The 72089-nt window shown below is 39.0% G+C and overlaps 1 protein-coding gene and 2 pseudogenes across 1 annotated transcript; all 3 read left to right on the forward strand.

The window, feature by feature from the left end:
* The first annotated feature begins 27 nt into the window (after positions 1–27).
* LOC143595298 (alpha-1,6-mannosyl-glycoprotein 2-beta-N-acetylglucosaminyltransferase-like) lies at positions 28–1310 on the forward strand (annotated as a pseudogene).
* A 98-nt stretch (positions 1311–1408) lies between these two features.
* Positions 1409–34630, forward strand: LOC143595300 (transcriptional regulator STERILE APETALA-like). Its single transcript, XM_077074347.1, has 4 exons — positions 1409–1442; positions 25509–26016; positions 32550–32608; positions 33632–34630. Exons 1-4 carry the CDS (start codon positions 1409–1411, stop codon positions 34198–34200), a joined length of 1170 nt encoding a protein of 389 aa, XP_076930462.1. The 3' UTR covers positions 34201–34630.
* A 5109-nt stretch (positions 34631–39739) lies between these two features.
* LOC143595296 (uncharacterized) lies at positions 39740–43396 on the forward strand (annotated as a pseudogene).
* Positions 43397–72089: the final 28693 nt, after the last annotated feature.

Below are 72089 nucleotides of genomic sequence, written 5' to 3' on the forward strand. Positions count from 1 at the left end.
TGAACTCAAACGGTTCGATCAGTTCAAGTAATGAAATCGATAGTAGTATTAGTACCGAGTTTAGCTTTAACGTCACGGGTTTGAAGAGTATTAAGCTTCCGAAACATAACCACTTGTCGAGAATGTTGGAGGGTAAAAACCAGTTGCCGCCAAGAAACATGGATTTGTATCTGAGTTTAGCGAAAGACCGGATAATAATCGTGCTTTATGTTCACAATCATCCGCAGTATCTCAAACTGGTTGTGGATAGTCTTTCTCGTGTGTCGGGTATTAACGAAACGTTGTTGATTGTAAGTCACGATGGGTACTTTGAAGAAATGAACAAGATTGTTGACGGGATTAAATTTTGTCAAGTGAAACAAGTGTTCGCACCCTTTTCGCCTCATATTTTTCCGAACAGTTTTCCGGGAGTATCGGTTAATGATTGTAAAGATAAAGAGGACCCGAGTGAGAAACAATGCGAGGGCACAACCGACCAATATGGAAACCATCGGTCACCGAAGATCGTGTCGTTAAAGCATCACTGGTGGTGGATGATGAACACGGTCTGGGACGGGATAAAGGAGACAACGGGTCATTCGGGTGATATTCTTTTATCGAAGAAGACCATTTCATCTTCCCAAACGCGTATCACAATTTGAAATTATTAACAAAGTTAAAACCCGCAAAATGCCCCGATTGTTACGCTGCGAATCTCGCTCCGAGTAATGTGAAATCCCGAGGCGAGAATTTCGATAGTTTGGTAGCGGAACGAATGGGTAACATCGGGTACACGTTTAACCGAACGGTGTGGAGGAAAATACATAGAAAAGCTAAGGAATTTTGTTTCTTTGATGATTATAACTGGGATATAACGATGTGGGTGACCGTTTACCCGTCGTTTGGTCGGCCGGTTTACTCGATACGTGGACCGAGGGCTAGCGCGGTGCGCTTTGGGAAGTGCGGGTTGCACCAGTGTCAAGGGGCAAACGTTGCGTGTGTGGATAACGGTGTGGTGAATATTGACACCGAAGAGGTTGACAAAGTTGTGAATATAAAACCCGAGTGGGGTGTGCATGTTATGCGCGATCAAGACGGGTATAAAGGCGGGTTTAGGGGGGTGGGGTGGGGGGGGGGGGGGGATAAAAGAGATCATCAGTTGTGTTTGGATTTTGCTAAAATGTATCATGTGAGGAGTAAAACATTTTGATGTGTTATAATTATTTTGAATATTTTGTTGTATGTACTATGTAGTTAAAGACTGGACAATGGACATCTTATCATACATGTTAGATTTGATTTCTTGAAATGGAATAAAGGTTTGGTTTCTTTTTCTCCTAGGTCTAACGTTGGGATGAATAGTATCCACTTGTTATACTTTTGTAGTTTTGTTTGCTTGCTTTTTAACGAATATTTACTTTTTGGAAATATGGTAGTTTTTCTAGAAGAGTTTTTGGAATTATGTAACTTTATAAGTATTTAGAGGGATGGAATGTAATTCAGTTGCTAAAACAAGGGTATTCAGGGTGGAGCTCGGTTTCATCTCGGGTACCTTGAACCCGAATCGGGTTTCCACCCTAAACCGCTTGGCTTCTTATCGGCGACATACTTCAAGCTAACCTTTATATCTTTTATCTATAAATCTCTATACACTCCCTGCTTTTGATATAACGCTTCCTTATTGATTGATACCCCTAATATCCTAAGGAGCAATATATTTAACATGGTGACATTGATGGAGAATATTTAGTGTGGTTCTATTTAGATAAACTTTACATGGTGTCATGGTGATGTTGAGGTGAATTTATTCTAAACTATAAGTTCGGTATAGAAGACGAGTCGTTCATGAGTTATTTGAGATTGGATTGCTAAAAAGTCAATTCAAGCTAACTTAACGAGTTGAGCCAGAGTTCGGGCATATATTATTATCGGGGCTCTTTTAATAAATAGGGCTCGAGTTTCGTATATTAGCTTATTTAGGCTAATACGCTTAAACGAACCCATAGTTATACATTCTTATTTTATATATTTACATAGAACTAATATTTATATATAAAAATAATTAAAAAAGTTACATGGTTATATATAATATTATAGTTATGAATATATAAAATTACTTGTGATTCGAGTTCCATATTTATAAATAAAGCTTTAAATTAGGTTAAACAAGTCAAGCTTGAGCTTATGCAAAGTCATGCTCGGCCAGAGTCGCTAAAATTCAGTTTAAATATTTAAACCACTATCCAATCTTAATGTTTAATCTAATCTAATAGTCAACTATACAAACTATCACCAAGTCAACATCTCCATGTTATATTCAAAGGGAAAACAATTGTTTTATGGTACTTCCAAGATTCGATGTAGAGCCACTAAATTTACTTAATTTATAATTAATTTTAGAGATTTTATTAACTAGATCTCCGACAAATTATTAGTAGTGTGTGTTTTCTTGTTCTTGTTTTTGAAAGTGTTGGATTCGATGGTGATAAACTGATAACCTTGGATTACCTTTTATTTTCTTACTTATTAGAATCTTTTAGCCAACAACCACAATTGTAATACCTTTGAATAAAATACTACGTAAGAATTACTCTCGTATAAAACATGCATAAAACACAAGATGTTCCAGTTAAATCTTATAAATCTTATCGGTGCCAACTTTTTTATTGGGGCTGACCTAAATTATAAAAGAAAACTAAAGAGAAAAAACTAGAGAGAAATTATCAGAGAGGCAGATGTTATAAAAGAAAACTAAAAAGAACTCAAGAGGGAAAACTAGAGAGAAAATATATAAGGAACAATTCTTTTTTTTACCAGGAATGACTTATTATAAGCAAGGGGAAACATTCATTTTATAGACAAGAAAAAAGTAATTAACCTCATAAAACAAAATACATGATATAAGATCCATACATATTGACTATATAAAAACGAAAATTCATCCAAAGTAAAAGGAAGAAAGAACAAGAATAAACTATTTGGTCGAGTTAGATCATCCACAACACCCCGCTTTAGAGGGTGTTCTTGGACTCACGTGGAGAAGAGTGGCGAAGACTCCATTGATGTGAAGGAGAGATGAAGATGAGACACTCGTAAGAGCTGTGGGAGGGGAGGAAAGTAGGGGTTGTAAACGAGCTGATCCAAACCTGAGCTCACCTATACTCGACCTTGGCTCATCCATATCACAAAAGCTTGATCTCGGTTTGTTTCGAGCAATAATTTTACTGCTCGAGTTTTGCTCTTTAATATATAGTTAAAATTCTTATGTATCATTTAATTACTATATTATAGTTCTAAATACATACGTACACACAATATATTATAACTATGCAAATATATCTATAATAAAGTAAATACAAGTTATATAAACAATAGGCTCGTGTATATATACAAGCTTATTCAAACTCAATAAGTAAAGCTAAAGCTTAGACATGTTCGTCAAACAAACTTATTTTTTAACTAGGAATCATTAAAATCAACTTGACTCAAGCTTTTATTTCACAAAAGTAGATAAAACAGAGTGGGGGCTTAATGGCTTATCCTCTTTGAAGAAACACCAGTCGAACCCTGACAGATTACAAGTAACCTGAGGGTTGGATAGACGTTTCCCACGAGGGGTTAATTCCGGCAAGATGGTTCTTCCGATAACCTGCAAAACAGACACCGTAAGCTCGTCACTAAGAAAGGGGGGGGGGGGGGGGTTCCTCCTTGTGACCACCATCCGGCGTGAGAATCAGTCTATATTACTCTTTGGATATAAAAGTATATTATTAATACTAGAGCAGTTATCAGGTAAATTATACAAGATATTAGATGATGAAATGATAATACCATTTGATGTCTTTTATAGCCGAAGGTGGGTTTCCAAGGAGGTTTAGCCGGCCTATTACTCTGCCAACTGTGGCCTACGCACGTGCTCTGCTGGTAATTGGTGGATAGGCAGCGGCTGACAGTGACCAGGCGTGCTGTTCACTTTTCCTTTTCCACCAACTACAGGCTAGGCACGTGGTATGGCAGGAGTTGGTGAGCAGGCGGCGGCTATTGGTCACAGTGCTGTGGCGTGTTGTCTGCCATGCTGCTGTCAGTGAGCTGTCGTATCTTTGGTCAGATCTTTTGTCCATACCTCGTCAGGTATCACACAAAAGATCCTCTATTATTATATGGACTGGCTCATTTAGGCGGGAGTTTTCCCCCTCCCGCCTTTAAGCGGGAATGTTCCCGGCTTTGCTCATTCCTTCTTCAGGTGACTACTGAATTATTACTGAGTTTGAGCCTTATGCGTGTAGCCATGCTGCGCGGGTGGCCAGTCCCTAATGGCGGGTATCTGCACCTGCGGGAACAGGCGGATACTTGGAAACCATAGGGAGGCATTTCCTGCGGGACCAGCTTGCGTACCGCATGTGAGGTCGTCACAACTCTGAGCGTGGTGGGTCCTGCGGGTTTGGTAGGTCGCGGCGCAGACGTCCCTATGGTGAAGTCTGCGGGTTCAACTGCGCAGACGTCCGTTTAAGGAGTCTTGCGTGTTCAACTGCGCAGACGTCTCCTTTTAAGGAAGTCTTGCGGGTCCTAACCACCTCTGCTGGGACCTACCTCTTCAAGTCCCCCCAGTCCAATGTTCTGCTCATGAATGTTTAATAAAGTGAGGTGAACTTTTGGACTTAAGCAAGGGGTTTTTGAAAAGGGTTTAGTTTTATGGGTTTTCCGCGGGAAGTCTTACCCACGGGTTTCCCAATGTCACGCAGAATTTCCCAATGTTCTACTTGATCTCTGGGATGATGCGGATAGGTCTGTAACCTCCCCGCAAGTCAGGAGCGTTTAGAACCTTTTGTGTAGATTCTCCATGAGGTCTTGGTGGTTTTGAACATAGTGATCAATCATGTTATAACCACCAATTCCATCCTGAAGTTTCAAACAATCTAGTTCTTGACGTTCCCGCTATGCGGGGATGTTAATCCCGTTTCTGCAAGCATGGCCCAGAAGATCCTTCTTGGTTTCAATTCCCATGGAGTGCTCGGTATGCGAAGGGTTTCGCCTTGACGCTGTACCCGCACTTCGTCTTATTAGTTACTTTACTCCCAAGGTATCCCTGGCGTTAAATCCCTGCAGGGCTAGGTGCGTGAAGGGTTTTGCCTTAACACTGTACCCGCACCTGACTTATGGTTGCCGAGGTGTTCCTGGCGTTTAATCCCCTGCGGGCGCTAGGTATGTGAAGGGTTTTGCCTTAACACTGTACCCGCGCCCGACTTACAATTGGGTGCCGAGGTATGACTTTTTACGGGTGTTAGGTATATGGAGGGTTTTGCCTTAACACTGTACCTGTGCCCGTTTTGTAGTTGGGTGGAATGCCAAGATTTTCTCGGCTTCACTTCCCTGCGGGTGCTAGGTATGTGAAGGTTTTGTCTTAACACTGTACCCGCACCCGGCTTTATAGTCGGGTTTTTTTCCGGTTTCCGTTCCCTGCGGGTGCTAGGTATGTGAAGGGTTTTGCCTTAACACTGTACCCGCACCCGACTTCATAGTTGGGTTTTTCCGGTTTCCGTGCCCTGCGGGTGCTAGGTATGTGAAGGGTTTTGCCTTAACACTGTACCCGCACCCGACTTCATAGTTGGGTATTCTTGGCCTCTGTTCCCTGCGGGTGCTAGGTATGTGAAGGGTTTTGCCTTAACACTGTACCCGCAGCCGTCTTACGGTCAACTGGATAGCCAGGGTAAGGGGTTTTTCCCGCTTACTTTTCGAATCTTTTTGAATTTTTGAAATTTGAAGAGTTGGTGAAAGGATAAGAACAGTCGTCGTGCGACGGTTTCTTATGACTGTGTCAGGACGTGCTGGAAGTTATGGCGACGTGACATTATATGGTCATTCCAGACGCTTTTTACGGCGCGTGGGCGCGATTTTTCGGGCGCGTGGCCGCAAAATTAATGGCACTCGTCCTTTCAACAGCTGTTGCCAGCTTGCCTGGTGCCACATGTCACGGTTTCATTGCACCTTCAATTTCTCTCTCCTCCGCATTAAATTCATCGCATTAATTGCGATCACTATATAAAGAGGAAGAGGGTCCTTTGTAATTCACATCTTCACTTCTTCTCTTCATCTCTAAGGCGATTTCTGGTGAATACTCTCTTATTTAGTTGAGCATTCCTCCGAAATCGTTTCTTCTTCCTCTGCAATATGTCTTCCCATGATGCTGAAGCCGACGATAGGAGTACTGCTGGCGAGTGCCAGTGTGCTCTACCTATCGATCTGTACCAGTATGTCGTCAGGAAATTCATGCTTGAGTCACTTGAGCCTGAGTTTCCTGAACCTCAGCAGACTGTGTACGATGCCCCCAGTGGCAAGATCGGGGTATATGCTGCATTCTTTGTTTATGGGAACCTTAGGTTCCCATTGACAAAGTTTGTGTACCGTGTCCTGGAGAGGCACGGTGTGCACCTGACCGAGGTGCATCCGATGGCGATTGCCAAGATTCGGCACTTCGAGTGGGTGTGCCGAATTCTGGGCATTGAGCCCTATGTGGACCGCCTGATGACCTTCTATACTTGGAGGTGCATCCAGGGGTGGTACACCCTGACAACCCGGATCAAGGGTTTGAAGATTTGCGCGACCGAGCGCAGTCTCCGATCGTGGAAGCGGGAGTTCTTCTACATTTCTGCCCGCGCCATCCCCATTGCCATGAAGTTTAAGAAGGGGCAAGCGCTTCCGAGCCTTCACGCTTCCAACTACCAGGAGGCGGAATGGTTCGCGAAGATATCTCGGGTCCAATCTCCGGTTTACCGGTTTGCGGAATCCGGGATGGTGATGCTGGGGATGAGCCGGGTATGGAAGGAGGCGTCTCGGTTTCCCATCCTTCTCGAATACGGTTTGAATTCTATTCCTTATGGTATGTCTTGTCATTCTTGCTGATATGAGTTTGTCTTCTAACTGTTTCTTTTCTTTCAGAGGGGAACGATTTGGAGTCGCTCCTGTACCCGCGGGAAGCTGACGGTCCCGGGCGGGTGGGTACTCGTGCTCTAGACGAGAACGAGTTGCCCATCCTGGAACAAACGGCGGATCGGTTTGTGGAGGTCTATCCGCTGGGCCACGAGATCCTGAGCCACCGGCGGCCAGGTAAGGCGTTATTCTCTCCTCCACCCCTCAATGCTGTTCCCGCTGCTGGAATTCCTGACATCCTGTCTTCTGAGGAATCCGCAGATGGTCCTCCGTTGGTGCGGAAGAAGAGGGCTGCCGGCGGGAAAGGGAAGGAGAAGGTGGCCTCCACAGCTGATCCGGTGCTTCTATCTGACACCGAGTCAGATAGTGAAGAGGTGGCGGGGAACCCTGGTGGTGAGAAGACCACTGCTCCGGAGGCTACGACTGTTACCTCCGGAGAACCAATGACGACGACGGTGACCGGCATCAAGAGACCGGCTCCATCGGGTTCGTCCCCGCCCGTCCGTACGTTCAGGCTCAAGAAAACCCGTAAGTACAAACATCCTTCTTATCTTTGTAGATTTATCATCCTTCATGAATTTATTGAAACACTTATCTTCTTGCGCAGGTGTGGATGTTGACGCATTCCAGGGTGGAGCGCAGAGGAGTACCTCTCCGCCAATGACGGTAGGCTCGGTCAGCCTACCCGAGGCGTCGACCCAGGCGCCTGCGCCTGCTTCCGCTGGATCAGTTGCTCACTCCTTTGAGCCGACTGTTCCAGCTGAGATGACGTCACCGCCGGTGGTAAGTGCGATTTTTACAGCATCTTTCACCGAGCCGGCGGTTACGATTGCTGCGGATTCTGCGGCGGCGACCGCGGCGGCGACCACGGCGGCCGCTACTATGCCTCCGCCACCGGCAACGACGGCCGGCCCATCAGGTACGCGCAGGGCTTCTCGCCAATCTTTGTCACCTTCCCATCTGCCCGACCTTTTGGATGGATTTCCCTTAGGTTCAGGCGATGGGTTCGGTGGCTAATTGCCTGTGATCGACCCTACAGGTGCGTAGGGTTCTTTTGGCCTTTCTTATATATCTCTTCATCTTTTTCCTAACTGCTTTGTTTCTTTTTCAGTGTCGGATTCCAATGAAGTGTATGTTCCGCGATGGAACATCCGCCGAGGAACAACCCTTCGTACCCCTGTGGAGTGCGTGGAATGGGCTCGCCACGCTGCTCCCCATGGTGCGTTGGGGGAAGCCATGGCTAGCTACCAGGAGGGTAGGCTAACCAATGAGCTTCGGGTTCTCCAGGCCCGGATGCAGCCGCGCGTCGAGCTGCTTTGTCGTGAAAACGACAAGTTGAAAGCAACTCGCGCCAAGGAAGTATCTCAAGCGCGGGCTCTTCGGGAGGAGAACCAACAGTTGGCCGCAGCTGCTGCGGAGAAGGAGAAGGCCTTCAAGGCCCTCGAGGTTGAGGTTCAAGCGCGACTCGAGGCCCGCTCCAAGGCTGCCCAAGCTGTTAACGAACAGCTTCGGCTGGCTAAGGAGACTGCGAGGAACGCAACCGAGAGGGCCACCAAGGCTGAAGCCGTTGCTGAGCCTTTACGCGTGGAGAACGAGGAGCTCAAGGCCAAATTAGAGGCTCTCCAACGTGCTCATGATGCCTTGGCGATGGAAGATGCCAAGAAGCTCCAAGAGATCCTGGACCAGAGGGGCGTGCTTGACCACACCGAGCGGAAGCTTAAGGGTGTTGAAGAGGCTGCTGCAAAGGAATTGCTACTTGCCAACCTTAACAAAAGCGAAGCCGAACGCACCCGCACTCAAGCTCAAGTCGCCCTCCAAGATGCTCTGGTTGCCAAGGAATGGCTTCTTCGAGAAGCGTTGTCTCAGGTATGTTTAGCTTTACGTCTTCACGCTTTCCTTTGTACATAGAAAAGGTGTTTGACACTTGTATTTTCTTTGTAGGTTGTGCATCGGGTCTTCTCAGAGACTACTTACGATGATGCCATGAGCGCAGCCCTCAACGCTTCTCATGAGGATGGGGAAAAGGCCGGCTTCCTGCTTGGTTTAGGGTTCGTTGAGAAAGGCGTCCCGCCTTCCAACTTCCCTTTGTTCGATGTGGACACCGAAGCTGCATATGACCAAGCGGTGAACCAATATGCCGCCTTCCCGCATCCGGTGGTGGAGAAGGTGAAGGAAGTCGCTGCTGCTGATGATGGACTTGCTATCCTCAAGGCTTTTCTTGAACCGCCACGCTCATCTGATGGGGCGGGTCCAAGTGGAAGTGGTCCTGAAGCTTGATTCTGAAGATCCCTTCCCGCTGCTAGGATAGACTAGATTTTGTTTTGTAGGCGGGTAGTTACCCGGCCATTCATGTAATATATCTTTTGTGAAATACAAATCTTTTTGTGGATAAGACTGTTATTTCCTTTGGGTTCATTGCTTTATAAACCTTATATGACTTGCATACTTAGTTTAAATTAGCGATTTCCCAAGTGTTTAGAATAAGTTAACCTTGAATGTGGTTGACAGGTTGAAGTTTTGCTTCCCCCTTTGTGAGTGTGCGGATAGGACCGGCACTTGCACTTGGTAGGATGGCTAAACTTTACCTATGTCTGACCTGCGCGTAGGTTTTTCTTTATCCTTTCAGAATGACTTTTAACCGTTCGACGCGCGGTTGTTAATGAGTTAGTGTTCAGCTTCCGCTACCAGGATTCATGCGGGTATACCGGCACTTTCACATAGTGGGATGGCTGAACTCTTCCCCTTTAACTGTCCTGCATGAAGGTCTTGTCATTTTCTGGGTTTATGCGGGTTTTGCCGCCTTCCCCACGCAATGACTCTTCTTGATGCGATGACTACCGACATTAGTGTTCGAATCGACCGTTCAACGCGTGGTTGTTAATAGGTTAGTGTTCAGCTTCCTCTACCAGGATTCATGCGGATATACCGGCATTTTCACATAGTGGGATAGTTGAACCTTTCCCCTTTAACTGACCTGCGTGAAGGTTTGATTCTTTTGGGTTTGTGCGGGTTTTGCCGCCTTCCCTGCGCAACGATTCTTCACTTGATGCGGCGGATACCGGCATCTCCATGTGCAAAGTTCATAAAATATAAATGTAAAATCATCAGCTTCAATTTGAAGGAGAATCGTTTCCATTAGAAGTGGCTCTAGGCCTTTTCTTTACAAATTTGGAATTGATCTACATACAAACTGTGTAATTGAGCTCCCATTAGGCGTGGCTTGGATGGGAGCACCATCGAGCCAACATGTATCTTGTTCGGGATCTCGTTGTTTACGCAGTATGTGGTCTCCGTTGAAGCTGCGATTTTTATTCGTGCGTTTCCCCAGCTGGGGTTCACGCATCAGCCTGCTCGACGCTCACTTCGCCACAAGGTGCGCGAGTGTCCCATCCTTGACAAATGCTTCGACCAAGTTCTTTACGTCTAAGCATTCCTCAGTGTTGTGGCCTTTGGTTTTGTGAAAATCACAATACTTTCTCCGATCCGCGTTGTGGCGATGCCGGATAAACGGAGCCTTTGGCCACGGGAGCTCCTCCGTGGCGAATATCTCGGTCACACTCTTTGTGAGTGGCGTCCACCTGGAGTTCTTCTCCGGTTTCACGTTATCTCTTCCGCCCAACCGATGTTGGAAACCGGACGGGGTGTCAAAGTTTACCCTTGACTGCCAAATGCCCAGCTTCCGCTTTTTGTTTAATCTGGCGGTAAGGACGTTGTTTTCCCTCGTCTTCTGGGTGTAGAGGTTCGTGCTCTGTGGAAGATCTCTACCCAGTTGCCTCTCGGTTTCCGCAAAGCGTTTAGCTGCGGTCATGATGGCATCCCATGTGGATGGCATGCCATCTTTGCCCGTCAGGGTGCGGATGAGTTCCGGGTCGTTTGCGCCCTGGATGAAAGCGGCGCGAACGAGATCTTCGCTAACGTTGCCCAGGCTTAGCTTCTTCGAGTTGAAGCGAGTGATGAAGTCAGGCAAAGATTCTTCCTCCTCTCGGACGCACTTGAGGATTGTCCACTGCTCCTCAGTGTACTTTCTTTGCTGACTAAAGTGTTGGCTGAACTTCTGTTGGAAGTCTGCCCAATCGTAGATGTGGTGGACCGGCAGACGGTCGAACCACGCTCTAGCTGCCCCGACCAGCGTCATTTGGAACATATAACACCACGTAGGTTCCGTCCAGTTACTGACGGTCGCCCCCGCGATGAATCTGTTCAAGTGATCGTCAGGGTCAGAAATACCATCGTACGTGCCTATGTTGGACATTTGTTTGGCACTTCTTGGGGCGATTGCTTCCGCAATGTCCCTTGCGAATTTGGACGTTCCCGCCCTTGCCGCAGTTGGCGTGAAGGTTTTGGAGAAGTCCCATGGGCTGTTGCCTACGTTTATTGGACTGAATGCTTCTCCAAAACGCCTTCTCGGTTGGGAATCCGTTTCTTTACGCTTCCCTTTCGCCCTATGACGAGGGTTCGCGTCTTCCTCGGATTCCTCCGAATCATCGTCGTACTCGAATTCTTCCACTTGTTGGAGTGAACGTAAACGTTCATCCAACTCAGCTTGGAACTCTTTTTGACGTGTTTCGGCCCACGCTTTAACCTTATCGAGTGTTTGGCAGGGGAGCCTCGTCTATTGATTTTCTAACTGGGTATCGGTGAATCCCAGTGTTTGATTATTTACTTCACTTGCCCCGGCTTGGGTAGCTGGGGTAGTGTTCGTAAAGTTTGTGTACTCGGTATTCCCCCTTATAGCTGGGGTCATAATTACCGGAGTCTCTTGGTTACTCGGTTTTGGGACCGGAGTATCCTTAACCATCTTTCCAGAAATTTTTGAAAAAACTGGAGAAAAATAAAGTTCTAGCTTTATGCACGGATGGCGCCAATGAAGAAACACCAGTCGAACCCTGACAGATTACAAGTAACCTGAGGGTTAGATAGACGTTTCCCACGAGGGGTTAATTCCGGCAAGATGGTTCTTCCGATAACCTGCAAAACAGACACCGTGAGCTCGTCACTAAGAAAGGGGGGGGGGGGGGTTCCTCCTTGTGACCACCCTCCGGCGTGAGAATCAGTTTATATTACTCTTTGGATATAAAAGTATATTATTAATACTAGAGCAGTTATCAGGTAAATTATACAAGATATTAGATGATGAAATGATTATACCATTTGATGTCTTTTATAGCCGAAGGTGGGTTTCCAAGGAGGTTTAGCCGGCCTATTACTCTGCCAACTGTGGCCTACGCACGTGCTCTGCTGGTAATTGGTGGATAGGCAGCGGCTGACAGTGACCAGGCGTGCTGTTCACTTTTCCTTTTCCACCAACTACAGGCTAGGCACGTGGTATGGCAGGAGTTGGTGAGCAGGCGGCGGCTATTGGTCACAGTGCTGTGGCGTGTTGTCTGCCATGCTGCTGTCAGTGAGCTGTCGTATCTTTGGTCAGATCTTTTGTCCATACCTCGTCAGGTATCACACAAAAGATCCTCCATTATTATACGGACTGGCTCATTTAGGCGGGAGTTTTCCCCCTCCCGCCTTTATGCGGGAATGTTCCCGGCTTTGCTCATTCCTTCTTCAGGTGACTACTGAATTATTACTGAGTTTGAGCCTTATGCGTGTAGCCATGCTGCGCGGGTGGCCAGTCCCTAATGGCGGGTATCCGCACCTGCGGGAACAGGTGGATACTTGGAAACCATAGGGAGGCATTTCCTGCGGGACCAGCTTGCGTACCGCATGTGTGGTCGTCACAACTCTGAGCGTGGTGGGTCCTGCGGGTTTGGTAGGTCGCGGCGCAGACGTCCCTATGGTGAAGTCTGCGGGTTCAACTGCGCAGACGTCCGTTTAAGGAGTCTTGCGTGTTCAACTGCGCAGACGTCTCCTTTTAAGGAAGTCTTGCGGGTCCTAACCACCTCTGCTGGGACCTACCTCTTCACTCTTGCAAATTGCAATATTTTTTTAAAATTCATTGGACCAAAACACCACACAACTCACCTTCTTCCAATCTAGCCAAATCCCCAAATATAGTAAACAAAACAACATAGCACAAAATAATGTTAAACAAACAAGCTCTGTCGGTCTCAAAATTGCAAGGCCTTTTTTATTTTTATTTTTAGTTTCTAATCTATATGGCCCATCAACACTTTTTCACCAACTATTTTATTATTTACACCAAATTTTCATCATTAAAGTTGTCATTTTTAAATTTTTAAATTTTTAAAAGATTAAACTCCAGTGTTCATCCTCCAAGTTTGGCATATCTTGCTAACAATTTACAGTAAACCAATCTTTATTTAAAAATCATGTGTTTGAGTCAATTTTGAGTAGCAATTTGTTAAGAATATTGTTCCATGTCACACCCTTATCTTCATTTATTCCAAAAGAGTTAAAGGTGCAAACTTTATCCCAAAAGAATCCAATTTCAAAGGTAAAATTCTTGAATTCTTGTTTTCTTGATCTTTTTACAAGAATCTCAACCTTTATTCCATGAATTTGATATATACTGTTTGATTCCCATCTGGGTTTTAATCTTTACCACAAACCCATCCATGTTAATGTTATAATCTTTATCTAATTCACACTATTTTATTGGATTCAAAGGATCTTCAGTTCTTGATCAAACCCTAATCTTGAATTCTTGAATTCAATGAAATTGAGGTATTTTAGAGGGAATGGAATGGACTAGGTAATGAGTCATTCCATTCCTTTGGTCAACTAAACACACTATTTTTCATTCTCTCACAATGGATCATTTTATTCCGTCCTCCATTCCTGTATACCAAACGCTACCTAATTATTATACGAGAGGATAAATTGATAAGTTACAAACTTGTAACTAATAACTTCCATGACACACTGCCTAAATTGGAGTTTGTCACATGTAAAGCACTGAATTATCAGCTCGTCAACGACATCCTTTACAGACGTAACTTTCTTGGCCCACTCTTGAGATGCGTGGACAACCAAGATGCTGACTACCTCCTAAGGGAAGTACACGAAGGCATCTGTGGAGTACACGCAGGTCCTCGCGCTGTTGTAGCCAAGCTAAACAACGCGGGATACTTTTGGCCGGGGATGCATACGGATGCACTGGCATACATCAGAAAATGCAGGTCTTGCCAGCTTTACGCACCCAACACGCACCGCCCGAAGAATGAACTTGTTCCAGTCACTTCTTCATGGCCATTTCAGAAGTGGGCCATCGATGTGACAGGCCCATTTCCTACAGCAGCAGGAAATGTTCAGTTCCTAGTGGTAGCCATCGACTACTTCACCAAGTGGATAGAAGCAAAACCTTTATCCCAAACAACTGCGAAACATATCAAAAAATTTATTTGGGAATTTATTATTTGTCGTTTTGGACTTCCACAGAATTTGGTGAGCGATAACGGCACCAACTTTGCTGACAAGAAGCTACAACAGTGGCTAAAAGAACTTCAAATCACCCACACCTTTACCTCAGTGGCACACCCGCAAGGTAATGGTGAGGTGGAAAGAGCAAATAAGAGCATCGTCGAAGGCATCAAGAAGAGGCTATCGGAACACAGATCCGGCTGGGTGGACGAGCTTCCGCACGTCCTTTGGGCAAACAGAACGCTGAAGAAGGCCAGTACGGGAGAAACCCCGTTCAGCCTCACTTATGGCACTGAAGCCATGGTCCCGGTCGAAATTGGTCTACCCTCGCCAAGGGTCTTGATTCAGCCAGAAGACAATGATGCGGAAAGACGGTTGGATCTTATGCTAACCGAGGAACGCAGAGACTTAGCCGCAGTGCGTGAAGAGAACTACAAACGACAAATGCAAAAGTACTACAACACGCGGGTAAAACTCTGCAACTTCAAGATAGGAGACTACATACTGCGTAACAACGAGACTTCAAACCAAGAGCGCCCGGGAAAGCTGGCCCCGGTTTGGGAAGGGCCATACATTATCAAAGAAGTCCTGGGAAAGGGCGCATACCGGCTCGAAAGGCTCGATGGCACTCCCATCCCAAGAACATGGAATGGAGCTCAATTACGCAAATGTTATATGTAGATCAATTCCAAAACTTGTAAAGAAAAGGCCTAGAGCCACTTCTAATGGAAATGATTCTCCTTTCATAATGTGTTTACCTTTATACTTATGAACTTCCCACTGATACCGGTATTCACCGCATAAACGGGAAGAAGTAAGTCGTTACGTGTGGAAGGCGGAAAAAACCCGCGTAAACACAACGTTAATAAGGGAAACCTACACGCAGGTATGATGTAAGTAAAGTTTAGCCATCCTTGTAAGTGCAAGTGACGGTCTTACCCGCACAATCACGAACAAGGAAGCAAAACTTCAACCTATCATCTAACACGTTCAAAGGTTATCCTAAAAAAAAAAAAAAAAAAAAAAATGAGGAAAACCTACACGCAGGTCAGATATGGGTAAAGTTTAGCCATCCTACTAAGTGCAAGTGACGGTCATACCCGCACAATCACGAAAGAGGAAGCAAAACTTCACACCTATTATCTACCACGTTCAAAGGTTAACTTATCCTCAAATAAGGTAAACCTACACGCAGGTCAGATGGTAAAGTTTAGCCATCCTACTACGTGCAAGTGACGGTCCTACCCGCACAATCACGGAAGAGGAAGCAAAACTTCACACCTATCTACCACGTTCAAAGGTTAACTTATTCTTAACACTTGGAAAATTGCTAATTTAAACTTAAGTATGTGAGTCATATAACGTTTATAAAGCAAGGAATCCAATGAATCAAGCGGTCTTAGCCGCGCAAAGATTTATATTTCATAAATATTCGTTACAAGAATGGCCGGGTAACTACCCGCCTACAAGAAAGTAAATCTATACAAACTAAATCTATCCTAGTAGCGGGAAGGGATCTTCAGGATCAGGCTTCAGGGCCACTTCCACTTGGACCAGCGCCGTCAGTAGAGCGTGGCTGTTCAAGGTAAGCCTTAAGGATAGGTAGCCCGTCATCAGCAGTAGCAATTTCATTCACCTTCTCCACCACCGGATGCGGGAAGGCGGCGTATTGATTTACTGCTTGGTCATATATGGCTTCGGTATCTACATTGTACAAAGGGAAGTTGGATGGCGGGACGCCTTTCTCAACAAACCCTAGACCAAGCAGGAAGCCGACCCGTTCCCCATCCTCGTGAGAAGCGTTGAGGGCTGCGCTCATTGCATCGTCGTAGGATGTCTCTGAGAAGACCCGATGCACAACCTACATAAGAAAATATACAAGTGTCAGCACCCTATCTACAAAGAAAAGCCTGAAGACATGAAGATAGACATACCTGAGACAACGCTTCTCGAAGAAGCCATTCCTTGGCAACCAGAGCTTCTTTAAGGGCGGCTTGAGCTTGGGTGCAGGCGCGTTCGGCTTCGCTTTTGTTAAGGTTGGCAAGTAGAACTTCCTTTGCGGCAGCCTCTTCGACGCCCTTAAGCTTCCGCTCGGTATGGTCAAGCACGCCCCTCTGGTCCAAGATCTCCTGGAGCTTCTTGGCATATTCCATCGCCAAGGCATCATGAGCACGTTGGAGAGCCTCTAATTTGGCCTTGAGCTCCTCATTCTCCACGCGTAAAGGCTCAGCAACGGCTTCAGCCTTGGTGGCCCTCTCGGTTGCGTTCCTCGCAGTCTCCTTAGCTAGCCGAAGCTGTTCGTTAACAGCTTGGGCAGCCTTGGAGCGGGCCTCGAGTCGCGCTTGAACCTCAACCTCGAGGGCCTTGAAGGCCTTCTCCTTCTCCGTAGCAGCTGCGGACAGCTTTTGGTTCTCCTCCCGAAGAGCCCGCGCTTGAGATATTTCTTTGGCGCGAGCTGCTTTCAACTTGTCGTTTTCACGACAAAGCAGCTCGACGCGCGGCTGCATCCGGGCTTGGAGAACCCGAAGCTCGTTGGTTAGCCTACCCTCCTGGTAGCTAGCCATGGCTTCCCCCAACGCACCATGGGGAGCAGCGTGGCGAGCCCATTCCACGCACTCCACAGGGGTACGAAGGGTTGTTCCTCGGCGTATGTTCCATCTTGGAACATACACTTCATTGGATTCCGACACTGCAAAAGAAACAAAGCAGTTAGGAAAAGATGATAAAAAATACAAAAAGGCCAAAAGAACCCTACGCACCTGTAGGGTCGATCACTGGCCGATAACCACCGAACCCATCACCTGAACCTAAGGGAAATCCATCCAAAAGGTCAGGCAGATGGGAAGGTAACAAAGATTGGCAAGAAGCCCCGCGCGTACCTGAAGGTTCGGCCGTCGAAGCCGATGGCGGGGGCGGCATGGTTTCCGCCGCAGTCGATGGCGGAGGCATGGTGTCCGCCGCGGTTGCCGCCGCGGAAGAAGCAGCAAAAGTAACCGCCGGCTCTGTGAAGGATGCTGTAAAAATCGCACTCACAGCCGGCGGTGACGTCATCTCGGCTGGAACAGTCGGCTCAGAATGAGCAACTGAACCAGCGGTAGCAGGCGCAGGCGCCTGGGTCGACGCCTCAGGTAGGCTGACCAAGCCTACCGTCATTGGCGGAGAGGTAGTACTCGGCCCCTCACCCTGGAATGCGCCAACATCCACACCTGCGTAAAGAAGAAAAGTGTTAAAAAGACTTGAAGATTAAACTACGAAGATAAAAGCTAAGAGAGTTGTACTTACGGGTTTTCTTGAGCTTGAACGTACGGACGGGCGGGGACGAACCCGATGGAGCCGGTCTCTTGATGCCGGTCACCGTCGTCGTCATTGGTTCTCCGGAGGTAACAGTCGTAGCCTCCGGAACAGTGGTCTTCTCACCACCGGGGTTCCTCGCCACCTCTTCACTATCTGACTCAGTGTCAGATAGGAGCACTGGATCGGCTGTGGAGGCCGCCTTCTCCTTCCCTTTCCCGCCGGCAGCCCTCTTCTTCCGCACTAACGGAGGACCATATGCGGATTCCTCAGAAGAAGACAGGATGTAAGGAATTCCAGCAGCGGGTACAGCACTGAGGGGTGGAGGAGAGAATAACGCCTTACCTGGCCGCCGGTGGCTCAGGATCTCGTGGCCCAGCGGATAGACCTCCACAAACCGATCCGCTGTTTGCTCCAGGATGGGCAACTCGTTCTCGTCAAGAGCACGAGTACCCACCCGCACAGGATCGTCAGCTTCCCGCGGGTACAGGAGCGACTCCAAATTGTTCCCCTCTGAAAGAAAAGAAACAGTTAGAAGACAAACTCATATCAGCAAGAAAGACAAGACATACCATAAGGAGAAGAGTTCAAACCGTATTCGAGAAGGATGGGAACCTGAGACGCCTCCTTCCATACCCGGCTCATCCCCAGCATCACCATCCCGGACTCTGCAAACCGGTAAACCGGAGATTGGACCCGGGATATCTTTGCAAACCATTCCGCCTCCTGGTAGTTGGTGGCGTGGTGGCTCGGAATTGCTTGGCCATTTTTAAACTTCATGGCAATGGGGATGGCGCGGGCAGAAATGTAGAAGAACTCCCGCTTCCACGATCGGAGACTACGCTCGGTCGCGCAAATCTTCAAACCCTTGATCCGGGTTGTCAGGGTGTACCACCCCTGGATGCACCTCCAAGTATAGAAGGTCATCAGGCGGTCCACATAGGGCTCAATGCCCAGAATCCGGCACACCCACTCGAAATGGCGAATCTTGGCGATCGCCATGGGGTGCAACTCGGTCAGATGAACACCGTGCCTCTCAAGGACACGGTAAACAAACTTTGTCAATGGGAACCTAAGATTCCCATAGACAAAGAATGCTGTATAAACCCCGATCTTGCCTCTGGGGGCATCGTACACGGTCTGATGGGGTTCAGGAAACTCAGGCTCGAAAGGATCGAGCATGAACTTCCTAACAACATACCGGTACTGATCGCCGGGCAGAGCACACTGGCACTCACCAGCAGTACTCCTGTCATCGGTGGTAGACTCGAGATCATGTGAAGACATCTTGCAGAAAGAAAGCGATTTCGGGAAAATGCTTGCCTGAAAAGGGGAGTATTTGCCGGAAATCGCTAAGAAGAAGAAGAGAAGGGTGAAGGTGTGAATTAAAAAGGACCCTCTCCCCCTTTATATACTAATCGCAATTAATGCGGTGAATTTAATGCGGAGGAGAGAGAAATCGAGGGTGCAATGAAACTATGACGCGTGGCAAAAAGCAAGCTGGCAACAGCTGTAAAAAGGACGCGTGCCAGAAATTTCGCGGCCACGCGCCCGAAAAATCGCGCCCACGCGCCTGAAAAAGCGTCTGGAATGACCATGTACTGTCACGTCACCATAACTTCCTGCACGTCCTGACACAGTCAGAAGAAACCGTCGCACGACGTTTCAGATGTTTGGACTGTTCTTATCCTCACCAACCTTTCGAATTTCAAAATTCAAAATTCAAAAAGATTCAAAAGTAAGCGGGAAAATACCCCTTACCTTGGCAACCAAGTAACCATAAGACGGATGCGGGTACAGTGTTAAGGCAAAACCCTTCACATACCTAGCACCCTCAGGAAATTGAAGCCAAGAATACCCCGGCAACAAAGTAACTATAAGACGGGTGCGGGTACAGTGTTAAGAGCAAAACCCTTCACATACCTAGCACCCGCAGGGAATTGACGCCAGGGGTACCTTGAAAGTAAAGTAACCGTAAGACGAGCGCGGGTACAGTGTTAAGGCAAAACCCTTCACATACCTAGCGCTCCGCAGGGAATTGAAACCAAGAAGGATCTTCTGGGCAATGCTTGCGGAAACGGAAATAACATCCCCGCATAGCGGGAACGTCGAGAACTACATTGTTTGAGGCTCCAGGATGGAATTGGTGGTTTAAACATAATTGATCACTATGTTCAAAATCACTAAAACCTCAAGGAGAATCCACACAAGTGAGACTCAACGCTACTGACTTGCGAGAAGGTTACATACCTACCCGCATCATACCCAAAGATCAAGCAAAAAAATCGGGAATTTTTGCAAGTGACATTAGGAAACCCGCGGGAAGAATCCCCACGGAGAACCTTAAAACTAAAAACCCTTTTCAAAACCCCTTGCTTAAAGTCCAAAAGTTCACCTCACTTTATTAAACATTCATGAGAAGAACATTGGACTGGGGGGACTTGAAGAGGTAGGTCCCAGCAGAGACCAGTTGGTCCCGCAAGACTCACCTTGAATAGGGACGTCTGCGCAAAGGCCATCTGCTCCCGCAGGACCCACCATGCTCATAGAATCTTACGCGCAGTACGCAAGCTGTACACGCAGGGAAAGCCTCCCAATGGTGAAGTACCCCGCCTGTTCCCGCAGTTGCGGATACAAGCCATCAGGGAAGGCTACCCGCAGACAGCAGGGCTACACGCACAAGGCAATAGCTACTTCAGTAGTCACATGAAGGAATGAGCAAGGCGGGAACAATCCCGCCAAAATGAGCCAGTCCGTATGATTCTGAAAGATCTTTTGTACTATACCTACCAAGGTATGGATAGGACAGACGATCTGACCAGAACAACCCATGAGCCAATCACAGGGTGACAGCTCACCGACAACAGTACGAGGAGGAGCACCCTTTAGTACTGTTTGTCACTATTAGCCGCTGCCTACTCACCAACTCTTACTGAGGGGCGTGCGTAGCCTACAGTTGGTAGAATAGTGTTACTGTTGGCCGTAACCTATTCACCAACCAGCATGGCCTGCGTATAATCCACAGTAGGTGGGACGTGCATAATCTACAGTTGGTGGAATAGTGCAGCCGACTTTGTTACTGTTGGCCGTAACCTATCCACCAACCAGTATGGCCTGTGCATAATCCACTGTTGGTAAAACAGGAATACTATTCAGCCGGCTGTACCTTCTAGGAAACCTACCTTCGGCTATAAATACTCCAACATCTTGGAATGGTAAGATCATCTGCGATCCAGTTATCTAGCAATCTCTTAATATACACTTATATTCAGAGCAATCTAGTCTGATTCTCACGCCGGAGGGTGGTCACAAGGAGGAACCCCCCCTTCTCAGTGACGAGCTTACGGTGTTTGTTTTGCAGGTCTCCTGAAGAACAGCCTTCTCAGCTAGATCTCATCCGTGGGAAACATTACTTAACCCCCAGATTATCTATAATCTGTCCAGGGTTCACTTAGTGTTTCTTCAGTGTCGCATACATAGTGAGACTTGTCACATTACATACCTAGAAGCGTATGTTTTTATGGTGGTGTGAAATGTGAAATTAGGAGTATAATAGTGACTCCATGTACGATATTGGTTAACGAAAAGCTAAAGCTCAAATGCTCAAATTATTGGACCGTATAATTTTTAGGGTTTTAGTATTGAATCCACGTGCTCGGTTTTGCTATACATATTGTAACCCTAGTCCTTATATTTTACGGAAGTAATTAGGGATGATTAAATTCGGGACTGGTACCGGTACCTGTACCAAAATCGGTACCGTCGGTACCGAATCGGTACCAACGTTTTGAGTTTCGGTACCGGTACCGGTACGAGACCGGTATTTCCATAATTTTCCCGAGATTTTACCTTAAATACCGGTACCGTCCCGGTCCCGTACCGGTACCGGTACCGAACCGAATATTTCGGTACCGGTACCGGTAACAAGAATCCGCGATTTTCGGGACCCGGTCCCGATCTCATCCCTAGAAGTAATCATGTCTCTTAGACTATACATATTCACAATCTCACACAACCCAATCTTTATTAAAATAATAATATCTAATTTTTCTATCTACACATCCAAACCTACTCAATTTTTAACACACATTCACAACTTATCCCAACTTAAAAAATAATTTTTTTTTAACGAAGTCCGTTTTTAATAAAATTTATGTCAGAATGTTCATAATTTTTATTAAGAAATATCGTGCATTTAATTATTTTTGTAGTTCGAATATTAAAAGTTAATTGAATAATTAAGTTATTGGAGATTAGTTTAGATTGCAATCTTGGTTTGCCCAACCAAACCAGATTGCTTTATTTTCTTTTTTATTTATTTTTTTAACTTTGAACACACAAATCTTATTATGAGATTACTAATGAGAGTAGTCTTACATGATATCAGAGTCAACTAGAATATGGTCCAATACAACTATAATGTATCAAAATTATTGTGTTAGAAAAGTTGAATTAAATTATTGACAAGCAGTTGAGAACAATTAAGTAGTCCCTCCTAAACTCTGAATCAAGAGAGTTTAAAGCATGGTGTGGTAAAAGGCTGAAATTGGCATGGAAGAGACAATGAGTTTTGGTCATTGAGATTATTATTATGATAACAAGTAAGTAGTAGGTGGTACTTAAGAAGACAAGACGAAACCATACTAGGTGTGTAAGTATAGGTCTATAGCATCAGGTGATCTACACAATACACCAACAAAGCTGTGGTTTTCTTATTCTCTGAGCATTTATTCCGTTAATATATTAATAATTAATACATATATACATATATATTGTATATCTCTCTTAGCTGTCTGCATGTCTGTAGCGCATGAATACTTTACCTTCTGTCATAGGATATATATCCCCATGCTGCTAAAGTTTTTCTATCTTATCAAGTCAAGTTTTATTATTTATTACAGTATATTCTTTGTTTTTATTTTCTTGTGTTTTGTGTAAAAGTTTGTTGGTAAATAATTACAAAAGTTTACCCACTAACCTTTTGTTTAAAAAAGGCACTAACCTTTTGTTTTTTTTAAAGCTTTCTGGTTAATTAGTTCCCATCTTTTAATTAGAATAAATTTTTATTATATATGAAAAAAAAATTTCCTTTTGTAAAATTTTCTAATGTCCATATATTCTATAATTTTAAATATGTTATAACTTTATAAGCAAATTTAGTAAGTTTATCAAATATAAGTGTAGTTATGCTTATATAAAACTTATAGAGTTCTAATGTAGGAATGTAGGAGCATAATACAGTTTCTTTTTTTGCTTTTTTTAATGATCTCTTTAGCATGCAAATAATATAAACAAATTTTATTTGTATAGAAGATGTACATTAATAATTCGTAATTCATGTTATTATTTATAGGTGTGTAGGAACGGGTAAAAAAATTACAAAAAAAAAAAAAACACATGTACAGATTACTTAATAATTTTCAAAATTTATTACACACTGGCTTTTAAACCCGTGTATTACAGGGGATTTGTCAAATAATAAAAATAAAAAGATCCATTATCTAAAAGAAATGAACAAAATTATAGGTAAAAAGAAAATTTATAATATATATAAACGAAGACATAAAAATCCTACGTGTCGCGATGTGGTCGCTCCCCCTTTTTTTGGAGTCACCAGATTTGCTTGATTTTTAAATGGAGGCTTCTCATGCATTTGGCCCGAATTCATGGGTATGAGTCTTACCAAACCCAGATATTCCTTAAACGGGTTATAACATCTCATTAAATTAAAAATTATTCTCACCAAATTATTTATGTAAAAATCCTATAAAATAGGATATAATAAAAATAATATCTTATTTATTTTTAAAAAGATATATATTATTTAAATTAAAAAACCAATTTGATAGTAAAAAATATAAGCGGGTCTTGAGTCTCATCAAACCATAAGTATATTATTAACTTTCATAAATATTATTTATAATTAAAAAACTAATTTCATAGTAAAAAAAATAAACGAGTCTTGGGTCTCATCAAAACCATATAGCTTTTAAACCGGGTTATAACATCTCATTTATTTGTGAAACAATTTATCATCAAACCATAAGATTATTATTAACTTTCATACAATAAAAAAATATAATTTAAAAAAATAAATAAATATTAGAACAAAAAATATTAAACACCCCCCGTATTACGGGGGATAAAAACTAGTAAAATATATAGTACAAACAATAAGAAGTCTAAAATCTCAAATTTATAAAATTGATTTTTTTATATACAACATTTGCAAAAATGGTTTTGACTAATTATCCGTGGATAACTATGATAAATGAGATGAGAGATTAGAGAATTAAAAGAGAAATTATAACCCATTTCTTAAAACTGTTTTGTCCCATGACCCATAGATATGCCGGATAAATAAGATGAGAAATTAGAGAATTGAAAATGAAATGATAACCCAATTGCCAAAATTATTTTGGCTCATGACCAATGGATAGTTAGGATGAATAAGATTAGAGAATGAGAAGAGAGATTAAGTCTTAAATGAATGTGAAATTGCCATATCATCCTCATTATTTTATTTTATTAGTATAGTTAGATAGTTAAATTTGTATTTAAGGAATACAAAAGTAAAAGGTTTGAACCATTAATCAACAAGCTTAACGATTTAGACTTTCTTTTGCCTCGTAATAATTTAGTCTCCTGTGGTGTTAATCCCTTCCTTTTAATGTAATAGTTAGCTGATGTTTAACCTTATATATCTTAAAGTTCGAGCTCAGCTCGTTAAGTTCTATTAAAGCTCGTCTTTGGCCCTAGATAACTTTGCAAGCATTAAATGGCTTGTAGTCTAGCGATATAGGTGTTAAAAGATATTATTCTCCAATTGGGTGAGGGTTTTGATTCCATGAAAGAAAAGATGTGAATTTATAAGACTAGTCACTATGGTGAGGGGCTTCGAAGCCCCTCCCCAGTGCCACGTCAGCGCCACGTGTGCACTGGAGGCTTTAAAGCCCCACCCCAAAGATGCCCCACTATGATGGGCTTCGAAGCCCCTTTAATTTTTTTTTATAAAACTAAAAAGCCATCCTCATCCTCATCCTCATCCTCATCCAAAACACCAAACACCCAGTTTTCTATACAAATAATTATATAAATTTGTATAAATCACAAACTCTGTTTCTGTTTCATCTATCTATTCTATTCTTATTCTCTCTCTATTTAGAACTGATTTCAATCAATTAGGGTTTAAATTGGTTATAAAATTTGGGGGTTTTTGTGGAATTGAAACTGGGTTGAATTTCATGGGTTTGAAGGATTCAGTGGTGGTGGTGAAGGAAGAAGCAGTTTATGGGTCAAAGGAATCAACTTATTTTCTGAGATGAAAGCCATCCGCGCCGGCCGATGGCTTGCTGGGCACCACCGCGCCCTTGGTTGGACCGCGCCTCACGGCGGTGTTCGGCGCCCAACGCCGCCCGCCACCTCAGCCATGGGCGCCCCATAGCGACCAGTCTAAATACATTTAGAAGGTGTATGAGTTAGCTTTGTTAAAAAGTACATGATAATTTCTGGGCCAGTAAAAAATTTAATCTACTTTTTGGCAAAAAAAAGAAGGTAAATTCGTGTATTGAGTGGACAAAATTAAATGCTGTTATAATTATACGTATAAATTTACTCAACTCCTTAATCTACTAATAATTAAAAAAAATTCATAAGTCTTTGAACAACCATTAATTTAAAGGTCTCTTATAACATAATAAATTAAAATAGCAAAATTATAACATTTATATACTTGCTTATATGTGATAAACAGATATAGTAAGACATGTTCTTGTAAGTTTAAAATGTATGATTGTCACATTGAGTTTAATAATTCTATGTGTTCTATTTAGTGTTAATACTCTTTAATATCCTCATGTAATCCTTAAATCTACTTGATTTTACAGGTTTTAATAAAAAAAACTCATGAATGAAAAAATAAAAATTTTCTTATCATTTCTTTTCTAATTAATCCTTAAATAAAAAACTCAAGAATGCAGTATTAAACTACTTGATTTTACAGGTTTGTAGAACATGGCGAAGCATATCCCAATCCGAACCCTTATGGCAAACCCTAACCCGAAACGTTTGGCACCGCCACCACCTCGTCCATCCCACATGGCACAACGAATACATTTACCGCCACGTCACCGCTACAAACTTTCATTCCGGAACCTACATCCACACAACCCTACATTTCCCACCAAATAACAACAACAACAACGACGACGAAACCCTAATTTGCACCCGCGTTGCACTATCCGATTACCATATTGCTGCGGGTTTTACTGACGGATCGGTTCGCTTATACCACATTCCAAATAGGCTCCATGTTGGCACGTTTCGTCCACATCAGCGTGATCATCTTGGAATATATTCTCGGGCTGTGTCCGGGTTGTTTTTTAGTGGTGACCGGCTTGTGTTTGCGTCTCTTGATGGTGATATTCATGTGGCGTTGATTAATGTTCCGGGTGTTTCGCGTAGGGCGCATTTGGGTGATGTGTTAGAATAAATATATTTTATATATATTTATATATGGCCCTTATAATTATTTATCTTATTATTGATCATTGACCTAAATAACCTTATGTTTATAACTGGTAAATCCTTGATGGACGGAATTACCCTTACTAACATTAATAGGGTTTCCCCTTGGGTGTATATATAGAGAGCTTATTAGAGAGGTTAATAACTAATGATGAATAATAACACCATAAGAATCATCCCCTACCTCTCTCTCTCAAATCGTGTTCATCAAGAACACCTAATCTCCATCCTAACCATACACCCTAAAGGGGAACTCGATCAGATTAAGAAGATGTCAATCTCAAACATCACTGGATTATCAGGTATTACATATTTCCTTGTTTACATTATATCATCGATTATAGAAACTGATCAACATGTGGTATCAGAGCATGATGTTGATTAATCAGTTTCTTCGATGTCCATAAAAACTGGAATTAAAATAGGAAACGAGTTTTTGATTAAAACCCTTATGTTTACGGTTTTGATCATCATCATAAAACTGATTGGATCTGATGTTCGTATTACTTCTAACGAATTGTTAGGTCTGATTAAAACCTGTTCATTATAAAAACCTGATTATTTTCGAAATCTGTTTTACAAAACTTTCAGATTTCGATTCCAGTATTAAATCTGATAATATAATCGAAAACAGTTTCGTAAAATTCTTGAAACTGTTCTTGTTTTTTTCGAAGATGTTCTTGAAGAACATCATAATTTTCGAAAACTAACCTTAATTAGGATTAACTTGGGAAAATGAAATCTGTTAAAGAGATAATATTATCTCTAAGTTTAATTTCAAAATCTTTAATATAAAATAAAAGATATAATTTTGAAATCTTATTAAAATTAGAGATAATCTAAAACTTTAAAGAGATAATATTATCTCTAAGTTTAATTTCAAAATCTTTTAAATAAGATAAAAGATATAATTTTGAAATCTTATTAAATTTTGAGATAATCTAAAACTTTATAACAGAATCTCCCAAATCCCTTAAAATTAGGAAAAGGTTATCAGGTTGATTATTCTTTTCGAATTCTGCTAATGTTGCGAATCAAGGCATCTATTCACAACAACTGGACTCTAATCGCAACAAATGAAATGTTGCGAAATCGCATGATGTTGCGAGAATTACATATTATCTTGCGAGTAACATGTTGCGAATGTCCACTAATTATGTTGCGATCAGAACCTAGCATCACAGAATGTTGCGAAGGGACATATGTTGCGAAAAGTCACTAATGTTGCGAACCTTAAGATGTTGCGAGTATTACTTAAGATGTTGCGACGAGCTAATTTTGCAAGATGTTGCGAGTATTACCTATTGATGTTGCGATCAGCCCATAAAATCACAGGATGTTGCGAGTACTCTTAATCGCAACAATTATGTTGCGAGTGCTTTAAATCGCAACAATGCTGATTACATCACAACAACTCCATTCGCAACATCTCTCATAACAACATCATTCGCAACATCTCTTATAAAACATCAATCGCAACATTACTTATGACTGCACTGTTCGCAACATCTAAAATCCCCTAACCAAATTCGCAACATCACTTCGAAGAAATCGCAACTTTACTTATATCTTACATGTTGCGAAATGATCAGAAACCCTTATATATAACCTAACTGATTAAGGGGCCCTGCTCCGTTAAATTACTTAACTTAAATAACACTTATAGTTCACTTCTACCCAACGGTGATGTGTAACCTAATATTGTTATTTAAGTCTAATTAAGTATGTCACTTAAAAGTGTATGTCCTAACATTATCAGACATTCGCATGACTTTAGTTTTGCTTAACTTAAACAACACTTCATGAGTTCACTTCTGCCCAATGGTGATGTGGTAGCTTAACAAAGTTGTTTTAGTCTAACTAAGCATAGTCATTTAAAAGATGAGTATCCTAAAATTGCTAGATACTCAAATGACATTAACTTTGCCTTAAATACCTTAAATGTCTCAATTCTGCCCAACGGTGATTTGTTACATTTATGTATTGCAAACTTACCTTGTGCATAACAACTTGATTGTTCCAATTCTGCCCAACGGTGATTTGTTACAATTATTTTCGCACAAGAATTTTATACTTAAATAATACATTTTCTGCCCAACGGTGATCTATTTTATTTAAGTATAATAAAATTAATTTTGGTGTTATACTTAAAATTATCACATCTTCATAATGATCCTTACATTAATGATCCTTCATTAATGATCCTAATTTCAGTCTGCCTTATTAGATTACCCATAACATAAATCACTCTAAAATTCTTTTATAAAGTTTGAATCTCAAACCTAAATCATCCACTCTTATTACAAAACCTAAGAAGAGTTTTGCTTCTAAAAGGGTCTTATAAAATTTGCCCTTTTGAGTCTTGATTATCCTTAAAGACTTGAAATTCTTACTGCTCATTCTGATAAAAGTATTACAGAAAAACACTTGAGCATAATCAGTGGAATAAATAAATATGTCTCTTATGATAATCAAGAACTCCTTACATGATTCCTATCAGGTGAGCAATTACGGATTCTAAAATTCCTAAGACTAACGTTTTTTTTTTTTCTATGGAAATAATAGAATCAAAACAATTCCTAAGATGCATGCAAAACACTCTAATTCTAAATAAAAAGGTTAATTGGCATTTGTGAATACATCCTAATATTTAATTCCATGACCCATAAACTGAGAGCTTATACATGGAACTTAATGAAGTCTTTTCAGTGTATTACTTTTCCACCAGTACAATTAGATGCCTTAAGAATCAACTATAACACTCAGAAGTACTAAAGGAAACTGAGTGTGTTGCTAGCAATATATGTACAGGAAAAGGAATGCCTAAAAATTGAAAATCAAATGTTATTCACCTTATTACCACTAAACCTTAAAAGAGGATAGTTCTAAAGTCTTGAAACAAAATACAAGTACTGCTTCCAGCTCTAAGTTCTCAAAGTTAAAGTCTCACTGCAAAATCATGCCATTAGACTAGGCACGAGCAAAGAGACTATCCATACCTCAAGGGAACAGTTGGCTAAGAAAGATAGTTACCAATTAATGATATTTAACTCCACTAATATTAATATCCCTATTAACACATGTTAGTTGAGTTTAGTTTTATACGTTTCCTTATCAGAAATCGATAATAATTAAGATGAGAGTCAGTGACTCATTTAATGTTAAGGTTGTAAGAACCATAAAAGCTGTTTTGTATTAAGCTTTATGATACCTTAAACATTCTAGAGTTTACTCAGAATTTAGTATCAATACTAAAGCTACATTTTGACAGTTATAAGGTTTTAAATGACCAAAACAAAGTCACTACTAACTAAAACTATCATATTATCGGTCGTTATTATCTGAATAGAAACCTTATAAGATAAAACTAAGCGATGCTACAAATTTCACAACCTTTTGTTATCATAGAAATGAGAATTTAACAAAAGATAAATGAGACTTACGTACTTCATCCATTAAGACCAAAATTTTCATGAGAAATCATGACTCGGTTGACAAAGGATGAATTGCCATTAAATCTCATTCTTAGTGATTTGAAAGCATGTGTTAAATGCCCTAAATATAAACTGGATAAAGGGAGTAAGTGAGGTCCACCATAAGTTAAAATTCACTGCTATTAGTGGAGCTTAGAAGAATATCAACTTGTATCTAATCTGTTTCCTACTGGACAAGTTCTTTAAAGAAATCAATTCATATATACTTATCAGTATTCCTTCTAAATATGTCCTTAAAATTTCTTATGAAATATGGACAATAAGGAAATCAAGTCTAAACTGTATGAAAGTTTCCTATGACATGAATCGCCAAAACTTGTATGGAGTTTTAGAGGCCTAAAAGATCAGTGGGAGCACTGAGTGTCCTTATATGCAAGAGATGGGGGAGAAACAACTTAATCTACCTCATAAAACATCCCTTGTATAAGACACTGCTCCATTATATCTTGTCTCCTTAACATTTAATGCTACTCCTAACAAATTTTGTTGGATACCTAAATATGGGAAAACTTAGATTTCTTACCAAGACTAATTAATATAATCCTCAATTAGAATTTATTGGTCTTCTGATGTTGACCCTAAGCATGCTGAATTCTTACATATTTCTAAGGTCAGTAGGAGCAGTAAAAGTCCTTATCATAACTTGGCTAAGTACAAGACGCGGGGGGAGAGATTGTCGCTTACTTTAACTCCGATTACACCTCTTGTACACCATACTGCACCAACTCTTACATACTTAGAAACTAATATTGCTCCTAATATACCTGAAAATATGAAACTCCTTATAAACCCAATAATCAACTCAGGAGGTCATCTAGGTCTCAAAGGCCTACTAACTTTGATGATTATGTACCCTACCTGACTAAAGATTAAATGGATTTTGGAAGGTTTAATGATCCTACCTCTTCTAATTAAACCATTAGTATCAATCAATCTTCTAAAATAGTATAACGTTTGGGATTTGGTTGAATTACCTAAAAGGTAGTCATTACTAAACTAAATCTGAATGAATAACGTTAATACACTAAAGGTATGATTGATTGATAAAGGTATACTCAAGAGGGAATAAATTATCAAAGAACCTAGTTCCTTGTCTTACAAAAGGTTACTTTGAGGATCATCACTGTTCTAGTAGCTTATAATAATTTAGAGCTACATTACATGAACATTAAAACAACTTTCCCTAACACTGGCCTACATGTTCGTAAAATAACCTGTAAGTTCTAAACTGAAGGTTAAGAACACTTAGTTTGTAAGTCAATAAAATCCATGTATGGGTTGATGCAAGAATCAATAATGAAATCATAATGCAACTCTCTTCATCAAGAACTAAGTGGATTGATTTACCTACCTCAAGATGAGTGGGAGCAACTAATGTAAACTTGTCCTTATATAGATGACATTCTTTTGACAAGTATATGTTACATGAGTCAAAGTATTGTTAACGCATATCTTGACCTAATCAATATCGGAGATACCTCTTATTTAATAGTTATCAAAATACACCGAGATAGACTCATTAGTTTTATATGTATTACATGAAACGGGTCCTTACACTTGTAACATACAATATTGCTCTCCTTTAGAGGCTAATAGGATAAATGGGATTATTTCCTTATGCATCATTAATTAGATGCCTTAAGAAGGTTCAAATCTATACTCGTTTAGATATTGGTCACATTGCTAAACACTAGACTAATTATTTCTATTGTGAAGCATCTGATAAAATATCACAATATCTCTAAGAAACGAGACACAATAATTTAAAGAAGAAGAAGTGAGAACTAAAAAACGGTTGACTACTAATATTCTAACTTTGTCAACTTCTGGGTATATCCTTATGTCAGCAGACATTACTATCTCATGAAGGAGTCCTAACTAACTGATAACAACGACCTAAGTTATAATGACATAATATGTTGCTGATCATAACGCAACGTGTCACTAAATGTTGTTGGAAAACTTTATCAGTTGACTCATAATTTATTAACTTCATATAAATCCAATATTGAAGACTTATTGTGATAAAGTCAGCTACCCTTATTTCTTGAACAGTAACAGTTCAAGCGGAGCTGCATTAGAATTCGATACAAGTCTAAATTATTGTTCGCTTATGACTTAAGAACAAATAGAGGAAACTAAACTTTTGTATCGAATGCATTCATGATATGCTTATGGATCCACTAATTAAAGGTCTGTCACCCATAAGTCTCCTACATGGCCAATAATAGAGACGGGTTTTACCAATGACCAAGCGCAACTGCGTATCGTACTATGAATGATTAATTATTAATTTTTCCTCATACGTTGAAAATTTGTTTTGTCTCTAAATACGTTCATGCATGCCTAAAGACGTATAGACACTAATTATACAAATCAACGGTAAGGGCTTATTTGTCAATTTGATCCTAAAGTTAGGTTTTAAATTTGAGTTGTAGTATGATTAATGGGGGTCCTGAGTCGAATATTGATTCAACGACTGTATTTCTCTGCTGCAATTTGGGTTTAGAACTAAAATGAGTATTAACCTCTGATCAGACTAATCTAATGCTCATAATAAATAATTACTAGGCCAAGTGGGAGAATGTTAGAATAAATATATTTTATATATATTTATATATGACCCTTATAATTATTTATCTTATTATTGATCATTGACCTAAATAACCTTATGTTTATAACTGGTAAATCCTTGATGGACGGAATTACCCTTACTAACATTAATAGGGTTTCTCCTTGGGTGTATATATAGAGAGCTTATTAGAGAGGTTAATAACTAATGATGAATAATAACACCATAAGAATCATCCCCTACCTCTCTCTCTCAAATCGTGTTCATCAAGAACACCTAATCTCCATCCTAACCATACACCCTAAAGGGGAACTCGATCAGATTAAGAAGATGTCAATCTCAAACATCACTGGATTATCAGGTATTACATATTTCCTTGTTTACATTATATCATCAATTATAGAAACTGATCAACATGATGTGGTTACTGATGGTGTTCTTGTGGATTTTGCGGGTTGTGATCGGTGGTGGGTCGGACTTTATGCAGGTACTTGAAATAGAATTTTGATCATGCACATATTTTTTGTTAGGGGTTTAAAACATGTAAAGTGTCAAGTTTTACAAGAGAACTATGTACATAAATAATTTTAAACTAATGAGAGATTCATTACATAACAATTAAATAATTTTTAGTACAAAAATAAATAACATAAAGTCATTTAAATTTTTTATTAATGGTTCAGATTTTTAAATTTTGTAATTTATACATAAAAATGCTTATAGTAATGTACATAAATCATCAAACTAAAATCCCTTACTTTAACAAAACTAGATCTTGTAAAATCATATTGAATATTTGACGATAAAATCCGTACCTTCAGTCATCCCTAACTTTTCATATGATTTTAAATTTTTAGTTGTTTTATATAACCAAAATTTGTTACATGTGATGTGAACAAATTTCGGTTGTATAAGTATATTGTTAAATTATTTTGTGTAACCAAAATTTGCTCATGCAATGTGAACAAAATTTGTTTGTATAAAGTATTGTTAACCTACCAATGTTGATCTTTCCAAGTTCCGCTATTTTTAAACGTAAATGATTTTTTTATACAACACTATTTTTAAGTTACATTATAAAATCAATTATTTTGTTATATTTAATTTGAGTATGATATTTCGATACTTTTTAAAAATAACGTCAATGAACATAGGTCGGTTATTAACATATATGTTGCATAATTATTTATATAAGTTGCTTAATTAGTTATATATGTTTCATAATTTGTGCGTGATTATTTAACTTTGTGCTTAATTAGTTTACCCTTCGTTCAAGGGCACGAGTTGCATTTGGGACACTTTGTACGCTTTGTAGGATAAGAAGCCGTTTTATATTATATGCTTATGTATATATTACTTTTCATGTGACAAAAAAAAGTATTTGTATTACAAAAGTGATAGTATTCCATATAGTATATATTGAGTTTAGTGTAATTACATATTTATATAATTATTCTTGGATTAAGAATAGAAATTATATCTTACATGATTTTGATATTTCTATACATAGGTGTTCCAAACCGTGCATTTCATGTACGAAGCAGTAACACCGAAGAAGTTGTATTCATCAGTGGCACATTAACCGATCCAGACGCAGTAGACGGGTGGCACTTGCTCACTGATCTTACAAACCACATTGGACGAGTCCGCATAACAAGTGAAGAGCTATCAGTAGGGTTCACAAGGCAAAGGGTAATCGTTTTCGATTTACAAAACCAAATGATATTAGGAGAAGAAGAGTTTAGGAGGCAGATTAATGTGGGTGCAGCTGATGCATTTGATAAGGCTCTAATGTTTGTAAATAGCAGGGGTGTAGCTAATGTACGCCGGGTGGGTAGTTTGGAGGAGATCTGTCGGTTCATGGCACGCGGTAGTCAGTTAGGTTGCATAAACGGTGGCTACGCGTTTATTTTAATTGAGGGTGTGATTAGGGTTTGGGAGTTGGAGCATGGGGCATATTTGTACATGTTACGAGAGCGAATAGGGGATGTGAGCGCCATGGCTTCTGATGAGCGATATGTAGCGGCTAGTACGAGTGACAACACGATTCATTTGTGGGACTTTGGGGCGCGTTTATAGGCTGTTGATGGGAGTGTTGACTGGCTTTGACTTTATGGTTAGGAAGTGAGTGAACCGGACCCATATGGGTGGGTGAACTGGTTTGGTGTTGGGGTTAATTGGTTTTGACACATTGGTTAGGAACTTAGGGTTAGCTAGGTTTTGTTATGCATGGTTGCATGGGTATTTGTTGGCTTGTTACTTTTATTGTTGGAGATGATTTGATTATTAGTTGGGTATAGTGGATGTTGTAGAGTTGGTTGGTAAAGAGGATTTGTGTAAAATTCATTTTTAGAGGATTCATGTTCATGTGTGTTTTTTTAACCTTTGTAAGTTAATTCGAATGAAGGCGGGTCAAGTTGAGATTTAACTTAGACGCGTGACAATATAAGCCGTGCTGACTTGACCAATCTACAATAAAGATTCGATTTGTTTAAGCTTGAGTTAACATGTAACTCGATTATAAGCTGTTCGTTTATTTTGGATTTCTATCTAATACTTATGTATACATAACAAACTTAAGGACAAACCTTTACCTAATTATGAATGAATGTACTAGATAAAAGATATGGGAATGCAAGTATGCAACTCATCTTATTAGAATATAGTCTGTGTAGATGTTAAGACCATTCGCTATGGGGCGCGATGGAGGTGGTTGCTGGGCGCCGTTGGGCACGGAACACCACTAAGGGGCGCCCTGGTGGTGGGGCGTGGTGGTGCTGGTCGTTGGAACGCTCGACGCGGAAGAGGAAAACAAGTGCCCCCCCCTCTCCAACAACTCTCTCCATCTCTCTCTCACACACATTATATATATAAATGGGCGCTCTTGGGGCATTAAACCATAACGGAACATTATTGGTTGGGGATTCGATGCCCCTGGTGCTTACGTGACGCTGACGTGGCACTATGGAGGGGCTTCGATGCCCCCAACCATAGAGGATGGTCTAACCATAGTTCACGGCTAATTTTATTGTACCTAGTTCTAACTGGGCTTCTATATACATGAGCAAGTTATCCTCAACTCAAAATTTTGTAAGTGTTAACATATATCACATTCTTAATGAACTAATTGAACGAGTTACAAGCCATGAATTAGTTGAATGATGTTATGATGTCAATGCGTATGCGTTTAAAACTAGACCAGACCGAAAGGGAGCCACATAATGCACACCATGTCGGTTTAGTTGACATGGTTAGGTATCCGTTGATGAACTGATCGATGCAGCTAGGCAAGGTTAATCAGGATTTACGGTTTGAGCTGGGCAATCAAGTCCGATTCAGAAAGTTCCACGACTCAACTTTATAAAGGTTGAAAAAGAAAAGTGTGCCACATGGGTAGGCAAGGGTGATTGGGTTTCACGTTTTACACCCAAAACATGTGTTGTGGTAGTTTGAAATACGGTGGTGGGTTCCGGTCGAGTAAAATGATTAGGTAAAATGCTATTTAATATTAAATCGACTCCGCCCCGCACCCATGAGCCCCTCTGGATCCGCCTAGGTTCCTACCCGTCTTGATTCTTGACTTTATTAAACAAACCCGGAACCAGTTTTAAAAAATCGAGCACTTTGTTATATTTAATATATTTGAGTATGGTATTTTAATACTTTTTAAAATAACTTCGATGAGCATAGGCTGGTCATTAAAGTATATGTCGTGTAATTATCTATATAAGTTGTTTGATTAGTAATATATGTTGCGTACGTAATTTGTGTGTAGTTATTTAGCTTTGTGCTTAATTAGTTTTACCCTTCATTCAAGGGCACGCGTTGCATTTGGATCACTTTGTACGTCTTGTAGGCTAAGATACCATTTTACATTATATGCTTAAGTTGTATAATACCTTCATGTGACAAAAATAGTATTTTTATTACAATAGTATTTCATATGTTCACTAGGAGATATAAACTAATTACATATTTTTATAATTATTATGTTTGGATTAATAATAGAAAATATCTTACATGATTTTGATCTTTCTATACATGGGCGTTCCAAACCGATTAAAAGCCGTTAAAACCAGTCAAAACCCCGATTATATCCAGACTGAACCTGATTCTTGATTTTATTGAACATACTCGGAACCGATTTTTTTTAAAAAAAAAACCGGACTTGTGCACCTTACTAAGTAACCTTACAGGCCATCTTGTTCGTACCATGAGGCTAAGGCCCACTGATTAAAGCCCAAACTCAAGCCCATTAGTCTCAACCGATGTATCTCCCACATATGACCTCTAAATTATATTAAACTCTAATTCTTGATTTCTCATTGTACATTTGTACCTCTAAATTTGTTAGGTACGTTTCAAAATGATTATATTATTAATGCATGTTCAATTAACTTGATGCATTTTTACTTTTTATTTTTCATACATTTTAACCATGAATTACTTTTCATTGTCAAGTTTAATTGGTTTTGCTACAATTTTATTCCAAATTTTGTTACTAATCCTTGGGGGGGGGGGGGGGGGGGGAAGACTACTTTGTAGCATTTTAGGCTCAACTTGTATATGCGTGTTTTAGAACTCGCTTGACACTAGTTAATTGGTAGGGTGCCGACTAACTATTAATAACACGATCTATAGACTATCGGAGTGGAATTTTTATGTAATTTTTCAAAATTAAAAAACTACACATAAAAGTTCATGTAATGACTTCAAACTCAAACATAACAAATCAATGAGAAAACTAAAGTCCTGTTATCTTTAAAAACTTTAAAAAAAGGGTAGAATACTGATTAATGAGCTTGACCAACTACTGATTAACGGACCCGATTAGGTGAAATTGCATCGGTCTAGGGCTGATTAACTATTAATATTGATACATGTTTTAATTCATTTCCAAATTATTTATAAGATTGATGGGACTCTCTGTTGGATAAAAGCATGTTGTACAAGATGGTGTTTCTCAATATCTTCGTTCCGATGATCGTACACGATTAACTTATCATCCCGTATCAATGGAAACCGGAGCAATTCCTCAAGTAACATCATGTTTTTTATGTTTTCAGCATTACATTTTATCTTACTCTTTTAATTAAGTAAAATAATGAGGCTTAGGGGTCAAGCATAAATTCAATTCTAGCAAAATTTTCCCTCATGATCTTTTAATCTTTCATCTCATTCATTCTAGACATCCATGGGTTATGGGTCAAAATCATTTTTGACAATTGGGTCATAAAATAGTCAATATTCCTTATAATGTTTTAATCAATCTCTCATCTCATTCATCATAGCTATCTATGACTCATGAGTTAAAATCATTTTGGCAATTGAGTTATGAAGTAGTCAATTTTCCCTCATAATATTTTAATTTCTCATCTCATGAATCCTAGTTATCCATGGATCATAGATCAAAACTATTTTAGCAATTAAGTTATAAACATTCATGAAATTAAAAGTAAAATATTGATTAAATATCAAAAAAAGTAGAAATAAGAAAGTTAATTAAATAAATAGAAAATAGCCATCCTAAGCTTATCTTCTTTGTAAACGCCGAACAACTTGTAAAGTCCGGATAAACCATAGTTCCTCCAAAAGATGTTCACAAAATCTACTTTTAGAGACTAGACAAAGATCTACAACACTCCATCTCCCAAGAGGTTTGTAGCATGCTTCATCTGGTTTGCTCTGCTTAGGCTAGAGCAAGGCCATGCTTTTGTTTAATCAAGGCCACGCTAGGTTAGAGGCATGGCCACACTTTTGTTTGGTAAGGCCACACTTTTGTTCACATCCAGTAAGCTTGAGTTTCACTTCAAACTCTAAACCTATAATTTCACAAATAATACAAATAAGCTTCTAATCTCGTGAAATTAATAATAATCGTTAAGATAACGAGGATAAATGTTGGTAATAAATATGTATTATTTTAAGCACATCAAACATCCCCACACTTGAACTTTGTTTGTCCTCAAGCAAATGAAACAAACTTCACAATAGCAAAAATAACCCGCAAGCAATAATCGTTCAAAGTTTAAAGGAATTACAAGCAAACAACTATTGAAGTTACCAGTCAAGCCTAATAAAAATGAAGACATAGTCTAAAGAACATTACGAATTAGTTGTCATCACATTCCCACATTGCAAAGCTCACAATGGTCACACACACTCGGCAAGGAACTTAAGGGCAAGCTTTCAGCATCAATGCTCATCAAGCCCGAAACTCGAATGTCGTGGTGAACGGTACTTTCTAGTTAATAAGCACCATGCTTCGGTATTATTTGATTCGGGAGCCGATATGAGCTTCATTTCCTTTGATTTTGAATACATACTTGATGTGCCCCGTAATAAATTATCTGTAAGTCTCGTGAGAGGATTTTTCGATGTGATATCACGTGAACTCGTTGTTAGGCGGAATTAAACAATGAATGGATTCAATATAAAGCAAACAAACAATAAGAACACGATGCTAATGCTTCAAAACACACGTTTATAACGTCGGGTGCTTAAGCCCTTTGTAAATAATTACAAAATAATACTTCTCGTCTCTCTCTCTCTCTCTCTCTCTCTCTCTCTCTCTCTCGTCTACGTCCAACCCCCAGGGCCGGCCTAGGGGTGTGGCCGGGTAGTAGACGGCCACAGGCCCGAAATTTTAAAAAAAAATTATATGTAGTTTTATGAAAAAAATATGTATAATCAATGTTTCAATATAATTTCATAACCCTTAGTTTGGTCTAGTGGCAAAGAGGTATGAAATCTAACCAAGATGTTATAGGTTTAGTCTTAGTTAAGATATTTTTATGTTTATTTTTATACACATGTTTTTATACAACTCAAATCATAACTAAGTAAGCCCACTTCAAATTAAATTGTTTAAACAAAAAAAATGTTCCTTTTACTTAATGTCCAAAAACTTTTTCGCCTTTGGCCCAAATTTTTTTTTTCGTATTTTCGGAGCCGGCCTACCAACCCCAAAGCCAATTAACACTACATCATATTTATACACATGCTAACCCTAAGCCCAAACATATTAAGCCCACCGAAAACATGATTTCGGTTAACATATAGAAACCCAAAACTAAGCCCAATAACTAAGCGTAAACCATTAAGTGTGGGCCAACATTCTCCCCCTTGGTTTACCGCTTGAATATTACTCGTGCTCAAGTATGTTAGCATCAGCTTCCTTGTATGCTCTCGCCCACAATCTTGTGAGTATAATAGCTTCCGCCATTCTAATATATTCCTTAGCAGCTGGCTCGTATAGAGGTTCAACAGTAACCCGAAAGCCACTAAGAATCTTTATATCACTTTCGTCAAACTTCAACAAATCCCTTGGATCAACAAGACGATACTGTCCTTGAACAAGTCGTATAATGACAGTAGTTGTTTCACCATCGTATGTCCAAAACTTCATCCCCTCAAGAGTACCCTCAGGAAATCTCTTAGTGATCGGAATAGATGTCTCTTTATCAGTTGGAGGCCACATCACATTCACCAAAGTCTTGTTAATGCGAGGATCACGAACTCCCTTTGCTTTATTTAGAATGACTCAGCAGTATTCATGTTGGGGAATCCACGTTCGACCTGATTACTCAATTAATTACTCAAATAATTCAAGAAGTTAATGGCCTTTGGATCATTGTTAGGGTTGTGGAAAGGAGCATTTATCAGATATGTTAATTCAACCTTTGTCCACGAACCAAAACTCTTCATCTTCTTATAATATTCGGTGTTACCCGACTTTCTCTTGACCCACCACAACTGTTTATCCACGCCATAACCCCACGAAACAACACCACATCCTCGTCCTCATTAGTTTGATCATATGCCGCTGGAGTAACTCGCCCTGTTTGGGACGAGGGAAACGACATTTTATATTATTGTTATGCTAGTTGTAATTCGTATTTATCGCAAGGAATTGTCATTTCCAATATAATTATATACAAAAATTGTAATTATTTGCTCAACTTTATGTTGACAAATATATATTTTTTCACGCTTGACACATGTAGCTTTTTGGGATGAAGAAAGAAGTTAAAGAATAAATTGATACATTAAGTTGCATGTTGAATAAAGAATAATTTTTATTTTTTTTAAGTTTTTTATTGTAATGTCATTTCCGTTAAGACAATATTATGTTTTTGTGTACTTGACCATTATATGAAATAAATAATTTAGATATTGACACGCTTATTTTATTTAGTGTATTTTGAGCTATGATACAATATTGTCGCGCCTCGACATGTCCCGCCGTAGGTTGAGATGTGACATAGAGGAGAGGTGGTGAATAATTGTGTTTGGGACTCTCTGCAACATTGACAGAGAGTCTCTTGGGAGGTAAAACAGGTGAAAGTATGTAATTTAATAAAACAAACATAATATTGTAACATCCTAATTTCGGTTTTATTAATAGAATAAATATCGTCTATTTTATAGTGGGTCGTTAACGGTTTAGAGAAATAGAATACGAGTTGGGCTAGTGTTGGGTTAAATGGATATGGATTATGGACTTGGATTATGAAAGAAAGAGGAAAGGACCATGGGCTTAAGCCCATGATCCATAATTATATAAACCATTAATCCCTCATTTAATTCATTCTCACACATTCCATACACCACCCAAAACACACACTTAAGATTTCTCTCTAGTTCTTCCCTATCTACACCGAAACCAAGAAGGAAACCGAGCACCGACCCGAGGTAATACTAGTATGATGTTTTATTAGCTTAAACCCGTTAGATATAGTCGCGAAACGACGAGCCGACACCGTTTAACCGTTTAAATCACGAGATCCGGTTGGAATCGGGTATAAACCGAACCTATGATGAGCTTAGGGATCACCCTAGCTCAGATCTGGTCGAACGGGGCGAAAAACGAGTTAAAGGGAATATAACGAACTAGCTTTGATTCGTGTACTAATTCGTTAAGGAAAGACTGACGAACTAGCTTCAGTTCGTTAAGTCCAATTCATATGTCGACCAGTTCGTTATAAGGCTTAATTCGTTATGAGGACTGGTTCGCTATGAGGGTCCAATTCGCCAAGAAGACCAATTCGTTAAGCAGACCAAACGAATATGGACCAATTCGCTAAAAAGGCCAATTCGTTATGAAGTAACAAATTAGCCAGTTCGCTATGAAGGACAGAAGTAACGAATGAACACCAATTCGCTAAAGAGCATCTTAACGAATCAGAATTTTGAAAGAATGATAGAACAGTCCCTGGACTTAGAAAAGAATGATTTAATTACAATTAGGCCCTTGAACTTTTAAGTAGCAAATTAGTTAACGATTCAAAATGTTAATGGAAAATGTGTTACGACAGCTCGACCCCAGCCAGGGGCTCTGCCCCTTGGACCCGCTAGGGGCTGCCGCCCCTAGAACCCCGCTGTCAAGGGCGCTGCCCCCGGACCCCCGTTCGTTGAGGGTAATAACTAAACTAGAAAGACGATATGTGGAGTGATAGTTTACTGAAACATATAATTATTATACAGTTAGTCGTGCACAACTCAAGAAGGGGATAACCGTAAACGGTGAACGCAACCGCATTGAGGTGAGTTTCTAGCCCCATTTATGTGTTATGTTTTCGGGGCTGTGTGCATACTCAGTATGTTTGTTAATACGCTTATCCTAAGAGATATGTGTATGCCTTATGTGAATAATGTGAAATGTATGAATGATTGCTTAATGGTACGTGAACGATCTTCGGATATTGCACGTACTGTCAGGTTGTAACGCTATATATAAGGTAAGTATGATATGTATGCTTATGTGTATGAACGTGATAAAGTTAATAAAAGAAGGAAAGGATGGTTGTATGGTTGTATGGTTACGAAAAGGGTACCGAGCCCTAATACTACTCGAGGTATGATGTATGGTTGTATGGTAACGAAGAGGGAATCGAACCCTACTAATATTCGAGAACTAGGGAACCGAACCCTACTAATATTCGAGGAAGAGGGTACCAAGTCCTAATAATACTCGAGGAACGAGGGTACCGAGCCCTAATAATACTCGAGGAATGTAGGGCGTAATGCTCTTTATAACGTAAGATATGAAAGCAAGTTAGTACAAAAGAAAGTATGAAAGTATGAAAGTATGATTGAAAGAATATAAGTTTATGTGTATTGTATAATGTATGATTAACTAGAACTCACTCAGCGTAGCTGACTTTTAGTATGCACGCAGGTGAGTAGGATGAGGCAGCTCGCTTGAGGAGACACGTGGCATTGAATAAGAGGCTGGCATCAGAAGGCTCAAGACGTGATATGTTTTAATTACTTTGTTTTTGAAAGATAAGTTGTTTGTTTAAGACAAGTTTTGGATTGTTACGAAATGTTTTATGAAAGTTTTTAATGTTCCGCGAATGTTTTAATTAACTCTGATATTTAGAACTGCGTTTATGAGTAAATCCAACACGAAAGTAGGGCTACCGGTAACGGGGCCTTACAAATATTTTAGATTAACAAGGTATTTTGATCATTTTGAAAAAAATGATATTAACTTGACATAAAAGTTAACATAACTTAGTGTTAAAATACAATTTTGTGACACATTAAAACCACAAACCCTAAACATGTGTTTTTTAGAGTTGGTATTCAAACTTGTTAGTTTGCACAAATCAAAAAACCATTTGTATAACTTTAATTTGTAATGTTAGAAGGTGAAATTAATCTTTCATCTTTATAAATTGGGGATGGTAAAATTTGTTGGGATTTATATATTGATGGTCTTGTAATTAATATGGATGGAAATATATATATAAGGTATATACTTTGTTAATATTATTATTTTCTTATCCAAAAATATTAAATTTACAGCCTTTTACGTATTTCATATTAGGCTGCTTTAAGCAATACAAGTATTCTAAAAGTCAATGTTGCATTAGCTACCACATCATATAAACAACCCGAGGTTGACGTGAGTGATGAAGAGTTTCTACATTTTGACACCTCAGCATTCCCAGGTCATAGTTACAATAACTAAGGTGATACATTTATTCTACAACTTATAATAATATAACTTTATTTTTATTTTTTGGTTTGTATCTTCAATTATGTATAGATTGGAAAGGATTATGTTGTAGATGCACCTTCCGAAGAGGAGTCACAAATGAACTCCGTTGTTTCGGTTTCGTCAATGGGGAAGGTTCCTTTGTGGGTTGACCAAGAAAGGGCAGGTTTAGACCCGAGCGTGGTTCTTGATATGGTATCGGTAGCGTGTAAGCAGGCAATATTAATGAATAAATTGGATTCCGAGATAGCTGTAGCTGGAAAGTTTTAGAGTTGTTGGTTAATGTGGATATAAAATTCCATCATCTTTTTATTTATTTATTTATTTATTTTATTTATTTATGTTTGCTTTTTACTAATTAGGGTCTTCAGCATGAATGCATGATTATAAAGTTATACTATTTCAATAGTGATATTAAGTTATATTAAACTCTTGGAGATAGGGGTTTTAGTTTTATACTTTTATGCATTTAAATTCACTTCAAATAATTTTTGGTCCATTTGTGACACATAATAAAGTGCAACTCCTAATCAATTGTATCAGTGTGACAGTGTGTTTCTCACTTTTAGGGGACCCAAGACGAATCTTTTTTACATTGAATGGTTATTATTATATATTTATATTTAAAGTATTCATAAAATAATTACACATATATAAATATATATATAAATGTGTGTGTGGGGTGGGGCGTATATAAAAATTGTAACTATAAATTTATATACAAACTTTATAAAGACGTCAACATGCTTAGGTGTGCTTGCACAACGAACAGATCTTTGGTTGCAAATTGTTGTTGCTCGCCTGATAAGTCTAAGACAGGATGAAACGAATAAATCTTAATTATAAGCGAGATGGATTGGCTTACACTTGGCAGCTCAGGGTGCCACACGATTGAAAATATGACCCCCTGACATCTAGGTCGAGCTCTTTTAAGCTAAACTAGTATGAGTTGTGGCTCTGCTTAACTCGTTTACAAATATTGGAAAAGGGGAAATGTAAAAGGATGAAAAATTCAGACAATGAGAATATCATAATATAACAAACAGTAATCAAGGTACCGACTTACAGTTATTTTCTCATAAGTTACATTAGATAAAGGAACTTAAAAGAAACAAAAGAAACGCCTAAGAATTAAGTTAAGCTAGCTTTTCTAAAGATGAAGTGAGGTATCCACTTCATGTTTATTTGGATCAACTTTCCAAAAGTCCATTACTTGTGTGTTTCTTTCATCATTTTGTGGTTCTTCTTGCTTGGTGTCTAAACCTCGTCCAAGAAAGACCGAATTATGAGAATTTGGTCTTGTTATCATCAACTCATGGTGCGCCAATGATCGAACTGGTGGCTCGTAGCGGTTAATAACTTGACCGCTTCGACTGATGGTTCCAGACTCGGGGAACCGCTTTAAAAGCTCCATCTCTTGCCTCTTCTCCCTCATTCTCTCCAACTGCCTAAATCTTTCTTGCAAGAGCGCTATAGACGATCCACTACTTCCAGCACCAGCACCACCACCACCACCACCGCCTCGTCTTTCATTGGAATGCAGAACCATTGTTGATGTTCCTTGTGTTGATCATATGGAAATGTGAGTCTTATATTATGGCACATAGGTGTATGTATGTATTTTAATAATATCTTGAATTAAGTGCAAGCCTCCCTTTGTTGATTCTAAGCACAAGATCCAAGGGGGAAGAAGATTTATGACAACAAAAGGACTTTTTGACGAGGTAAAGTGTGTGAAAGTGAATCCAAAAACATTTGGAATGTTGTGTTTGTGAAAATATATGATTAGGTTTGATACTCTGGCCAGGTTTTGTGGTTTTTGAATGCTTTAATGCTTTGTAAAAGATGGTTACATCTTTGGTTTCTTGTTTGTGTATTTTGTGCATTCCTTTTTATCTCCAAGATACTATAACAATAACAATTATTAATAATAAAATAAATAATTTAAAAATAAGAATAATAACGATGCTAACAATGTGAGTTATATTTTATGGTGCGGCTAGATACGTCTATAAAATTATAAGTGGTTTAGATGAATAGTTTTAATCAGTTTGACAGAGTAATGGATATGGAAATAAATTATTAATGATGATCACTAGCTAAACCTCTGAAAAGCTTTTGGGTGTTTTGAGACACAAATAAATATTTACGTATGCATATGGAAATAAATTAATATGTATTATTGTATATCTTTCATTTAGCTTCTCACACGCCTGAAAAGGTGCATCATTATTTTGTGATATTATATCTTTTGTGCAAAAACCATGAGATCTTTATTTAAATCATTTTAGCTTTAGTTTGTTTTCATCTAGAATCCTTTTATGGTTTGCTGATTTTTGATGTCATTTAGGTGTAAGGAATGCGTAATTCAGGATAATCTAAAAACTTTACTAATTTAATAAAATAACTTCACCTACTCCTTCAAATTTAACAAATTCCAAAATCGGCTGAGAAAAGAATTTGGATTTTTGTGTATTGGGACAGTGGGGTGGGTGTACTGTACTCTTATTTGTAGGCAATGGAATAAACGCGTCCAGTAAAATACTCATATCGGCTGACATTTTGGTTTCTGAATGGATGAGAAGAAAATATGCGTGTGTAGATCTAAAAGGGGTTTTTACGGTGAGTCTAGTTGCGTTAGAAGTTGTTTCACGTAAAGTGATCAAACACGGGAAAACGTGTCTTGGCAACCAACACATGTTTATAAATTTCGCGTTTGATACTTTTGGATACATTGCGCTTGAGGCTCTAGAGCTGGTTACTCGTGTCCAAAGAGTCCCAAGATTTATGAATGTAATTTTTAAATGACTTAGTTTTGCTATTTAAAAAAAGGCTAGCAGCACAACTTGTTGTCCATTCGTTTTCGATTTCAATGTAAACACTACTTTTTAATGAAATGTAAAACTATGAACACACAAAACAGTAAGTTTAAACAAGCTTGACTTTGTGTCACACCCCAAAGCATAAGGCCATGGGCACACAGTTACATTGCTCATAGTTGAAGTCTTACAAATCAAACCCAACATTACATTCTACTAATTATTCTAGGTTAAATTAAAAACTAAATCGAGTGCTCTACTTTTCTTCCTTGTCGAAATAGTTCAACGATGTCCTCTGATCATTTTCTGCTATAGTTTATCCAAAAAAACCTGTTAAAAACGTCAACCTTCGCCAGTGAACTTTTAAAAATAATTTCATCTACTTCTTCGATTTCAACAAGCTTACAAAAAGGATTTGGATTTTTGTGTGTTGGGCGGATGAGGTGGGTTTATTATTCTCTTATTTGTCGGAAAGAGCATAAACAAGACGAGTCATCCGCACGTTAATAAAGATTGGCGTGCTAGAAGTTCGAATGAAACCAAGTTTTAATGAGTTTGAGTCTGAATTAATGCTCATATAATAAGCGGGGTTCAAGTCTAAGCTTGACTAACAAGGCTCAAAAGTTTAAACGAGTCTATTATTATCTATATAGATAGTTAATTTATTTGAAATGACAAATATATAATATCCCAATATACATTACTATATATAAAAGCATATAAAAGAATGATAGATAACTATATAATAATGCTTTATTACATATACCACACAATATCTAGCAAATATATATAAAAATAATTATATATGTATATAAATATATGATTGTTTCATAAATAATAAATAGCAAATGTGCTTAGCTTGAACTTAAGTGAGCTTGAGCTCTTCTTAACTAGTTCGCAATCATGTCCACTTGCAATGGGTGTTTGATCAACTACATTCAACAGTGGATAAGATTGTAAAAGAGTTAAGTTGAGCTCGAGAGCTCATTTGAGATTGAGTTGAGCCCACTTGCAATTTGTTATTTATTTATAAGTAAAGTGTCATTTTCGTCCTTATAGATTGATAAATAATGCGAATTTAATTCAAAAGGTTTACTTTTTGCATACGGACCCTCCAGTTTCCTAGTTCTTGCCAATTACATCCAAATAACTAACCCCGTTAAATTTAATCGTTAAATCAGGAGTAAACATGTCTTTTTACTCTTTCTTTATTATAATACGTATTTTAGTGAACTGCCGTTTTCGTCCTTGTGGTTTGTCCAAATCTGTGGTCGTTAACCAATTTGCGTGCCTCTCACGTGACGACCAATTTTGTTGTTTTTCTCTCCAAATAAACCTCAGTCATAATTCGCAAGGCCCCTCACGTGAGGGGCTGGGGTGTATTTGGGGGAAAAGGAAAAAAGAAGGAACAAAACTGCCCCGTCATGTGAAAGGCATACTGATGGGTTTAACGACCAGACTTAATGAGATTACGGAATCCGGGTTTAATTGCAAATGAAATTAAACCATAGAGAAGAAAATTGCAAACTTGAAACTATTTGACTAAAACCGCAGAACAAACCACAATGACGAAAATCGCAGTTCACTGAAATACGTATTATAATAAAGAAAGAGTGAAAAGACATGCCTATCAATGACTTAACGATTAAATTTAACGCGGTTAGTGATTTTGATGTAATTGACAATAACTAGGAAACGTGGAGGGTCCATATGCAAAATATAAACTTTTTGGACTAAATTCGCATTATTTGTCAAACCACAGTGACAAAAATGGCACTTTACTCTTTATTTTTTTGATATCATTTCGCTTATATATATATAAAATTATTTTTATAGTTTATACTAACATATACAAGCAATAAATAATATTCGGTAACTTTGTTAACCTCAGTAGATTGCATTTTGAATAGTACGCCTAGTCGCCTACCAGTAGTAGTGTGGTACCACCCACCTGGTCCAGAATTGGTCCAAGAGGTACTTAAGGCCCAATAGGCTGATGTCTTCACTCTTCAGGCTTGTATAAATGTTTGTTTAGAAGTCATTTTCTATTTCATTGATGAGGAAATATTAATAATATATTTTTGTTTTGGACTTTGTAAGATGAAAAAAATAAAAAAAAAACTTTCGTTTATCATATGGGCATGTAACAAAATTATAAAAACTTACGAGTTTGGAGTGGGTTGGTATTTTGATGCTACATGTCTGACTACTCGGGTACTCGGAGAGTACTCGGAAATGATAGATATAAAGAAAATTAAGTTTTAGATATTATATATATGTCAAATATCAAAAGTTTATCAATATTTATAACAAAATAAGTAAATATCAATATAAATATGATAAATACAATTTTAAAAACTAAATTATTCAAAAATTTGCTAATCATTAGTTAAAAAGAAGTGATATTCATGTTTTAATATTATAAAAATATGAATTATGTTTTATTTTTTAAGTCAAAATCGGGCGAAGTTGACCAAATAGATATGATTCTGACTGAAGTTGAGATCGTTCCTTAATAACTAGGCGGAGTTAAAGAAACTCCCCTCGACACAATACCTTGTAGCGAGTACTCGGGGAGTACTCGACCTTGTAGACCTACTTTTACACCATTGGCTTGTTGCTTGTTTGCCTTTAATATCGCTTTAAACACTATCTTTAATAAATGAAAAAAGTATACTAGTGGCAATAAGTAGTATTTAGAAATTGTCAGAAACTTATAATTATATTTTAGTTATACATTCTTATAATTGAAATTTTGAATCAGATCGAACTTTTGTTGCTTGTTTGCCTTTAATATCGATGTAAACACTATCTTTAATAAATAAAAAAAGTATACTAGTGGCAATAAATACTATTTAGAAATTGTCAGAAGCTTATAATTATTTTAGCTATACATTCTTATAATTGTAATTCTGAATAACATCGAACTTGTAATTTCAGTTGAGTATATTCTATTCCGAGTAAGCTTTGAGGTGCGTTTAAGATCGGGTGTCGATTATGGGCAACCGTTAATTTGTAACTACATAATGATCAGATCATAAACGAGTATACCTAATACTCAAATGTTACATTTCTTATTGTATAATTTCTCAACAACCGTAATTAAAAGTTTAATCAATATTAACTTGTTTAAGTTATATGGAATATGGAAATACTACAACGTTATAAGCACGAAATAACTGGTCAAGCTAACTTCAAACGAGGCTAATACTATTCACACCCACCAAGGTTTCGTTAAACTTCACTTTGTTTCAAAAGTAATATATAAGTTTCAAAACAAACATCCATGGCATACATTAGTTTTCTAAAAAGAATATCCGCTTTTAAATATATTTATTATGTAACATAAAGATCAAACCTAACGCGTACGCACTCAAATCGTAAACCCAAACACGACTATTTTAATTCATTTATCAAGTCGTAAACGTGTTAATCGAGTATGTCGGTTGTAATAGTTGGTCAAGTAGTTCAAAGTAGGGTTAGCCTGATGACTAGTCTTCCTAATTAATTAAACAAATTAAACATGTTAATCGGACACTGCCCTTTTATCGAACGCGTCATATATAACAACTCAAAACCTGCTTATATTTATATCATTTATATGTCGTGTTTCAAGTCATATCGAAAGTTTTTAGGAAAACGTTTGGAAAATAAATTCTTTTAACGGTAGAGGATCTCATGTGTAAGCATACCCTTACCCTGTTCGGGGCCATGTCCAATGTCGACTTCTGACTTATCGACCCCCGTGAAATCCCCCCCCCCCCCCCCCATCTGGTTTGAACCCGAGATTAAAACCTTGATTCGTCCATTCTCCATATGTGTGTCAACCTGACCCGGGCGAAAGTCAAACATGCGTCTCCACTAGAGAAGGTAGGCCCCTTACAACTTAACCAAGTTTTCAGGGCATTTGAAAAATAACTATTATGTCAAGCTTAGATATAACTAGATATTGACTTTTGGATTATTAATAAAAAGTTTGCACAACTTTAGAAATAAATTTATAATTATAGTTTAATATTTAAATATATAATAATCACTAAAAATCTAATCTAACATAAAAATAAAGACAGAATTACAAATTTTGTCCTTTAAAATAAGACGAATTACGGTTCGTGTCCTTTTCTAAGTTTCCTTGCAGGCGGTGTACTTTAAACTTTTTTTTCCTACAAGTTATGTCCTTTACGCTAACTGGGTTAGAAAAACTCTGTTAAATCCCATCAAGTGAGAAGCATGTGAGGGTAGTTTTGTCTTTTTGCCTACCCTTCTTCTTCTTCTTCTTCTTCTTCTTCTTCTTCTGCTTCTGCTTCTGTTTATGTATCTATTAACACACACACTTTGGATTCATCAATTAACAATCTAGGGTTTCACTTCTCCATCTTCTTAACCATCTACTCCTAGATTGTTAATTGATGAATTAACATAACCATCAAAAGATTCAGAGATTCACACACGCTTCACATGTCAGCAGCAAGATCCAATCCTTCCCATTCCAGCCCTCACACTTTGACAACCGTACAAACCCACCCCTGATTCAGCCCACGTTAGCCTCTCTCGCCGCCGTAACCTAGCGGCGATCTGCCGGTCGGACCTCCGACTAATCTATCAATATCTATCTATCTATCACCCTTCCCTCTCCTCTATCCCCTTATCAATTCCAAAAACAAAACAAAAATCACCCTTCTATTAAAAAAAAACCAAAATTTGCTTTGTTTTGTTTATTATTATCGTCTGGGTTCCCTTCTTTATTAATATTAATAAGAAGGGGAGAGGGAAGTTACAAAAGCAAAAAAAAAAAGTTGAAAAATTTGGAAAAAAGTATAAATTATTTCTAGGGTTTTGAGATGGCGGCGCAGGTGGTTCAACAGCAGCAGCAGCCTCAATCGGTCAACGGCGGCGGTGTTCCTGGCGCCGGTGGTGCACCGCAGTTTGTGCCGACGTCATTGTACGTTGGGGATTTGGAGTTTAGTGTTACCGATTCGCAGTTGTATGAGTTGTTTAACCAGATAGGACAGGTGGTGTCGGTTAGGGTTTGTAGGGATTTGTCTACTCGAAGGTCGCTTGGGTATAGATACATAAACAGAAGAAGAAGAAGAAGAAGAAGAAGAAGAAGAAGTTGCAGGGTAGGCAAAAAGACAAAACTACCCTCACATGCTTCTCACGTGATGAGATTTAACAGAGTTTTTCTAACCCAGTTAGCGTAAAGGACATAACTTGTAGGAAAAAAAAGTTTAAAGTACACCGCCTGCAAGGAAACTTAGAAAAGGACACGAACCGTAATTCGTCTTATTTTAAAGGACAAAATTTGTAATTCTGTCAACAAAAATAAATGAAAATATTTAATGAATATAAAATATAAGGTGCCCCCTTTACGTGATAGCGTCTAATCACTTGGATAATACGGATAATGTTAGGTATTAATAATTTGGTCATTTGGTGGCATTGTTTAGAAACAACAATAACATTGTGTCATTTTTTTTAATTAGTTAATGATAATTGTTTTATTACATAATTTGTCTCCGATGAAACATAAATTAACTACATCACTAAAATATCTTCTCAACAACTGTGACTACGGTTCCTATTCGTTGTTTAATAAAAAGAAAATTATAAAGAAAATATGACGAATTCTGATGATCATGGTTTAGCGAACAGAAACAAAAAACGAAAAAGAAAAAAAACAACAAAAGAATTGTTTAAAGTACTCAAAACATAGAAACAACCATATTTAGAAAGGAAAAAAAAAAGACGACAGTTTTTAAAATATAAAGTCCAGTAGTCTACTCACTAAAGCAGCTTCAAATTCCAAGGAAACGCCCAAGACATATTTTGAAACCAACGTGTGTTCGGTTAAGACAATATAGTTAGGCCAGAATGGTGTAACGGGACTCTCCAAATTTAAGGAGTCTTGTGGCCTAATGTAAAACTTGGAGCAACACCAACTTGAAGGACCCGAATGTTTAATACGAAAAGTATAAGGGTGGTACGGAAGATCTCAAGGGGCGGTTCGGTGGAGATCCAAAGTTCAGGGACCAAGTTGAATAACTTGGTGTCATAGTTATATTTTATTTATTATTAAATAAATTAGAAGTCTAGTATGATTATGTTTCCTAGTTTGAGTAGGATTAGAATTGTGGGTGCTATATAAACCCATCATTAGTTTTCTTTTGGTAGAGTAGAGTAGAGAAGAGTAGAGAGAGTAGAAAATATTTGTTCTTGTTTTCTATTAATGAAAAGAGTCGCATAAACGTTTTATGCAAAATCGTGTTTGCTGTTCTTGATTCACTTGTCTAAGGTTTAACAACTGGTATCAAAGCCACGTTTAAGGCTCGTAGAAGAATCCGTTCAGGTCCAGAAGAAGCAATCAGAGCAGTAGCAGATTAAAGGAAGACTACGGTTCGATTGGAAGAAGATATTATGGCAGATCTTCAAGTTACCGGTGGGATAAGAAAGCTTAATTAGACGAACTACAACACATGGTCTACTTGTATGATGTCGTATCTACAAGGACAAGATCTATGGGAAGTTGTTAATGGTTCGGATACCGTCCTACCCAGAAACGATGTGAACAGGGCAATCGACAAGTGGTATAAGAGCCTAACGATCCAGGCTCGTGTTTCCGATTGGTGGTAGTCTTGATTGCGGTAGTAGTTTCCAATCAAAGGCATAAGAGGCCAAGAAACTGATCGTAGTTGAGAAACGGTTCAAGATCGCCACGGGGAGAGTTGCGGGAGTCATAGTCGTTGAACCTAGCCGTAATCGTTTGTGTTCAATCGAATTAAAGTAAACAAGTAAAGTTTCTGTTTTTGTCTTTTGTGAATTTGAAGCCTCGGTTCCAGGAGAAAGAAGTTGCAACATTATATTCTTGTGCCTGTTGTCCTTTTGTGAGATATTATTAACATTCACCACCAATTTGATTATTATATTGATTGTGAGATATAGCCGCCATACGCAAAATTTGTTGAGTAATCTGTTTGTTATACAAACTGGTGCGAATATAATATTGAATTCATCTGACAACAAAAGTATATCGTTTTGTGTTGCTTAATCTTATCAGTCAAGAAACCAAGCAGTGGTGATTTAGAGTTTCCGGTTAGTTTCGAGGGCAAGAAAGAATCCGATCAAAGACAAGGAACAAAACCTATTGTAGCATAAACTTTATCGAGGATTCCTTAACCGTAAAAGAATGGCAGAGTTACACATGGTAGGAGGAATCAAGAAGTTGAACCAGAGCAACTACAAACAATGGTCAACGTGCATCAAGTCGTATCTTCATGGTCAAGATCTTTGGCAGGTAACGAACGGTACCGAGACGAGACAACCCGCAAACGATATTAACGGTAGTATCAGGAAGTGGCAGGTAAAAGCGGGTCGGGCGATGTTTATTATCAAGACAACAGTGGATGATGATGTTCTTGATCACATTCAAGATCTCGAATACCCAAAGCAAGCGTGGGATACGCTGGAGACCTTATTTACGAAGAAGAACGATGCTTGATTGCAACTAGTCGAATGTGAGTTGATGACGATTTCTCAAGGTGATCTTCCAATTTCACAATATTTTCGTAAATTTAAGAATTTGTGTCGCGATATTGGAGAACTCGATCCACAGTCTCGGGTTAGCGATGCTCGTATGAAGCGGTTACTCATTCATGGTTTAAGGCTGGAGTATCGTAGCTTCGTTACCGCTATTCAAGGGTGGGCGACCCAACCGAGTATAACCGAGTTCGAGAGTATTCTTGCGGGACAAGAAGCCTTAGCAAAACAGTTAGCTAGTGTGTCGATTAAAACCGAGAGCGAAGCCTTGTTTGTCGGAAGGAAAGAGAAGCATCGGTTTAGTAAAAATCGAAACCGTAACGGTGAGAAAGGCAAGGGTAAATATTGGGAGAACGAGAAACGTGACCGACCCAAGAAGAGAGAAAGGAACCGAAAGGGTCGAGATGACTACTCTGAAGAAGATTCATCAGACGAAGAGAACCGAGACAAGGAATCAAGGTACAAACCAAAACAGTTTCCTTTTAGGTGCCATAAATGTGGACAAAAAGGGCATATGGCAAAATACTGTCGAAAACCTAAGGAGGAAGATAATGCAGCTGTTGTTAGAGAAGAAGAACCGTGGGATGTGGAGGCTAATATGGCCGAGATTCTAGGAAAATACACAGTTGATACCGAATTCAAACCGAACCTGGTAGATGAATGGTTTGAAGAAGGCTCCTGTTGGTGGACAAGTCAGGAAGTAGTGCCAGATTCGACCCGTTAAAGGTAACCTTGGAATCATCTATTGTTATTTTGAATTTAGATGATGAAGAAATTGTGTTTGAAGAAGAAAGTACGGTTGATCAAGACGTAACCGTGAAGGTAACCGAACAAGACGAGAAAGAAACTGTGTTGAATGAAGTGCACGAGGAGGTAGTTCCGTCTCATGTTACGGGTTGTCATGGTGGAACAGAAAATGTTGAAGATCAACAAACCAACAAAGTTGACGTTGGAGTTTGCATGAGGTTCATGCAAAGTTCGGGTGATCCGAATAAACAAAAGAATGAAGGAGTTAAGTTCGAGAGGGAGCATGCATCGAGTGGAGATGGAAGAATTGCTTTGATACCATGATAGTTGGTCATGAAGTTGAGAAAGCAAAAGTTGTTTCCTATCTAAAACCAGGTGATGCAATTCTAAATAGTGGTAATCTCGAAACTAGCTTATTTGTCAACAGGAAAAAGAATCCTAAAGGTAGAGTGATAAAGTCAAATCCAAGAATCAAGCTCAAAGAGGTTCGAGCTTTACAAGGTGTGAAAGATCTTGGAGGAACAATGGAAGTTGGTATTGAGAGGGAGTGTAAAACTTGGAGCAACACCAACTTGAAGGACCCGAATGATTAATACGAAAAGTATAAGGGTGGTACGGAAGATCTCAAGGGGCGGTTCGGTGGAGATCCAAAGTTCAGGGACCAAGTTGAATAACTTGGTGTCATAGTTATATTTTATTTATTATTAAATAAATTAGAAGTCTAGTATGATTATTTTTCCTAGTTTGAGTAGGATTAGAATTGTGGGTGCTATATAAACCCATCATTAGTTTTCTTTTGGTAGAGTAAAGTAGAGAAGAGTAGAGAGTAGAAAATATTTGTTCTTGTTTTCTATTAATGAAAAAAGTCGCATAAACGTTTTATGCAAAATCGTGTTTGGTGTTCTTGATTCACTTGTCTAAGTTTTAACACCTAACACACAAGAAAATCGTTATAAAAAACAACTCCAAATTCTTTTATCAATAAATATATATAGTTTTAACTTCATTGCCACTACTTGTATCAATAAGAATTATGATAGGAAAAATCTTAAGAGCTTTACATCAAAACTCGAGAACCAAGTAACCATTATTGAAGAATCAAAAGTTAAAAGATGTCAACGCACTATAAATGAATGATAAAGTATTAAACAAATTAAATATGATGAAATCTTTAATCTCAAGACGAATATAGAGTAAATTAATTGCTCTTGAAGCCAAACATGTAAGAAATGATATACATATGGTGAATCAAACCAATTTATTGGTGACACTGATGATGAAAATGAACAAGTTAAAGATGAAACATGCATGATGCACTTCGAAATAAATAAGGTACGCTAGAAACACAACCTGTTATAGTATTATATGAAGAATGGATTATAGATAGGAGACGCATAAAACACAAAACCGGCAACAAAGAAGCATTCAATGAAAACGAACAATATGAGGGTGATCATGTTACTTTTGGTGGCTACTCCAATGGAAAGGTAATTGGCAAAGGTAATATATCTCTTCATAACTTAATCTTTACTTATATGGAGCATTTTGACCTATTATATGTTAATATGTTAAGTGTTAACCAATTATGTGATAATGAATTAAATGTGACATTTAACAAGAGACAATACATAATAGGGAAAGATAATGAAATACTTGTTAATGGTCGTAGGAGAAATGATTTATATACTTGTCAATATGTCAGGATCGGCCCAACCATTTTAGAGGCCTAAAGCGAATTGAAAGTTTAGGGCCCTTATCAAAAGTTTGAGAGATGATATTATAGAATTTATAAATCTGTTTTAAAATTCACCAAGCAATTGTTGTGTTTTGTATATAAAAATACAATACTTTCATTTATGATTCTGAAAACTCATTTGATTAATGTATAATACAAATCAAAGGATACACACACACACTCTTCATCCTATTTTTAATTTACCGACCAACATGATTCGTATTTGAATTATAAAGTTTAGATTATTTATTTTAAAATTTGAGCATGCAAGTACAAAAGAAGTAATTGAACACAACTGAAAAAAGAATTAGAGACAAATAGATAAAAAGTGACCATGTAGTTAATTAAAAAAACATTTACTTGGAGAGTAAATCGAACCTGCGTGAACTTTTGATTAACAGGAAGGTGGAATAGAAGGAGAAGGCACTAACCACTAGGCCAGAATACCAGTTTGTTTAATTTGTCAACTATTGATAATAAATATCCGATTTTGTATATATATAAATACGTAATTTTTTTTAAACGGAGACCCTAGTTTTTTGGAGGCCTCAAGCCCTAGCTTTATATGCTAATACTGTAGGGCCGGCCCTGCAATATGTAATAACAATATAATATATGTCTTGCCTCCATACTTGACTCTCTACTTTGTGACATATAAAATTAGGGCATGTAAACATGAAATTGCTCAAAAAATTATCTAAAAGATCTTGAAACATGCCTAAATTGAATATTGATAGCCATTTTGTGATACATGCAAAATGGGTAAACAAGTCCATACTTATCATATATCTAAGAAGATGGTATCTTCTAAAGAGTTTTGGAATTACTTCACGTAGATTTGTTTGGTCCATCATCAATCCAAAGTTTTGGAGGAAACTTATATACATTACATTGGTGATTATTGATGACTTTTCAAGATATACTTAGACATTTTTATTAAACACAAAATTGTGACATTTGAAAAATTCAAAATTTTAGGCAGTATATTAACACCAACAAGGTAAGATTATTTCAATGCGTACCGACCATGGTAAACATTTTAAAAATGAAGTGCTATTCGTAGCATTTGGTAACAATCATGGGATAACCCAAAATTTTTGGCTCCTGGAACTCTTGAATCCAATAGGGTAGTAGAAAGGAAGGACCGAGCTTTATAAGAGATGAGTAATACAATGCTTGTTGAACAATCCATACCCTAGAAGCTTTGGTGTGATGTTGTAACAACCGCAACCTATATCCAAAATAGAATTTTAGTAACTCCAAATCTTGATAAAACCCCTTATGAAATCTTCAAGGGAAGAAAAACAACCTTAGGATACCTAAGAGTATTTGTTTTCAAATGCTTTATCAAAAATACAAAGGACCACTTGATTATGTTGATCCAAAATCTTATTAAGGTATTTTTCTTGAATACTCCCTTACTAGTAAAGCATATAGGCCATCCTAAACAAATTCACTGGGTTGTGAAAGAATATACCTCAATGCATCCTTTAATGAAACTCCACTTACAAAATCACTACATTTGGTTGACGATGATGTTTGGGAAGAAACATTATAGGTCATTGAAACCTAAAACGCTAAGGAACCTAATCCATTAGAAGTCGTCCTCCCAAAGAGGATGAACAAATTGTGAACCTTAAGGAAGCTAAATATCACCCAATAGAAAAAGTCACTCACAACCTAAACTAAAGAATCGCAATATCTCAAATCCAAAGCATGTGTTCCTTTATATGTTCATAATTGGTATCAAATCATTCTAAAACTTGAATTTTCATGTTAGGTTATGAATATAGATGCGGAATGCCATAGTTGAATTTCCTCTAACCTCATGTTATGCTAGTTTTAGTTAAGTGTTTTACATGATCAAGGGAGTTTAAATCTTAAGTTGTGATATATGGTTAAACTTTGATGCATATAAATACCAAATTCTTGGTGTGTAGTAGGTGAGTGTATGTTAAATGACATGTTAGATGAATTCAAATGATGAACCCTAGGTAGACGAATGGGGGGATTTCAAGTAGAATGAAATATGAGTAATATTGTATCATAACTCAAAAGTTTTATATTAACTGGTACATATATGAGGTGAATTAATAAGGTATAAGAATTTCCAAGTGATGAAATTGAACTTGAAAGGGTGGGGTTTATGATCACAATATGAGTTTTACGTGTTAAGATTTTGTATACGCTCCATGTGTTTGATAAAATGCCTTAGTAAATAAATTGATCCATGATGATGAATAGATACCATTTGCTCAATGGATCTTAATAAAGTATTGACATTAATGTAAGTAGATGATTACATATGCAGATTCGAGTATGAGATCGGTGAAATAAACATGCTTGCATATAATATGACCAGTGGCGGATTTAGACCATATTATATGACCAATGTGAGAACTTGGCGTTGAAAGTGTCATGAACTATGCATGCATGCTAACAAGTAGGTTGAAACTTGGGGATTGACGAGTCGACGAAACAATTCAAGTCCAAGTGAATCCTACAGGCTAAGGTAAATCAATTTAGACAATAAGCACATAAGGTTACCATTACGTTTTATATGCTAATGTTATTACATGTAAATTAAAGTGGTAAGAAAGTTTAGTTGTTAATGTAAAATGGTTATGATATATGTAGGTATTTGTATGCGTGAAGCTATAAGTAGTGTGTTGATTAAAACGGAGTTCATTCTTCTATAAAGGTTTACAAGGATAATATAGTCATTTGACATTGTTGGCCCGTTTTGTTATTAAAATAGTCAGATATCTATATTATTTAATAAATAAAGTTTTTTAAATGCCAAATGCCATCACTATGTTGATCCTTACAAAATTTTCCCTCCTCCCTCTCATATTAAATACATTTCTCTTTTTAATATTTCATTTTCAATTTTTAATAACTCCATCCTAATTTAATAGAATTAATACCATCATAAATATGTTAATTTGTTTAATATAAAATATATTTCATTAGTTATTAATATTAGATTTTTATAAGTAACGAATACGAAACGGGTGGGTTTTTTAACCGGTTAAAGAATCAAACATTGTTCATGTCAAAACAGTTTAAGATATAGAATGAAGTTTGGTCCACGAGTTGGTTTAAAAAAGTAGCCATTTACAACTAAAATTTGATATAGAAAATAACAAATAAATAATTTATGATTTATGAATTTTCTAATAACTTTTTATTTCCAAATTACGTAATGTGTAATTTTTTACCGTATAATATATCTTTATATATGTGATACATTTTTTTTTGTATTTCACATTATGTTATTATTTAAAAAAAATACTTATTCTAACCCGTGTGCTACACGGGTAACTAACCTAGTAGGAAATGTAATATAGTGATCTTTGAACCAATCGTTAATAATAATGGAAATTGGAATTAGTTTTGTTCGGTTAGCTTTCATGAACCGTTCACGAACAAGTTTAATACTAAACCAACAAACATAAACAAGGCTTCGTACAGTTCATTAACAACCCCCTAGATATGGTTGATTGTATGAAGTTATAATATTATGACCCATTTGAATGTTTTTAGTTGTTGAATTTCGGCTTTTATGATTTCAGGTTGATATTTGGATACATATTATCTAACATCATTTGAAGTGATCATGTTGATTATAGACAGGCTTGGGAAGTCCGAAATTGAAACAACAAATAAAATTTATAAATGGAATGTTAGTGTTGTTGTCCGAGTAGGCAACACACTTATCAGAATACCCTACACAATGAGCAAATTTGACAGCACGCAAACGTAGGCTATGTTAGTATGTTGAACTCGGCCTAGACTATGCTGACTTGTTATTTGAGATATTACACATTTTTGAGTTGAGACTTGAATGCAAGTAGTTGTATGCATGATCATAGTGACTTGTTATGCTAATAGTTAGTGTTGTTTCACAACAAGATAAAAAAGACTAATAACTCCTCATTACTATTTCTAAGGGTGAATAGTAATGCAACAATAAGATTTTATATTTTAGAATAAAGGTTTAGTAATAACATTTAAAATTGAAAAATTATTATATTGTTGCTGACGTAATTCATAAGAGACCCAAATTACGTAGGGTCACCGGCCGATTTCCACGTCGGACGTGGATGTGGGTCCCGAATGATATTATGCGGCACAGGATTAGCAGTTTAGGATTTTGCCTTATCGGCATTTTATCTTGATAATAACTTGCTGAAATCCAGATGGTTGGTTTCATTACAAAGATTGCTCCTGCAACTGCCACATGGTGCACATGCACTTCACCATTTTTAGCGGTTGCTTGTGTTCCTTCTTATCATGCACCTCCACTCCATAAGGCTGAGGGGTGTGGGGCTTCAACGGTAACACCACACCATCGGGGCGTTAACGGGGGCGCTAACGGAAAAAAAGAGAGGCGTGAGCTGGTTAGCGGCTGAAGAGAGAGAGAATCTTGCATTGGGTTTAGAAAAGAGCCGTTGGGCTCTTAAATATTAAAAAAATATATTTTCCTATATAATTATACTCCATTTCACCCATTTTTATATCAAAACTTCAAACCTTCACCCAAAATCAATTCATCTTCTCAACTTTTTTTTTAAAAATGGCTGGAAATTGGTTCCCAAACCTTGATTCAGATTATCTTGACGACGATTTATGGTCGTCACCGCACCAACCGATGTTTTATTCGGAGCCGCAAGAATCATCCGGCTTTCAACCATCCAACACACAACCGTCTCCTAACTTTGTTGTTCCGGAGACACAAGAATCACACGGTGAAGCTACGGGACCAAAAAGACGCGTCCCCCGGAAAAAACAAGTTGCAACGGACGGGTCGGGACCGGCTTCGACACCGAGGACGAAACGGAAAGCCACTCCGTGGTCATCGGATGAGAAGGAAGCCTTGTGTCGGGCTTGGATAGTCATTTCTGAGGATCGGCGTTGCGGTAATTGTTTTAACGTTTTTAAAAATGATTTTTAATAAAAAAGTTAAATAAAAAAGTTAAATGGAAATCTAATTTATTTATTCATTTTGCAGCCGACTACCAAAAGAGCAAGATTTTTTGGACAAAGGTTAGGGAGACGTTCTACATGCTCGTTGGGAGTACAGAGCGGAACTCCGATATGATTTCGGGTCGGTGGTCCGAAATCAGAAAATTTGTCGGCTTGTTTACTAATCTTTTCAACAGGAACAGCGGTCGTATGAGACCAAGTGGCAGTGATGATTTGGCGGTTTACAATTTCACGGTCGAAGAGTGGAAGCAGGAGTGTTTGCGGAGGTATGGGATGGTGAAGACGTGGGACGATTTAAAGTTGTGGGAGAGGTTGAAAAGGTGTTCCAAGTGGGTTGAGCTGGTGGCGCCGGACTTTGATGCGGAAGTATGGCCGAAACGGACTAAAACTAATTCGTCTGGAGCGTATAGCATTTCAACCGGGTCGGATTGCCGCGTTGGATTCGACCTAAACATTGCGGAGGAGGAAACGTCTTCACCGCCGAGGAGGCGGCCATTGGGAAGGGACGCCAAGGGGAAAAAACCGGCTGAGGGGGAAGCCGTAAACATCGCCAATCTTGTTGAATCCCTCAATAAATTCAACAAAACCATGGAGGTGGTCTCTTATGACAAAAAGGAAAAAAATCGAATGAGAGATTTGGACTTTCTTACTAGAGACTTCAGTAACCTAAATCCGGTCGATCAAATGCTAATGGAAAAGCAAAAGGAACGTATCCGAAAGAGGTTGATCGAAGAAGACCAAGCCGAAGAATAAGAAGAATGTTTTTTTTAGTATTTTAATTTTTATTTTATTTTTAGATATTAATGTGTTTTTTTTATTAATGTGTGTTTTTTTTAATAATTTATGAGTTTTTTTAATAATACGTTGTTTGAATATATTTATTAAAAAATAAAAAAAATTCGATGGAGCCCCTCCACACCAGGGTCAGGGGCTCCAACGGGGGCTCCAACACCCCCTTATCCAGTTTCTCTCTCTGCCACACGTCATAATATTATTTGTTGGAGCCCCCATTAAAGCCCCCAACACCCCTCAGCCTAAGATACACAGCCAAAAACAGCATATAAACAACCTTAAAAGGACCATTTAAATTTAAATCTTTAAAGAAGGTAGATCTAATTTTTTTAAAGAAAAATTCCCAAAATGTCTCTGTTTTAAAGATATATTTTAAATTTGTCATCTAAAAAAATAAATTCTATATGTGTCCATTTACTAACATGTCGTCGTCTCTACGTTAGGAGTTCGAGACAACATGTTTCTTAACTCGTCGTCTTCTTGCCACGTTAGCTCAAATCTCGTCGTCTTACCATCATGTTAGCTCAAAACCCGTCGTCTCACCATCATGTTAGCTCAAAACTCGTTGTCTCTCCATCATGTTAGCTCAAAACTAATCGTCTCACCATCATGTTAGCTTAAAAATTAAATTTAATAAATATTGTTATTCAAACAATTATATTTAAATAAGGTACACATAAAATGATTTTGATGGTATGCATGAGTTTTGTTAATTGTATTACCATCCAAAATCCAATATACACGAATTTAAAAACCAATAAAATTAAAAACATTTAAATAATTTTTAAATCAATTTAGGATAAATTTTATAGTAAAGATAAGGTAGAATTTTTTTTTGCTAACATGGTGGGGAGACAAAGAGTTTTTAGCTAACATGGTGGGGAGATAACAGGTTTTGAGCTAACATGACGGTGAGACGAAGAGTTTTGAGCTAACATGACGGTGAGACGACGGGTTTTGAGCTAACATGATAGCGAGACGACGGGTTAAGAAACATGTCCTCTCGAACTCCTAACGTAGAGACGACGACATGATAGTAAATGGACAAATATAAAATTGTTGAGGGAACATATTTAGAATCTATCTCTAACAAAGGGACATTTTGGGAATTTTCCCATTTTTTAATCCAAATATAACGTAGGTCGGGGAATAGGAAATCCTTACAATGCTATTTTATTCGGCATGCCCTAGAAAGTTGGCGTGATGGAAGCGGATGTGTTGATCTTATCTAATCGCTCTTTAACCGACCGATGGATCTGGGCTCAAGAGCCGATGAGGCCTCCTTCGAGGGAGGGCCTCAACGCTAAGCAATGTATTCAAAAACTTGCCGATGGGCACTTCATGGCCGCAGTTAAAGTTTTGTGTTCTTCGGGTATTGCTCCTCTTGGTGACGCTACTATGAAAGCGTTGCTTGATAAGCATCCCATCTTGCCGCGACCTGCCTTGCCTGAGGCCTTACTCTAGGTGACCCCTTTGTTGTGGACGTTGAAAGTGTTATAGGGTGTATTAAATCTTTTCCTAAAGGGACTTCTTGTGGTAGAGATGGGCTTAGGGCCCAACATATTTTGGATGCCCTATGGGGGGAAGGATATGCGATTGCCGTGGGGTTGCTTAAGGCTATTACTGAGGTGGTTAACTTGTGGTTAGGGGGGAGATGCCCTGTTGCTTTGGCGGAGTTTGTGGCTTCGGCCCCCCCTAACGCCACTGCTTAAGCCCGACAATGGGGTTAGGTCTATTGCTGTTGGCGCGATTTGAAGAAGGCTTGTATCCAAAGTGGCTATGAGGAGTGTTGGGAAAGAGATGGCAAAATACCTTGGTGATTTTCAATTCGGGGTGGGGATCCCAAGTGGAGCGGAGGCAGTGCTTCATAGCGCTAATAGATTTCTTAATATGTTCCACTCGGATGGGTCGTTGGCTTTGCTTACAGTAGATTTTTCTAATGCCTTCAACCTGGTGGATATGACCACACTCCTGTAGGAATTTCGTGCCAGATGCCCATCTATTTCCCTATGTGTTAATTTTCTTTACGGGCAACCGACTAGGCTTTATGTGGGGAATGATTGTATCCAGTCAACTACTGGGGTTCAACAAGGCGATCCTTTAGGACCCCTTCTCTTTGCATTAGCTTTACACCCCCTCATTCATCAAGTACGAGATGGTTGCAAGTTACATTTCCATGCATGGTACTTAGATGATGGTACGATTATAGGAGACGCCAACGAAGTGGCTAAAGCCATGGATATTATTAGGTCCAAGGGGCCAAGTCTGGGGCTTGAGCTTAATATTAAAAAGACCAAAGTATATTGGTCGTCGTGCAATGGGATAAAGGCAAAAGTAGGTTTATTTCCTATCGGGATTGGGAGACCGAAGTTAGGGGTAAAACTCCTTGGAGGTGCGGTTTGCCGTTTCATAGCGCTAATAGATTTCTTAATATGTTCCACTCGGATGGGTCATTGGCTTTGCTTACAGTAGATTTTTCTAATGCCTTCAACCTGGTGGATAGGACCACACTCCTGTAGGAATTTCGTGCCAGATTCCCATCTATTTCCCTATGTGTTAATTTTCTTTATGGGCAACCGGCTAGGCTTTATGTGGGGAATGATTGTATCCAGTCAACTACTGGGGTTCAACAAGGCGATCCTTTAGGACCTCTTCTCTTTACATTAGCTTTACACCCCTCATTCATCAAGTACGAGATGGTTGCAAGTTACCTTTCCATGCATGGTACTTAGATGATGGTACGATTATAGGAGACGCCAACGAAGTGGCTAAAGCCATGGATATTATTAGGTCCAAGGGGCCAAGTCTGGGGCTTGAGCTTAATATTAAAAAGACTGAAGTATATTGGTCGTCGTGCAATGGGATAAAGGCAAAAGTAGGTTTATTTCCTATCGGGATTGGGAGACCGGAGTTAGGGGTAAAACTCCTTGGAGGTGCGGTTAGCCGAGACGCTGGGTTTATTAGTAGTTTGGCCAGTACCAGAGCTTCAAAAGCTGTAGAACTAATGAGATGTCTTACTCGCGTGCGTGACCCTCAATGTGAGCTTCTCTTGCTTCGCTCATGTATGGGGGTGGCTAAGTTGTTGTTCGGACTCCGAACATGTCAGCCTATGTTTGTTAAGGAAGCTGTCTCTGTTTTGACAAAGAGCTTCGAGCGGCGATTGAGGATATTGTGGTATGTGGGGGTCCGTTTTTTGGGGATTTTTCAATGGAGACTAGCCTCCCTTCCTATCCATTTCGGTGGTTTAGGGTTATATTCAGCTGAGGATGTTTCCACATATGCTTTCGTAGCCTCGAGAGCACAATCTTGGAAGTTACAAGACCACATTTTGCGTGATTGTGGTGTTGATGGGTTAGATTCTGATTTTGGGTGTGCGATGGATTATTTGCACAACTCTATTCCCGATCTTGATCTTGGCGGGTTCGCTAATAAGGACACCGCCCCCCTCCCCCCCCCCCCTAAAGCCCAAAATGCTTTGGCGTGTGCCCTTTATTGTAAAACCGTCCAAAGTTTGGGAGAAAAGTTTGCCATGTCCTCTCGTCAGAGAGCGGTATTAGAATGTCTTCAGGTTCCTCATGCTCAAGACTTTTTTACTGTCACCCCCATCGAAGGGTTAGGGCAGCACATGTCGGCAGTGGAGTACCGAGCCATTCTTAAATATCGTTTAATGATCCCCCTATTCCCAGTTGATGAGCCATGCCCTGTCTGTCGTAAGGCGTGTGTAGATAATTTTGGTGAACATGCGGTTCATTGCAAAGAACTCCCGGGGTTTAAATATAGACATGATCTGGTCATGGATGTCCTTTGTGATGTGTTAAAACGGGCGGGAATCTCAGCAAGAAAAGAGGCTCCTGTGAATTTCTTGTCGGATCCGCGTGAAGGAAGGTCTACTCTCCGACCAGCGGACATTCTTGTGTTTGGATGGACTGGGGGGAAGCATGCTTGTGTGGACCTTACTGGGGTGTCCCCTCTTGTCGGGCTTAGGGACACCGGGTTTGTTGCTAGGCAGACCGTGCTAAAGGCAGAAGCAGGAAAAATTGCTAAGCATGAGAAGGCGTGTGCGGAGAATCAACACGCCTTCATTCCTTTTGCTTTTGATACATTTGGGTATCTTGCTCCCGATGCTGCTACGTTTCTAAAAAGAGTTCAACGGGTCATGCACAGTAACTCAACGATGCCGAAGAACGATAATTTTGTTTTCAGTAGGATCGGTTTTGCCATTCAAAAGGGGTGGCGGCGCAGCTTGTTGTCCGCTTACATGTCTTTTTATTGTAATTGGATCCTTTTATTTGAAATGAAAAAATTATACGAGTTGAATATAACCCAAGCATCTGAATATGAGATGCTTCAGAAATACGTGAATCCATAGTTACGCTATCTAAAAAAAACTTTTGTTTATCATCTTCCAAATACTCCAATTAGAGTGAACTTCCAATAGATCTCGAACCATAAAAGCAAATATATGAGGGATCTTACAACACAAACAAAAGTTTAATTAGGTTTAAGTGTTTAGCAGGTGACACTATTGAGAACTGTATACTGCACGGTAATTCATAAAAATATAATATTTAACAAATAATCAATATGCAATAAACTTATCAATCTCCGTTTTAAAAACCAAAGGAAGTAAGCATGCATATCAACACGTCTATAAAGGTTGAGTTGTAGATAAACTACAATGAAAATACAGTATGTTTTACTAAGTAAATACCTTATTTATAAATAAGTCATCCAGTTCAGATCAATCAGTTGTGTGGTTCGTGCTCGTTTTACATGATTATACATATTCGACCTAGAATGAGTTTTAATTTATACAAAAATTGTTGAACAAGTTAGAATCAAATGATACCGTCTATACAGATTTCATCCCTGATTCTCCCAAAACCAAAAATAGATTTAATAAATAAACTTCTTGAGGGTTTATATATTCTGTTTCTAATAAAAACATTCAAGCACAAGTGTTGTTCACATGCAAAATGCATTAATTAGTAGCGTGTCAATAGTTGACTTTTTATATTATAAAAGAACCAACATGTTCTAATATTCTATGATATAGCTATCTAAGATAGCTATGGATTTGTTGTAAGGCTGAGGGGTGTGGGGGGCGCGAGAGGAGGCGTGAGTGGGGGCTCCAGCCAATAATATTGTGACGTGTGGCAGGGAGAGAAACTTGATAAGATGGGTGTTGGTTGTGGTGCTCGCGCCCCGGGCCCTGGTGTGGAGGGGCGCGAGAGGGGGCGCGAGCGGTTTTTTTTTATTTTTTTATAAATGTATTAAAAAAACGTATTATTAAAAAAACAAGAAATTATTTAAAAAAAACACACATTTTTTTGAAAATTCATAATAAAAAAAAACATACTAAAAATTAAACAAACAATAATATTTAATAATAAAACTAATCTAATACAAGATCATCTGGTCGCGACGCCCACAAATGTTCAACCAACTCATGTCGAAGATCCCCGTGTATCTCACGGCTCTTGATATTTGCTATGTTATGAAGTTTTTGTTGATCACTGATTGTGGACGGTTGTGGCGGAATGTCACCTTGGTAGTTTTGGCATATAGCTTTGCCCTCGTCTTCTAACGTCATGTTGTGTAGGATAAGGCACGTGTAGACGACGTCCATTATCCTCTCCCGAGTCCAATAACGTATCGGGTTCGCCAGAACATAATATTGTTTTTTTATAGCTCCAAAAGCTCTTTCAATATCTTTTCTAGCAGACTCTTGCTTCTTCGTAAAATACTTCCGTTTGTCGGCGATTGGATCTGTAAAAGCTTGAACTAACACAACCCATTCGTTGTAAATACCATCGACCAGATAGTACCCGTACTTGAAGAGTTCTCCATTTGCAACAAAAGATTGAGGTGGTTCAACCCCGTCGATAAGGTCGTTGATCAAATGTGACTGATCGATAACATTAAGGTCGTTATTTGACCCAGCAACACCAAAAAAAGCATGCCAAAACCAAAGATCCTGTGACACCGCCGCCTCAAGTATGAGGGTCGGCCCTTCATGATCACCACGGTGGAACTGACCTCGCCAGGCCGTTGGACACATAGCCCATCCAACATGCGTACAATCGATGCTACCTAGCATCCCAGGAAAACCATGTTTTTCTGCGTGCACCTCATAATTGCGTTGGATGTCATACATTGTAGGTTTACGCAGATATCTCCGAGCGTAAGTCGATATGACTCCTACGTACAATATATATTAAAAAATGTAATAAATATTTAATAAAAAGTAAAATTAATGTTTTTTACCTTGGCAGAAAAAATGAAGGGATTCACGTGCAACCCTTTTCGACATCTGTAAATACTCATCCAAAGCGTCCGACGAGATGCCGTACGCTAATTGACGGATAGCAGCCGTGCATTTTTGAAGAGGGGTAAAACCGGGAAGACCCCTAGCATCCTCCCTTTGTTGAAAAAAGGGATACCGTGCCTCTAAATCACTCGCTATACGCGTGAACAATTGCCTGCTCATTCGAAAACGAGTTCGAAAATCCGACTCCGCGTATACCGGTTGAGGGCTAAAATAATGCCTCATCAAAGTATCGTTAGCACCCGATCGATCACGATCACGAGGTGGTGCTCTAACCCTCGGGAGTCGGGGTTGATGGGCTTGATTTTGCAAGAGATTGACCACGGTTGCGGTCAAAACTCCCCCTACATGAAGAAGCAAATCATCCTCTTCGGAGGAGTCGGAATCAGACGAGTACGACGACATTATTTTTAAAAAAAAAATTGGGTTGTTTTTGGATTTTTTTTGGGTATTATATAGGAGTTTGGGATATTATATATGAGTTTGGAGATTGAAGTTGTGTTTGATATGGTAAAAATGGGTTGATTTAGGGGTATTATATAGGATTTTGTAAAGGTTTTTTTAAAAAAGTTTGAAAGAAATGGGTAATATATAGGAAGTGTTGTATAAAGAAATAGGTAAGTTTGGTTTTTTTTTTGAAGTTGTGTTAAGTGTTGTATAAAATAGGTAATATATAGGAGTAAAAAAAATTTTTTTTTTTATTAAATAAAGAGCCAACGGCTCATTTTAAGACTCAAACGTCTCTTTCACCATTCCCCAAGTCCCTTTACGCCATACAGCTCCCGCGAACCCCCTTGCGCCTGCTTTGTTTTTCGTGCTCGCGCCCCTCTCGCGCCTCGGTGGTGTGGTGCTCGCGCCCCGGGGCGCGAGCGGCTGGGCTCACGCGCCCTTTCTCGCGCTCCACACCCCTCAGCCTAAGATATATAGATCTAGTTTATCTATTCATGTTATATGAAGAACGGAACACTCTTTGAGTAGCGAATACGATTCAAATTCATATAATTAATTAGCATAAAATCTTTTGTTGACCCCATATCTAGAGGTGTATAAATTTTGTTATTTTGCTTACACCAGTTGGGTTAGAATCGGTTTTGATTTTGGTTAACATAAGTCAAAACCGTTTTCAAACCAATTTTAAGAAAGTAAGAGATCAAGTTTGGTTGGTTAAGTCGGGGGGTTTGAATCGTTTGAACAGGTTCCGACCCTACAATTAGATCGAGTTGGAACCATTTCTGAAATTGGTTTTTTCATACACCTCTTCCTTGAACTGTGGAAGCAAAAAAGAGAAAATCAAAGATCGGGTTTGATTGGGTTTAATATTGGGATTTGGTTGAACAGTTCAACTAGATTCAGATTGGAACCGATAATTATATATACTTCAAACTATACCTAACTAAGTCTTCAATATTTGCAGTTACAAGGTTAAACTAATGATGAAATATTTCTAAGCAGTAATTATAATGAATACAAATAATAAAACAAAACAGTCAGTTACATTAACATATAAATGTTCAATTCAACAAGTTGTAGATTCTGCATTTTGCGATGGCTCGAACTTGGTTCACTAAGGAACCCTAACGCATCCGCCGGTTATCATGCCGTAAACCCGAAAGAATCCAACCCATTTGTCTTTATTTGCCTTAAGCCTACACGTTGCAGTGGGTATTTGTTCAATTTTATTACGATACCATCAGGAACAACAAAAATTTAAGTTTGGTGTCCAAAGTGAAAAAAAAAGAGTGAAAAGTTTTGAATTTGAATTTTATAAGTTTGGTGGGAAAAGAATGTAATAGACAAAAACAAAATACATATTAATTATCTTATAATATCAAAATTGAGGAGTATAAACTGATTATAATTTTTTTACTAATATAAATTTATTAGGAAAAAATGTACTATTATTATATGTCAACAAACTTTTATCTATGCTCATTTTAAACTTATTAGATAAGTGGATCTTGTTATGGATTTAATTGCATGTTTAAGATAAATATATCGTGTATTATCTTTTCAGAATATGATATATGTTGATCATGAGTTAAGTGTTTCCACGTGCTACATTTAAGGGTAAGTTAGTCTTTTATGATTTATCATAATTTTATTTTCTTTGTTTACTCATTGTTTGAACCTGAAGAGGTAGGTCCCAGCAGAGCCCAGTTAGACCCGCATGACTCACCTTGAAAAGAGACGTCTGCGCAGAAACCAACTGGATCAGCAGGACCCACCATGCTCAGAGACGTGACGTCCTTACGCGCAGTACGCCAGCTGTTCCCGCAGGGAAAGCCTCCCAAAGGTGAAGTACCCCGCTTGTTCCCGCAGCTGCGGATACAAGCCATCAGGGAAGGCTACCCGCACTAATAGCAAGGCTACACGCACAAGGCACTAACTCTTGATACTTCAGTAATGTCACCTGAAGGAATGAGCAAGGCGGGAATACTCCCGCCCAAATGAGCCAGTCCGTATGCTTCTGGAAGATCTTTTGTACTATACCTGCCAAGGTATGGGCAAAATAGACTATCTGACCAAAACAGCCCATGAACCAATCACAGGGTGACAGCTCACCGACAACAGTACGAGGAGGAGCACCCTCTAGTACTGTTTGTCACTATTAGCCGCTGCCTACTCACCAACCCTCACTGTGGGACGTGCGTAGCCTACAGTTGGTGGAACAGTGCATAGCCGGCAGTAAAGGAACAGTATACAGCCGGCCCTGTCACTATCGGCCGCAGCCTATCCACCAACCAGCATGGCTTGTGTGTAGCCCACTGTTGGTAGAACAGGAATACTATTCAGCCGGCTGTACCTTCTTGGAAACCTACCTTCGGCTATAAATACTCCAACACCTTGGAATGGTAAGGACAATATCGGATATCTCATTATCTTATCTTCTCTAGCAATCTCTTAATATACACTTATATTCAGAGCAATCTAGTCTGATTCTCACGCCGGAGGGTGGTCACAAGGAGGAACCCCCCCTTCTCAGTGACGAGCTTACGGTGTCTGTTTTGCAGGTCACCTGAAGAACAACTTTCTTTGCTGGACCTCATCCTCGTGGGAGACATCTATTTAACCCCCAGATTATCCGTAATCTGCCCGGGGTCAATTAGTGTTTCTTCATTGGCGCCATCCGTGCATAAAAGCTAGAACTAATTCTTAGTTTTTTCAAAATTTCAGAAGAAATGGTTAACGTTACTCCGGTCCCAAAGCCAGTAAGTGACCAAGAAACCCCGGTAACCACAACCCCAGCAACTGGGGGGAACACCGGCGGTTATACAAATTTTACGAACACTACCCCGGTTACCCAAGCCGGGACAAGTGCAGTAAACAATATTTCACTGGGGTTCACTGATGCCCAGTTGGAGAAACGGACGAGGGTCCCTCGCCAAACACTCGATCAAGTTAAGGCGTGGGCCGAAGCACGTCAGAAAGAGTTCCAAGCCGAGTTGGATGAACGCTTGCGTTCACTTCAACAGGCTGACGAATTCGGCATTACTCGCCAACATCTCAACATGAACAGTGAGTGCGAGTACTCGGACGATGAGCGGGAAGAATCCGATACCGACGCAAACCCTCGCCATAAGGCAAAAGGGAAGCGTAAGGAAACGGACTTCCAACCGACAAGGAATTTTGGAGAAACCTTTAAACCAACGAACGCGGGGAGAAACCCACGTGACTTCTCCAAAACCTTTAGACCAACTGCTGCAAATGCAGGAAAGTCCAAGTTTGCAAGGGACATTGCGGAAGCAATCGCCCCGAGAAGTGCCAAACAAATGTCCAACATCGAGACTTATGATGGTCTATCCGACCCAGACGACCACTTGAACAGATTCATTGCGGGGGCAACCGTCAGTAACTGGACGGAACCCACGTGGTGTTATATGTTCCAGATGACACTGGTTGGAGCGGCCAGGGCATGGTTCGATCGTTTACCGGTCCACCACATCTATGATTGGGCGGACTTTCAGAACAAGTTCAGCCAACACTTCAGCCAACAGAGGAAATATACTGAAGAACAGTGGA

This window comes from Bidens hawaiensis, unplaced genomic scaffold (genome assembly GCF_021521415.1).
Source record: "Bidens hawaiensis isolate Kalapana, Puna unplaced genomic scaffold, B.hawaiensis_p1.1 tig00044876_1, whole genome shotgun sequence".
Classification (NCBI taxonomy): Eukaryota; Viridiplantae; Streptophyta; class Magnoliopsida; order Asterales; family Asteraceae; genus Bidens; species Bidens hawaiensis.

Coding starts and splice junctions, on each gene's coding strand:
- LOC143595300 (XM_077074347.1), top strand. CDS start 1,409: ATGGTAGTTTTTCTAGAAGAGTTTTTGGAATTAT. Junction 26,017..32,549: donor CATTTGGGTGATGTGTTAGA/ATAAATATATTT, acceptor TGATGTGGTTAC/TGATGGTGTTCTTGTGGATT. Junction 32,609..33,631: donor GTGGGTCGGACTTTATGCAG/GTACTTGAAATA, acceptor TTCTATACATAG/GTGTTCCAAACCGTGCATTT.